This window comes from Oryza brachyantha, chromosome 8, assembly GCF_000231095.2.
Source record: "Oryza brachyantha chromosome 8, ObraRS2, whole genome shotgun sequence".
Classification (NCBI taxonomy): domain Eukaryota; kingdom Viridiplantae; phylum Streptophyta; class Magnoliopsida; order Poales; family Poaceae; genus Oryza; species Oryza brachyantha.
Window position 1 is genome coordinate 10,184,917 of NC_023170.2, and position 66,385 is coordinate 10,251,301.

General features: G+C 38.1%; 6 protein-coding genes, 1 long non-coding RNA gene and 1 pseudogene across 12 annotated transcripts; 1 reads left to right on the top strand and 7 right to left on the bottom strand.

Annotated features, from left to right (window-relative positions):
- Positions 1 to 2,087: 2,087 nt before the first annotated feature.
- On the bottom strand, positions 2,088 to 3,044 carry LOC107304720 (annotated as a pseudogene).
- A 6,662-nt stretch (positions 3,045 to 9,706) lies between these two features.
- LOC107304764 lies at positions 9,707 to 12,079 on the bottom strand. Of its 2 annotated transcripts, XR_001550796.2 has the most exons (5): positions 11,679 to 12,079; positions 10,589 to 10,688; positions 10,174 to 10,223; positions 9,964 to 10,033; positions 9,707 to 9,880 (listed from the first exon to the last, which is right to left on the bottom strand). It is a non-coding gene; the product is annotated as an uncharacterized LOC107304764 (long non-coding RNA). The 2 variants fall into 2 exon arrangements; XR_001550795.2 differs by lacking the exons at positions 10,174 to 10,223; positions 10,589 to 10,688.
- A 4,757-nt stretch (positions 12,080 to 16,836) lies between these two features.
- Positions 16,837 to 21,381, top strand: LOC102699803 (thylakoid membrane protein slr0575). The gene is made up of 9 exons (XM_006660019.3): positions 16,837 to 17,165; positions 17,291 to 17,337; positions 17,439 to 17,541; positions 17,881 to 17,967; positions 18,794 to 18,877; positions 18,991 to 19,044; positions 20,374 to 20,454; positions 20,892 to 20,937; positions 21,031 to 21,381. The coding sequence occupies exons 1-9, from the start codon at positions 16,959 to 16,961 to the stop codon at positions 21,081 to 21,083; spliced, it is 762 nt and encodes a 253-aa protein (XP_006660082.3). The 5' UTR covers positions 16,837 to 16,958; the 3' UTR covers positions 21,084 to 21,381.
- A 3,643-nt stretch (positions 21,382 to 25,024) lies between these two features.
- On the bottom strand, positions 25,025 to 29,699 carry LOC102705833 (lipid phosphate phosphatase 2-like). 4 transcript variants are annotated; one of them, XM_040526527.1, is made up of 9 exons: positions 29,594 to 29,699; positions 29,324 to 29,397; positions 27,136 to 27,357; positions 26,936 to 27,023; positions 26,754 to 26,860; positions 26,354 to 26,447; positions 25,508 to 25,696; positions 25,354 to 25,413; positions 25,025 to 25,272 (listed from the first exon to the last, which is right to left on the bottom strand). In XM_040526527.1, the coding sequence occupies exons 3-9, from the start codon at positions 27,349 to 27,351 to the stop codon at positions 25,151 to 25,153; spliced, it is 876 nt and encodes a 291-aa protein (XP_040382461.1). In that variant the 5' UTR covers positions 27,352 to 27,357; positions 29,324 to 29,397; positions 29,594 to 29,699; the 3' UTR covers positions 25,025 to 25,150. The 4 variants fall into 4 exon arrangements, with proteins under 4 accessions (XP_040382461.1, XP_006659325.1, XP_015695735.1 ...); XM_006659262.3 differs by having other exon boundaries at positions 26,751 to 26,860; positions 29,594 to 29,698; XM_015840249.2 differs by lacking the exon at positions 29,594 to 29,699 and having other exon boundaries at positions 26,751 to 26,860; positions 29,324 to 29,493.
- A 1,740-nt stretch (positions 29,700 to 31,439) lies between these two features.
- On the bottom strand, positions 31,440 to 35,900 carry LOC102705551 (lipid phosphate phosphatase 2-like). Its single transcript, XM_040526892.1, has 9 exons — positions 35,755 to 35,900; positions 35,493 to 35,580; positions 34,085 to 34,306; positions 33,916 to 34,003; positions 33,717 to 33,826; positions 33,531 to 33,624; positions 32,580 to 32,768; positions 32,421 to 32,480; positions 31,440 to 32,335 (listed from the first exon to the last, which is right to left on the bottom strand). The coding sequence occupies exons 1-9, from the start codon at positions 35,898 to 35,900 to the stop codon at positions 32,160 to 32,162; spliced, it is 1,173 nt and encodes a 390-aa protein (XP_040382826.1). The 3' UTR covers positions 31,440 to 32,159.
- A 2,650-nt stretch (positions 35,901 to 38,550) lies between these two features.
- Positions 38,551 to 43,561, bottom strand: LOC102705272. The gene is made up of 9 exons (XM_006659261.3): positions 43,225 to 43,561; positions 43,033 to 43,110; positions 40,895 to 41,428; positions 40,625 to 40,727; positions 40,167 to 40,267; positions 39,881 to 40,055; positions 39,407 to 39,577; positions 39,216 to 39,316; positions 38,551 to 39,101 (listed from the first exon to the last, which is right to left on the bottom strand). The coding sequence occupies exons 1-9, from the start codon at positions 43,513 to 43,515 to the stop codon at positions 39,045 to 39,047; spliced, it is 1,611 nt and encodes a 536-aa protein (XP_006659324.2). The 5' UTR covers positions 43,516 to 43,561; the 3' UTR covers positions 38,551 to 39,044.
- Positions 43,562 to 51,902: 8,341 nt separating this feature from the next.
- Positions 51,903 to 54,212, bottom strand: LOC102700081. Of its 2 annotated transcripts, XM_015840287.1 has the most exons (3): positions 53,672 to 54,212; positions 53,113 to 53,356; positions 51,903 to 53,020 (listed from the first exon to the last, which is right to left on the bottom strand). In XM_015840287.1, exons 1-3 carry the CDS (start codon positions 53,980 to 53,982, stop codon positions 52,679 to 52,681), a joined length of 897 nt encoding a protein of 298 aa, XP_015695773.1. In that variant the 5' UTR covers positions 53,983 to 54,212; the 3' UTR covers positions 51,903 to 52,678. The 2 variants fall into 2 exon arrangements, 1 of the variants encoding a protein (XP_015695773.1); XR_005812306.1 differs by having other exon boundaries at positions 51,903 to 53,356; positions 53,802 to 54,212.
- A 1,445-nt stretch (positions 54,213 to 55,657) lies between these two features.
- Positions 55,658 to 60,715, bottom strand: LOC102704998 (uncharacterized protein Os08g0359500). The gene is made up of 6 exons (XM_006659260.3): positions 60,610 to 60,715; positions 58,497 to 58,683; positions 58,197 to 58,347; positions 57,069 to 57,103; positions 56,809 to 56,959; positions 55,658 to 55,980 (listed from the first exon to the last, which is right to left on the bottom strand). The coding sequence occupies exons 1-6, from the start codon at positions 60,612 to 60,614 to the stop codon at positions 55,895 to 55,897; spliced, it is 615 nt and encodes a 204-aa protein (XP_006659323.1). The 5' UTR covers positions 60,615 to 60,715; the 3' UTR covers positions 55,658 to 55,894.
- Between the last annotated feature and the right edge of the window lie 5,670 nt (positions 60,716 to 66,385).

Genomic DNA, 66,385 nt, shown 5'->3' on the forward strand with positions numbered 1-66,385 from the left:
TTAAGAGACATGTTTAAATAATTATATATCTAAACTGAGAATAACATGTATAGTTACTTAGGTCAATGTGCTCACTTCTAATATCAACAGATCTCATGACAAAAACCATCTCTACTTGATAGAACCTCCTGTTACTGACAGATAACATTGTGCCTCTCTTTGTATTGTCCTCACGATTGGTATGAACACGAGTATGATAAGTTGTATCTATCGCGTCCTTAGACAACTATCAGTGGACATATGCATGATTAAAAGAGGAGAAAAACTAACAAATGCCATTGACAAATACTTAATTCTGAGAAATGTCATCATACAAACGAATTTGTCTAAGAAATGCCATCGTCGTTAGGGTTCCGCCAACTTTTTTCGTTAAGTGCTATAGTATGAACAATGCATTTAATGACAAAAAATGGACGGAAACCTAACGGTAATGAAATTTCTCAAACAAATTTATTTGTATGATGGTATTTTTTAGAACTCGCATTCGTCAATGGCATTTCTTAGACTTAGACGTTTGTCAATGGCATTTTTTAGATTTTCTCTTAAAAGAGTGGACTTTTCATATAGATTGGTTAGTGGCCCCACTATTGTCATCATTGAAATTTGAATTATATTCACCTACATAATTTGTAAAATTAATGATTCATAATACAGCCATACAAGAATCCAAGGGACATGGTCACTTGCCCACTTAAACGATGTTATCAAAAGGTGCTCGATTTAGAGTCATTACTACTAAAGTATAATTTAGAGAAATATATATTAGCAGGCATCATATATCATGTGTGACCTTTTTGTGCACCCCTCCTATTTCACCGAGACGTCACCCATGTGGGCCTTGTCAAGTGTCATGCGCTTTTCCAAAATTGTGACGTGCCAATTGGCATGTGTGACCTATGTGCTCCTCCCACACATGAGAAGACCTTGCAAGCAGGCTTTGGTTTGATATGTTCTTGAGTCATGGTTAATAGCATGGGCTACAAGCCCTAGCTAGCTACATTGTATTAGACAGGACGGGTAGTCACTACAAGGGAAACTGGTTATTGTGGTGAATAATTTGGCACAAAAACCTTTTTTTCGTCACAAACAAGTGCTTGTGGCAAATTTTGAAGTCGTCACTATGCGCCACTAGTACTCGAGCCACAAATAATATGGTAATGAATATTTGTTCACAATTAATATTCATGAGTATTAGTGATGGTTAAACTTGGCATTGATAATAGTTACATCAGGGATGAAATACATCATCACAAATAAATTTAATGCAATGGCAATAGTTCTGTCACATATGATGCTAACGGTGGTACCCGAATATGCCACATTTATTAGATAATTGTGACTACTAGAACACCACTAGTGTGATTTACGCAAGTGATGACTTATATGGTCATATTTTCTTTTAAATCTGTGGCAATACTATCATCGGTTTTTATATCTCTTATGACGAAATCAATTGTCACCTTTACACCATTTGCTCTAATTGAGTCACTACATTTTTAAATCAATTGTGAATTTGTGATATTTTTAACACCACAAATTATCATTGAGTGTTAATGTTTTATCACAATTAATCACTTTTGTGGTAAGGCAACAAACGTGAGCTAGCATATCTCATCACAAGAATTAAATATCAGGACAAATGATATTCTTTCATTGCAACAATTAATTTAATGAAATGCAATATTTTTTTTGCAACGAACACCACTACAAAAAAAATACTAACAATATAATTATGCCTAATTTGAGAACAATAATATATAAATATTTATTTCAAGAGTCTTACAACCAGCAAAGTGTTGCTTTGAAGAAGCTAAACATTTCTTTCAACAAGCTCACATAAAATTCATAATAAGATATCTAAACCAATTGCTAGATATTTAAATGGAACCTAGACTAAACTATTTAGGTGAAAACGACTAGGAAGTCTTCAGGTAGACAAATCAGACTTGTGGAAATCAACTTCCTACGTTTGCATGGTCCTGTAAATATGAAGAAAAAAATTAGTTTACAACAGTACTTAAAAAACATTGCATGCATTGAAATAAAAACATTCGACATATTTGGTTGTTTGATGTGTCTGATTGAGGTCATGAGAATGGAATGCCATTCAAAGCAGCAAATCATGAGAAATATCTAGCCAATTGCTCATCAAGTTTCAGTTGTACCATTCGTTCAGCATCTGTAGCATGATCTTCAATTGTCCTTCTCTGAGAGTTCAACTCATCACGTTGAGATTGCTGCTCTTCAGCGGCATCAACGCGTTAATGGGCAGCAATTACACACTTTTCAATGGCCTCAATTTGTGCTAGCAACCTTAGCCTTTCTTCAGCTACTCGATCAATTACCTGAAAGCTCACACCTCGTGAATGGTTTATTTTCCTCCCAAGTACCAGTACCAGTGCAAAATGCTCTACTAATGGTACTTGTGCAGAAGAAATGTTTTCTTGTTGAGATTCAACAACTTCATTTAGTTTAGCCTATAGACACATATTATTTAAAAAATGCATGGACACATACAGACTAGCATGTCATACAAGTAGTACAAATTAAGGTACAACAAAGATGTTTCTTTAATCACTTAGTAAAAACATAGCTCATGACCGCACATTACATTTAACCTATATGTTTTGTCATGTGAACATATTTTTCAATATCGAAATTCAGATTAATTGTCAGTTCCCTTCATAGCACAAAAGACACATAGTAGTCTTTTTTTGTGTTAATATGAAAATATCTACAATATTCATGAACTTACTACAAAGTTTAGGCCAAATTCCTTCCAAATAACTTTTCGTGAGGATTAAGTATATATAACAAAATTCCTTCTCCATTAGGAATAGACCATGTTCCATCTACCTTTTGATAGGTTGTTTTCCAAACTTGCATAGCATTAGACCATTCACATGTTTCTTTTTTTTGTACAAGTCAAAGTGAAAAGAATAGTATAGTTAACAAAAATTAACAGATAAAGAAAATGTCTATGTTGCTCTCGCCAGTTCATGTGCAATTTGAGTAATTGATTTAGTTCCCACTTTAGAACCCATCTCCTACTTGTCCCTGTTGGCTGCATTCTGGTTGCTTCTTTTCTAAGTAAATAAAATTTTGTGCATTGACATTATCATGAAAGGAACATACCAAAATTATATGAATTGAAATATAATTATAATTACCAGAAAATCCTCACTAGTCCACACATGTTGTATGAGCCAAGCCCAATCTTTAGGTGACACATGGGTTGGCCTTGGTTTCTTGTCACGGTACAGGTACACGCAGATTAGTATATGCTCTTCAACCTGCTTCATAGCACAATCTTCATCTTCATTGCGTAGTTCAGGAAATGCGTCCTAGCATTGAACAAGTATATATTGTTTTAAAAACTAAAAATCATATTTAAACTAAATATGTAAAATATGTTGATATAAGCGAATTAAAGAACCTTCAATTTCTTGTCTAGGTTACTCATCTAGGGGGTAAGCAAAATGTTTGCACACCATTGTATTCAGAGAAAGCAGGTTGAATATAATTTTCATGCTCTATAAAGAGACCCCTAAAGCAATGTAAAACAAGGTTGTTTCCCACAATATATGGAGTGATTAAAGGTAGCATAACGATTACATAAAAGTGGTACCATTTTAACTGTAGTGATAATCCATTTGTGAGTTTCCTCCAAACAACAGAAAAAAATAGTTGTGTCTAGTTCATGCATTGTATTTCAAAGACTGTTGTAATACACTTTTCAAAAGCACCATGCAACTAGGATCACCAATGTGTCGAATCCCTTGCTTGGTTTGTGGGATTTAATGTCCAACCTCCATCCATACGGAATCAAACTCCTGACTAATTAAGGGGAAGAAAGCCATGATATTGAGGGCATCGAGAACCTTCTACAAAGCATGTCAAGTTTTAGTGCATTGGGTGAGGATATGGTCAATTGATAATATTACTTGGTCATAGAACACGTAGTTATAGGAGTTCGTTATCCCCTGGACAAGCCAACCAAAGTATTTGCATTGTGGTGGCGCGAGTGAACGCCTGATCAAAATTGCCCTACGCCGATTGTGATGAATATTGGCCTGAAATTTCCCAACACTAGATAATGGAGTATTGTTCATCTGGATATTCAAGGATGGCTTGAGCTCCTAGCCCCCTCTCCCCCCCCCCCCCCCCCCTCCCCCCCAAACCCCCAACACATTTCCCATGAAGATAATACATGGAGCCCAAATGACATATTTCTTTGAGGATAAGCTAACATAACGATTGGAACACCACCCATCTAACCAATTTCCTCCTAGAAGAGGATGTGTTTCCTATCTCTTAGTACAAATTTAACATGTGCCATGGTTTTTCTTCACTTCCTTGGTACCATATTTAACGCATGCATAATGCATTTCTGTGCAACTCTAACTTTTGAGTCCCTAACTCTTCATGAATCTTAGGCCCCGTTTGGTAGGGATTCTCAATCTCGATTCTCCTGTAGAATTAGCAAAATCCAATCCAAACGGTTTGTTCGTGATTCTTATTCTGAGGTAAAATACAAGAAACGATTCTCGAATTTACACAGGCCACGTGAATCTACAAAAAGTGGGTTTTCCACCTGAATCCAACCAACCAAATATAGAAATGCCCCTTTCATATAGGAAAAATTACCCACCAATGCCACCGATATACCCCTCTCCCCCACCGCTCAATCCAGAATCAGATCGATTCGTTCCCAGCCAGCTCGGGTTGCTAGGTTTTGTCGTCGTCGCCCCCTCAAACTCGACGACACCGCCACCCCCTTCATCAACCGACGCCTCCGCCGTTGTGCCCAAACACCCCTCTGTCGTCCTGACGACGCCACCGCCCCGTAACCGATCGACACGCCGACGCCGCCGACCAAAAACTCTGCCACCGTCACCCCTTACCGAGCAAGCCGTCACCACCGGCCCTAAACAAAATCTGTCGCCGCCCTAGACCGCCGTCGGCGCCCGAGAGTGAACACGCCACCGTTGGCCTGACCAAAATCCGCCGCTGCCCCAAACCAAAAATGTCGTCGCCACCGCACAGACTGAAAAGGCTACCGCCACAGCCCGACGACGATGCCCCTTGACCGCTGTCACTGCCGCCGCCCCCGACCTTCGTCGGCGCAGCCAAGAAGAACACGCCGCTGCCCCCGACAGCGTCTGGAAAGGAAAACGTAACCATCACTGCACACAAGAATAAATTAATTGAAGAATCAAGACATCAAGTGCACAACTACCAAGTATTCCTGTTGTTAGCTACTGCCAGTTCATGGTTCTCTTTATTTGTAATATAACTTTAGCTTATCCTGATGTATCTAGGCTGATTATTATTTATCTGCAAGTTTATTTATTTTCAATGGTTTTTGTGATGATTTTCAACTTGTAGCTAGGCTGGTGCTTGCATCCTAATGTATCAACCAGCATCAGCATGTATATGGTCATACATGTTGCCTTACAAAATTATATGCACTATATTTTTAATCCACAAAATAATTGTACAAAAATTTAACACGTATATATGTTGCCTTACAGTAATTATTGAAGTTTATTATGCCACATGTAGAAATGTATAAAAATTCAAACCTATTGCTATGTTAGGGGTAGTATTGACAATTTATCTCAAAAACTCGTACTAGAAACTATGTTTATTGTTTTTAGCCAAACGTCTTACCAAACTGATTCTGATTCTGTTCTAAATCTGATTCACAGAGAATCAGAATCAGAAAAATTGAAACTCAGAATCTGAATCCCTACCGAACGGGGCCTTAGGTGCACAAACTCCATACCAAGCCAGGAGACAATTTCCCTCCTCTATACGAGTTCTTGCTTTTCATAAAAATCTCATCTTGATCTAATCAATCTCCTTCAACGCTCACCTCAATGCCTCTAGGGCAATTAGCGCATAGATCGGGATGGTAGAGAGGACTGAACACAACTAGGTATAGTTGCTAAGACTTCTATCTTGGTAACTTTCCAGTAACCTTATTGACGAGTGGTTGCACATCTTGTTTATGTAGTTTGCCTATACTCGGAGGTAATCCTAGGTACTTGTAGGGGAATTGCAAAGTATCTCATGATGGCTCATCAACGATCATCATGATTTCACCATTTGAACATTGGATTGGCATGGCTGATCCTTGAAAAGCTTCCGTGAAAGTAGAATTTCTTTTGTTATCGATAGATCGGCTCCACCAGGAGAGATGAATAGTGCTATGTCATTTGTGTACATGGAGACTTTGTTGAAGAAATTGATAGCCTACAGAAGTCCCTCTAACTCTTCCTGCTTTAAAAGAAAATGAAGGGCATCCCCTGCAAGGTCGAAGATAGGTTATCCTTCTCTTACTCCCTTAGTATGTTTGAATTGCTCTCCATAATTGATGAGGACATCACTCCTTTGGATACTCATAACACTCATGTTCTTCAAGCTATGATACAAGATCCCATTACTAGAGCTCGTGCGTGACAATTGGATTTACATGCGAGATTGTTCCTAAGTACTTATTTATATGATTTTGTGAATAAATTATTGCCTAGATTTAATTATGATTAGAAACCATGGAAAGGACCAACAAGTACATTGAGTGAAGATTGGAATAGGACAAGACTGGCACAACTGTTCAAGTCATGATGGATGCCCAAGTTATCTCAACTTCATGTCCATCTCGAGATGTAGGAGCATGTACCACTAAATTGTTTGCCCAAGTTGTCTACGAACTATGTTTTTGACGTACTGCGTGTATTTGGAAAGCTAATGAGAGCATATTTCGAATGGATCTAGTCTCGTGTCAAAATTCCATTCAAGTCAACAAAAATCATCAAAACAAAAGGGCATACAAAATCTATCAAGGTATTATGTTACCATCTTGAGAGTCGTGGGCCTTGTATCATGTTATAGTCCGATAGGGACGCATCTAGCAGTCCTCGATTTTCACAGCCCAGGTTTTCCCCAAGGTTAAGTCATAAAACAAACGAAATAAAAAAATCATTTTTGCTTAAGTCAAGAATTAATTAAGTAAAATAAATCATTAAATAAAAGGATTAAAAGGCCATGAATATTTTTGTCATATTCGTTGTGCCAAAATTAATTAACATGATTATTTATGGAATTTTTAGATTAATCGGAATAAGTTTCAGTAACTAAAATCCATTCAAAGCTAATTTAATTAAAAGGTGACCCTTTCCTTTGTTTTCCTTTTCTTTTCCTTTCTTTTGTTTTCTTTCCTTTTCCCTATTTCCTAGCCATGGGGCCTGCTTGCGCCATGCCTGTCACTGCCCCTGGTTGTGCCACCCTCCGCCTCCCCTTCCCCAGTCCGACACCCTCCCCTCTCCCCCACCATGATATTTCTCTCTCTCTCTATCTCCATTCTCTTTCCTAATCTTTTTCGTAATAGAGTTCCTTCATGACTTTTTTTTTCCACCTAATCTGGTATTTGAGGGTATAAAAGGAGACCGTCGGGCTCCGTTTTTCCTCAAAACTGTTGGCCTCCCTTGCCTCCTGCATGCGAGCATGTCTCCCTGCCGTGCAAGCCAGCGCTGCTAAACGCTCCTATTGCTGCCTCCCAGCTCGTGTCACCTTAGCTGTTGCCCTGTTGGCTGTTGTGATGTGCGAGCTGCCACTACAGTTTGATGTTGCATCATCAGGCCAAAATCATATTATGCATGTTGTTCTGCCTCTGCCCATTGCTAGTGTTCATCAAGATTCGTAGCCATGTCATTGTGTCAATCTAGTATTCATGTGTGGTTGTACTGTCGTGGTGCTGTTACTTGGCCATCGTCTAGTTGTCGTTAGCCGCTCTGCCTTCGTCGTCGAGATTCGTTCAGTGACAGTCATGCGTCGTTTTTTCCCAGTAGAGTCATTAATGGTTCGTCTCATTGTCAAGGTAAAACTTTTTTTTGCTTTTCTCTTTCCTTATTTTGTTCATTAGTTTTTGTGCTCGTGATCGTGTTATTGCAGGTTTCGTTCGCCATCACTAGTTAATAAATCATTAAATCAATTTTTAGGTTTAGCTAGAAAACTACAGAACTTATAAAATTCATACCTAAGTCATCCAAAGTCCATTTAAGCCCATTAAAATTTGAATGGATCAATAAATTTGTTGAGAATTCACTAAAAATAGTTTATTTCCTACTTGCAATCTTCAATGTACTATTTTGAGTATTTTTATTGTATGTTCTAGATTTCAGTGTTTCTGACACTCCTATTATTTTACAAAGTTGTAGCCCAGTCTAGTTCAGAGCCTCACGGCAAGTCATCCTATCTACTTTGATCATGTTATACCATGGTTTAAAATTATTCTTGCATTTATAAATTGTTTTGTAATTAGATGCATTATGGGTTATTCTATCCTTACGCTATTAAGCCATATTGTTTTGTTCCCTTTGCCTTGTCACTTTGGGTTAAATTATATGTTGAATAATAGAGTGCTTAGCCATTCTTAGTTTAATTCAACTTATGTAATTGGGTGGAAATATTATTCTACTTATTCACACAGCTACCATATCTACCGTGATATAAGGGGTAGCTTGGCTAGTAGGGTTTATGTGTATAGAAAAAGGAATATCAGTGTGGTGTGAATGGTTAGAAGTGGGTTATGTGCATATTTTATGTCACAACCTCTCATCAGGATGCCATGGTGGCATACTAGCATACCGGAATGTATGTTGGGGCTATGACTTGTGGGTAAAATTACACACCTCTAATCGGAGTAAAACTGTTTAGATAACAACACACGCAGTGTCTTGTGGGTCATTGACTGAGCTTCATTGTGGTTAAGTCTCATATTTTTCTTAATAAATGAATCTGGTTAATAATTTGCTAGTATAAATGGGTGAAGCTAGTACTGTATGGTTTAGCACGATATTAGTAGATGGTTGGGTCTGGTGCAGTGTGGTGAAACACTAACTAGTGATTAGTTCAATTTTGATTAATCATTATCAATGTTTTGTCTTTGCTAAACAAAATACTATTTTATGTAAAATATCCCTAAGCCATTCCATTGTAGTCCTATAATCTTTGTTGTATTTGTCGGTGTGATGTGTTCACTACTAGAAATCTTATGATAGGTGACGATCTATTTACGTCATAATAACTGAAAATTTCGTCATGTTTTAAATTTTGTGACGATTGTGTGACAAAAATTCATTCGTCATCTATCATGGTCTCTAATCATGTTTTGTGACGAAAATATATTTTTGCGTCACTAATTTAGTGACGATCCTTCTTTCGTCATTACAATTATGACTTATTTTCGTCATTATTGAACGTGCAGAACGTCATGAAATGTATGGAGGCCTACGTCTATTGATGGGCTAAAACACAAATCCAAGACCGTTACATTCAGGCCCAGCCCATTAATTCATAACAATTTATACTATTTTCAGCACAAGTATATTAACAAGTGGCCCAAGCCCATTACAAAAGCCTACGTAGGCCCAAAAGATTTTTGGCCTATTAAGGACCATGTAGCTTTTATGGGCTAACCCTAATTTCAATTAATCCTGGCCTATTTAAGTCATTAATTTATACTATTTTCAGCCCAAAATAAATTTAGTTATATAATGAGTGGGCTAAGCCCATTACAGAGTACAGACGTCAACAAAAGCCCAAGAACAGTACTTAATGACAAGCCCATATATCACAAAGGTTGCAGCCCAATTATGATGCAAAATAACCCATTAACACATGGAACAAGAACAAGTAGTCAGAACACCACAATAATAGCCAAATCAAATTTATATTGTCAAGCATCCAACATTTCCGAGTAACATCCAAATCCAACATGTTAACAGTCATAGATTCACTCTCTTTGACACTCTTGTTCTTCCTGAAGGCATCTTGCATTTCTTTTCATGTTTTTACTAGGTATATTTTCAGAAACCTACATGACATTATATAAAGAAAAATAAGAAAAACTTGTTGCATACAAATGGATAATAATGAATCTTGCACAAATGAGTTTACCAATTGTCAACTATGCCTTGTTTAACATCCTCGTCTTCTTGCAACAAGTGGATATAAATGCATCATCTATCTGTAGACAGAAAATGTGTCATAAAGGATATCAGGGCATCCTAACTCTGAAGACTAGAAATTTGACTGATGAGGAAATAAATAGTGCATATAGAACAGAGTAATGAGTGTGACAACCAAGAAATGAGAGCATGTTCTCACTAGTAATTCTCCCAGAGTTACAGTGCCAAAATATCGCCGTCACTTTCTTCCTAGACCAAAGAATGGAGATTCACAATGAACATTTATCAAACAGGTAAGGTCTTCGATTACATTATCTGTATACTTGACACAGTGGCCATCCCAAGGCATCATACATAGTGTTCATGTACGTATAAACTAAAAAAACACAGGTTGATAGGTTTTTATCTCATTTTTAGTGAGATGATGAATATAACTTTAAAGAATTTGAGACCTGAAACCTTAGAGAAAGATGTACATGGGACAACAGGATGTGATATCATTTAGAAAAAATAAATAGCAAATTCATGATAATCAGCTGAAGAACATGATTAGCAATTTAACATAAACAATGTAATAAAGCAGTTGCACATAACTTTAGAGTTTCTCAACTCACACTCAGGATGTTTTTTCTCTAGATGTCCACAACAATGTTGGAAACCTTTTTAATTGTTAGAGTTGCTACCTTGAGACATGTCCACAATAATGTTGAAAACCTATTTTAGAAAAAAAAAAACTCAAGTCAATCCTAGAGCAAGATGCTCCAAGTTTTGGCTAAAACCATCAATCAAACGAAATTTAAGGCAAGCAAGTTTTTTGGCACGGTTACATAATGGTATAGTTCTGAATTTTGAGTTATGCATTTGAATATAACTATTTGACTATGCTTAATGCTTAACAAAAATTATGGTTTGAAACAGTTTAGGAACATGTCTCAACATTACATTTGGCTCTTGGTATGGTAATTTTTTTCAATTATGGTAAGAAATCAAGCTACTGGTTTGTATAAAAATGAACTTAAAGAGATTATCACAAAAACAAGATATATTCTGAACCCAACAAAAGCATCATGGAAGTATTAATTAACTCCTGTCATTCCATACCGTGGAAGTAAGTGTGAGGAATCACTAAAAGGTAATACTGATTTTGACTAACTGGTACTATGCAAGGAAAAGCTGAAACACGCCATTTTTGTTTGTTTCCAGCCACCACACCAAGAATCAAGTTCAACTTTATTGTATAGTCCGTAATCTGTTTCTAATTTGTAATAGCTAGCTAGTATCCTAGTACTGTGAATTCTTTTTTATAACCTAGTATTGCAAATTCTCTTGGCAAGTACAATGTAGCTATGATTTATTTAGCCATGATATAGGTTGTACCAATATATCTGTCTAAAAATTATTTAGCCATTATAACATTTTAGCCATTATAGTAGTTCAATTAACATAGGTTCTGAAGATACATGACCACAGACACATTTGGATAGTTATAATTTCTGAATTCAAACATGGTCAGGTTGCAAGTTGCCAAGATGCAACATTCAGTTGGAGTATAATACTCCCCGACTACACCAAGCAACAATTTTTTCTTCGGCTTAATCCTACATGAACATGCACAATCTTAAAAGACATCCCTAATGAAAGTTCATGCTTAGGCTAGAGTGTACAGAAAGATCGTGAGTAACACAAAGTAACACTAACACCCACCTTGCTACGAATCACTGCAATATTGCATGCAGGCTACCGTCGGTGACTGCTGCTGGTGCCTTCGGCACTTCTCTGCGCTGCTCCTCTTCAAAAACCAAAATCATGAACAGGCAACAACGGGATTGAAAAGCGGAGGAGTCGCCAAGCTGCAAGCCATCGTCGCCATGGAGCAGCCCCGGGCTGCCGCCGCCCGATCTACCCGCGCTGGGTCCGAGACCGCTGGCGGCAGCAGATCTGCCATTCCCGAGCTCGGCAGCGGCGGAGACGGATACCCACACGGCGAGCGGCGAGGGGGAAGCCGGCGCAGCGAGATGAGACAGAAGAGGATGCCGCTGACGTCACCGATGTCGGTTGATGGAGAGGAGTGGAGAGGAGAATAGAGGGGAAGGTTTGGCGGCTGAGAGAGGAGGTAGAGAGGAGAGGGAAGGAAGGGAGGGTTTTATATGGCGCTAGGGCTAGGTCAGCGATCTGAGCCGTCGGTTCGGTAATGGACGGTCGGAAATAGTTGGGCCATTTGAGCCAAAACGGACCTATTTCTTTCCTTTCCTACTTAATGTTTTTCTTTTTCTTTTTTATTTTGTTGCATTATTGTGAAGTAACACATAAAAATAATTATCTCATATACACCAATATATATTTTTTATATAATAGACTATGGATAAGTTGTCTTGTAGAAGTTTCAAGAATTTTGGGACCGGTTTACTATTTTCTATATATTAAATGAATTTCTAGGAGGTTATCAAAATTAATTCAAAATTGAACTGCACGTGCATCTAATATGATAAAAAATGCAAAAAAAATATATTAAGGCTCATACGTTCCATTCTAACGCATGTCCTACAAATAAATGAGAAATTAAATTGTCTTCTAGGCACAATTCATACTATTATCTCCAAATTACAACGTAATAATTATAATAATATCTAAATTTTATCAAAAAATTCTACAAATTTACGTGACACCCAATTTTTGGTCCATAAGCCTATCATAAAAAACTTACATTGTTCTAATAAAATATTACCATACATTGTTCACAAATAAATACACCTATTACATAATTCCCTGTAACTCAACGAAATCTTTGAGTTTTGAATAATTCATAATATCTTTGGACTAGTATGCACCTTAAATTTGGACACAATATTATGTTTAACATAATAATAGAGAATATGAACTTATATTAGCAATTGTTATGCCAAAAATATGTTTATGTATTATCCACTTAACTGGAACAAAACAAACCTTATGAAAAAGGTCTAAGAAATAATAATTAACATACAAAAGAATATAATTAAATGAAATACCATGATTTTAGAAAAAAAAGAAAAAAGAACCATTAGATTTGGAGTTATTATGAGGGAGAAATACCAAATACAAATTTTAATTACAGATTAAAAGGAGAAAGATGAATGATATATGTGTTAAGAATGTGGGTCCCGCTCATCAGCCATGCCCACACCTAGGTGGACCGGCTAGGCCAAGAGAGAGGGAAGAGAGAAGTTGGGCAGGAGGGGAGAAAGAAATTTCAGCCCATAAAAGAAGAAATAAGAAAAATGGAGAAGGGGAGGAGGTGGGCTACAGGCTGGCCAGGCCTAAAAGAGGGCGGGGGTGAATTTGGGCCGAATATGGCCCATGGGGAAGATGAGGGTTTATTTTATTTTTTCTTTTTAGCTGAGCACTTTAAAGAGATATTATTGTATTAAAATTGTTTAGATTGCTATAAAATTTCAAGTAAATTTTATTTATACAATGTGTAATATGGAGAATATAAGAAAAATCCTTCCAGCCACTTTTGATTTTAGTTGCATGTCTTTTAGAGTGTGATAATTTGCTTTTGCTTTCTAATAAAATTATATTATTCTAATTAAAGCATGATTTACAAAGGGATGAATTTATTAGGACATGACAATTCATCTTAGACTTTTAAGAAAACACTAAAAGAGGGTTATTTTCATCAAAATTAACCCTATAATTTGAATATTTAAGTAAAAGTTATTTAGCCTTTCTAAAGCATGAATAATTTAAGAAAACACCCTTCAAGCCACATTTGAATTTTCTTGCATAAATTTTACAGATTAAAGATTTTCTTTTGATTTTTTAAATCACAATTTTATAACTAGACCTTATTATGGGCCCTGCTTGCCGGTATGTACGACGAAACAATTATCCCTTTCATTGTTATGAACTTATGACGTTTGTTGGTTGGTCTCCAGTGACAAAATAACATTCGTCACAATATGTCTTTGAGCTAGTTTATGACGATTTACAGTTGGTCTTAGTGACGAATATCATTTTTTCGTCACTAAGCCACCCCGCCCCACTATGAACGTCATAAACCAGGACCATATAATGACGAATTGCTCGAATGTCATGAGAAATTTGTCATAGAAGACTATATTTGTTGTAGTGTGTTGAGTACCGTGAGTGGGACTCAGCCTTGTGCTTCTCCCTCTTTTCCCCAAAAGCTAGCTGAGGACATCACTCCTTCGGATATACACAACAATCCTCCGTTGGTCATTCAAGGTCCGTGACAATTGAATTTACACGTGAGCTCGTTCCTAAGTTCTTCTCTATATGATTTTGAGAATAGATTGCTATCTAATGATTATATTATGATTAGAAACAATAGAGAGGAAAAGGATACACTTAGGGAGGGACTTAGAGGCGTGGAGACTAGCAAGTACGTCTAAATCAAGATGGAGGCCCAAACCAAGTCAACATTGAGTATGATTCGAAGTCCAGGATCAGTCTGCACTTAAACGGGCGCCCAGGTCACATACGAGCTTGGATTGGGGCGTTCTTTATATGGATGGAAATCTAAGAAGATAACATTTCTAATGGTTCTGGTCTCATATCTAAACTCATTACCAATCAACGGGAATCATCCGAACAAGTTGGTGTCCAAAATATGTCCCAGAGTTGCATCGCCGAATATTGGGTCTTTGGGTTGTGTATCGTGTTTGAGTCCATTAGGGTTGCTTCAAGGGGTGTTGCACGACCCTAAGCTCTATATATTACTAGTTGCCGCCATAGTTAGGGTTTGGATTTTGCTTAGATTAATCTATTTATGAGATCCTAACTTGTGAGTTTAATTATTCATATGTAATTTAGTTGCAATCTATCTTTTTCTTGTTTGTGTTCTTTGATTCACAAGCTAGGATTAGCCTTCTCCGTGAGGTCAACCGGGTTTCAACATGGTTGACAACCAGAGAAGACGTGGTGCTATAGTTACGGGGCTCAAGGGTGTATTCGTTCAGAAGCCGGATCTAGTTGTGTTGCAAATCCATTAAATTGAGTGATTATCAGACTCTTTCAGAAGATCAGGAACCCTTTTCCACTTCACTAGCTACGAGTCAAAAGATGTCCTTTCAGAAGGTTAAGATTTTTCTTCGCTCAAGCATACCTGTTGGATGCAACCACATGAGATTAGTTTATTTTTGTTGCATTTTTTTAATACTGTTATTTTAATTGTTTGGTAAGATGGTGGCGCCTGTTATTCAAATGTCATGGTATTTACCTAGGCTGATCCTAGACCGGGGTTTAATACATGCTATTGTTTGGAAATTGGTCGAATTTCTAGGCATGACATTGGCCGACCCTAAACCCTTTATATTCAATAGTCATCATCGAGTTAGGGTTAGGTTTTGCTTACATTATTTTATCGTCGCAGTTTCACTGCTAGATAGGTTTGTAGAACCCCAAAACCTTTGTAGTGAGGTCACCTACATGATAGCGTGGTTGATAACGACTAGACGTGCGCGTGTATCGATTGAGAGGTGATGATCACTTTGTTATTTTAATTGTTTTATAAGATAATGGCGACTGTTATTAAAATGTCATAGTATTTACCTAGGCTCATCATGGATCGGGGTTTAATCAAACGGGATGAGATGCACATCCTTACCTATTAATTGTCTGCTTGGGTACTATCTGCTCAACCTTTATAATTATATCGAACAAGCATAGGGTTATTCTCCTACTACCAAATAGTCCCATTAGTCTTGTAGGTGATGTGATAGGTCTGAGCATGCATGGCATTCTAGCCCATAAATACATATATGCATGGTCATACGCTATTTAGACTGTGATATAAAAAATCTTAACGATATTGTTATGAAACTTAGAGTGTTACATCTGACGTACCACAGATACTAGACATGTATAATCAATGACACCTAATCAGTATCATCATTCATACTTGCATGTATTATCATTGATTCCTAACACGAATCATTATACTTATATCATTGATCTACTAATATGTTATCACAATATTAGTATATCAGCGATATAAGTATAATGATTAATACCTAACTATGTATCATATGTTACCTGACACGTATCACTGATCTTGAAACATATTATCATTGAAATTTACATGCATCATCAATGATACCTAACCATTATTATTAATTTTAGCTGATATGTAACATCATTGGTGCATAACACAAATCATTATTAATACTCGCATTGCAGCATCAATGATACCTACCTTGTATTATTGATGTTTTTGGTATGTATCGTATTATTACTTATATGTATCATCACTGATACTCGTAGGTGTCATCAATAATACACATAGGTGATACTAGTCTAACTTTTTGTAGCTATTGTGATAACATATTAGTAGATGCAAACAATCCAATTGCTATGTCTATAAAATACATATTTCACACTTCTATGTTGTCTTTGGATATACATGAGTACTTCGTAGAAAGAGAATATATGGACCCCATGTGAGACTTGTATATTGCTTTTTCATACAACAGAAGTGGCTAACATAAAAATAAAGTGTGGACCATAGGTGAGACGAGAGTGAAAAGCTCATTAGTGAAAGAGAAAGGACATTCTCCATGTACAATGACATGCTCTAATAAAATACCGTGTTTACAACCCACGTGATATCTCGTGCTCTAGTAATTTTCTTTTAACTGTTTGTCACTCTAAGGTCTACGCGAAATAAATTTAATCTTTCGCAACATCATCCCGAATGAAATAATAAATTCTTCCCAACTCCTAGAGCGTAAAAAATATTATTTTTTCCCGTGAGGAAAATTGTCGTGGTAAGCTTAACAATGGCCAATGGGGTGCCAATTGTGTGCTGCACTGGAGTGGCTTCGATGGCTGGTCGTAGTAAATTGATACCTGGCCTCCACTCGTTGTTCGCGGGGTGATCCACTCGCGCGCGCTCCTCCTCCTTCCACGCGACAAAACCGCAGCCACCAAAGAACCGCCCGGTGCTGCCGTGCTGCGTGCTCTCTGACGTGCGGGCCGGCGGCGATGTCTGTGCAGTGCGCGGCGGTCCGGGCGCTCGCGGCGCCCCCGGCGGCAGGCGCGTCGCGCCGTGTCGCTTTGTCGCCGCTGCCGCAGCGGCGCCGGCCGAGGCTCAGGGCGGCCGAGTCGCCGTCCCCGCCGGCCGCGGCGCCCGCGGCCGCGGCCCCGGCCGGCAAGGCCGTCGTCCCGGACGAGGAGTTCACCCTCGCCAAGGTGAGCGCGAGGGGCCCGTTTGGCGCCTTCTTGGGTTATCTATCGTGTTTGTCTCCCGAATCGGAATGCTGCGACGACGACGACGACGAGCTTCTTGATGCCGAATCGCGTCTCGATTTATGCAGGTTTCGTTCGGCGTGATTGGGCTGGGTATCGGAGGCACCCTCTTGTCGTAAGTTGCACGATCCTGCTTGGGCATTACTCAGATTCAGATTTCAGAGTGGTGTGCCTTGAAGGAAGGCCTGATGTGGTGGTGCGTTCTTGTGTTTTCAGGTATGGATTCGGGGCGTATTTCAACCTTCTTCCTGGCTCGGAGTGGTCCGCGCTGATGCTTACCTACGGCTTTCCTCTCACGATCATTGGCATGGCATTGAAGGCAAGAACTCTCCCCTCCCCTATGTCACATTTACAAGAGGCATTGAGGGATATATGACATATTCAGACATGTCAAGTGTATTTGTGTATCTTAGTTGACCATACTAGTCTGTCAGTTGAAGACCTTTTCTCAGGAAGGTGCCTGTTTGCAATTGGCAGCCAATGGAATTTGATTATGTTTGCATCTTCATATTGCATACTCGACAATAAGTCTGCAACAGTGGGATGCAGTTTACTCTGTTGGGGTTTCAGATGAGCAAGCTTGATCAGGAGTTTAGTTTGATGTTTCCCAGCTTCTTTGTTGCAGTATGTGTTGATTCTTGAAATTTTCAACATGCAGTATGCTGAACTGAAACCGGTGTCCTGCACAACCTACGCTGATGCTTTTGCTCTAAGAGAAAAGTGTGCTACCCCTATCCTCAATCAGGTACTGCTCAATTTGGGTGATGTAGAATGAGAACACATTCTCCACTTCCACTGCTCAGATTTAACTATTTATTCATGACGGGCTTAAACTGTTTATCTATGATGCACGGACACAGATACGCCGACACGATACGTCCCGACACGGATACGGGGATTCACCATTTTCTAAAAATTGCTGATACAGTAAAACAGCTATATATTTTTAATAAAAAGTACATATGTATCCTTTTTCAAATTCTCAAATGTTTGTCACCAAAATAAAAAATTTAATGTACTGCTTTTTAGCTAGTCTATAGCTACTAAAGCCAACATAGTTGCAATACTTGCACCTCCATCTGACATTATCTCGGCCTGCACCACCCCTGTCTAAAATTTCAACGTGTTTCCATAATGGACTCTTCCCAACTCCAATAGCTAGTATGTGGGTTTAATGGGCTGGGCGTGTCCCATATGCGTCGGAGATGTGTCGACGGTGTTTCTGATGATTAAATTAGGTTTTTTTTCTTTTTGCTGTTCAATTTTCTGATACTCGGCCAACATGTCGGATACACATCGATATCAAAAATGACATTGGACACCAATATGTCCTTTTTGGGAAGCATTGGTGCAACATAGCTGTTTATATTCTATTTTCTTCATATTTAGAGAAAAATAAGACTATATAATGAGTAAAATCATCTTAGTGGATTTCTTACCACTGGTTCCAGGAGGATTTAACTTCTGGAAATTATAGGAAGAGGGCATGAGTAGACACTGGCATTAGAATTTGTAGAATTGGGAAAACACTGGTATTACTATTAATCTTTCAGCTTTATACTTACCTCTAGGTCAGGAGTGATGTTACACGTTACAGATACGGTGATGAGCAGCACCTGGATGAAGCATTGAAACGAATCTTTCAATATGGTTTGGTAATTCCTTTATTTGTCCCTTACTATAAGTACTAAAAATCTTGGATGGCAAGAACTTCCTTGCTTTATCCTGCTTATTGATCTGCCTTCCTTTTACCCAATCAAACTGACAGGGTGGTGGAATTCCAAGGCGTAGTGCACCTATTTTGCAAAACATTCGGGAAGAAGTAAGTTCCCAACACATTTGTTTTCCTGTGTAGTCTTTCCAAAATATTGCACAGTGTAATTCAATCATACGTAACATTTTTCATATTTTATATTTCGTACCCATTGTAAGAGTTAAATTACCAAATGGAGCCCTTGAAATTCACAAAAGGGGTAGTTTGGTCCTTCAAGGTTAAAACAAGCTACTTTACACCCTGCTTGGGTGAGCTTCATATTAGTCTGAAGCTGCCATGAAGCAAACCAGCTAATCTTGATCCGTGATGGATTCAAGTTGTTCACACATTGTGCACTGCGTGTGAATCTGCATTTTGCACTTGTTACTTAAACAATTCCTGCAGTAACATCAAGCAAAGTTGATGATTGGAAATATTTACCTGCAAAAGAATATAAATGAGCAAAGTGATTAGCAAAGCGAACTTTAGTGGCCTTAGACCATTTTACTCTAGCCAGACAACATTTATTAATCAAGTGATTAGCATATCAAATGTCAACTTGGTGTTCAATCTTGAAGATGTTGTTGCCTTCTGTAATGTAACGGTCATTGTTTTTATGTTCTTGAACTATAGATTCATGAAAGGCGGGCAGGAAATTTAAATCCGGACATCATGAACATCTGTTGTTCAAGAAATAGAGGAAATTAATTCCTCATTTGTGTTTCTGTGTCCACCATGTATCTAAAAATCATGCTTTTTTACAGAATTTTTGTCGGAGTCATAAGTTCATGACAGACCATTACTCAAACGTCATAAAGTCAACTTAAAATTCGTTCAAAAACAGTCAACTTAAAATAGATTTTCAGGTAGCATCAAATGCTATGTCTAGATCTTTGTAGTTTTGCTAGGTCATTATTTCCTTCTTTTAGTGGCTTCAATCAGTACAATATTGGCACCGATCTCAGGGCAAAGGCACATCCAGTGTTGGTAAGAGTGGTGCCAATACTTTGGCTTGATTGAATTTTTCTCAAATTTACTAGGCCTTAGAGGGCTCAGCCCCTTCATTTTTTGAGACGCCTTCAGCCCTGTAGGTGATTCTACTTTTCCCAGTTAATGACATGGTAGCCCAGTTATATCTTATTGTTTCCTAGTTGTTCTGTATCGTATATTCCTTAAATGTAAGTGATATGGCTTGTGGTTGAACCCATAATGAAGGAATTGCACAATGAATTTTTACACAATCTTCATACCATCCAAATGCCCTATGAACATTCCAGTGGGTTATGTTTGTTTATTGATATCCAGTTTACCCTAAATGCATCTTAATTACAGAAAGGATGTCGTGTTTACTGGGTGCAATTCTTGGTTAAAGGACTCATACTAATTCTCCCCTTGTAGGTAACTGATGACGGGAAGTACAGTTTAGTACTTGCATTTGAAGCCAAAGCATTGGAGCTATCCGATTTCGAGAAGAGACAGGTGAATCCCATCACCTAATCTGTGAATATAATTAGCACAGCTTCAATTGTGGACTGAGATGCATGTGGAATTCCTTTGTGGTCAGATCTAGGTAGATGCATGTCTTACGCTTCATGCTAAACTAATCTCATGGTAGTACAAGCTCAGGATTTTTTTTAGCAGCTTCGGACTGTGGAAAAGATGAGCTTAAAATATTAGTGACTGCTTCAAAAATTAGCAGTAGAAGGTGTAACCCAAAACTTGATGCTCAAAAATGATAAGACCGCTCAAAATTCTGTGCCTAAATAGCTCCAATAAACTATTTTTTTGATGTACTGTGTACTTGGGGCGAGCTGTTAGAGAACAATAACATACTGTTTTCATGCCTATAATCCAAAGTAGAATTGAATATTAATATAATCTTACTACTGAGTCTTTGCAAACATTTTCTCACGCAGGCCAAATTCACGTCCTTTTTCGGTCCTGGAATTAAGGCAGAAATTGGTGAGTTGTGTTTTTTTTAATTAATTCCTTTGGATCGTGAAGCTTTTTTAATCTATATCATTCCATTCTAAATCTATTTTTCTGATCATGCAGGAAAAAGTGGTGATGATCTATATGAAGTTCGGCTTATCTCAGAAACTACTTAGGAAACGCACAGACAGACTCTTTCAGTTCCCTTTTCTGCTAATATACAAGAAAATATTTTTTTTCTTTTCCTTGTTCCACTAATCTGTGTATATGATGTTAATATTGTCAGAGTTTTTCCATTATATGCGTCATGGCTACTGAGCTTTTGTGTCTACTGGTTCTAGTCTGACGGAGAACTAGCATTTTCAGTGGACATGCACATGCGCAAATGAAGATTATTGTAATATACATGTAAATGGACTGGATTCAGAGATTTGCCCATACATAGTAAAGTAGTAGCTGACATTATTTTGGAAATCATGGAGTAGAATTATCCTAGTTTCCTACTTTCCTAAATTTTCACAATTTATGAAATATCGTTTACCAAGGTTAATTCAAGATAGTTTGGGCAGATTAAGTTGTATGCCTATGGCTGATCTTTTTTCACATGCAAACAAGTGAAGTTTTCAGTGAAGGACTGGAACATCTATAGAAGATGTAGAAAATATTCCTATGACAGATCTGAGGACCACAGAAGATGAGCAATAACTTTTCAGGATCTGGATCTGAGCACCACTGATTACTGGCTGTGGTAGATCTTTTTTATGAGCAAGATGTTAATTACAATCTCAACAATACCAGAACCTGGACCAGAAAACAAATTTTACCAGATGGCAGGGCAGCAAACTGAATGTTGCAGAAGTGGGTGCAGAAGTCATTGATTTGGATCCAGTTCCACCTACAGAAGCTTCAGGTGAATCCAGAGTAGATTTCAAAATGACAGATCCCATGACCAATGAAATCAGAACGGTAACATACATTATACAGACTGACAATAGCAGTTTCATCTGTAAAAAACAAAGTTGCACATGCATAGGGGAAGATGCTTTTTTATGGTAGAATTCAAAGCATTGGGCATGTGATTTCTGGATTTATTTGTGCAATTTCCACTCAGGTGACTCAAGTCACATGCTTCTATGATGAGCACATGGTTTCCTAATCTAGGCCTAAGAAGGGGTACTTAGACTGTGATCAGTCAGTGAGGAAAAGGGTTAGTAGGAATGTAGGTTCGTGCTGACGCTGATGCATGTCATGGTCAAGTGAGGAATCTTATGACCAGCCAGCTATGTTATTTTCTTTGATGAGAATAGTTAACAATTTCGTGATCACATCACTAATTGAGCTCTGCTTGATCTATACAAGATTTGCAATGCTGATGTGTCCTAGGCCTCCATGTCATATCCTCTATAGCTGCCTGCATCCGAGATGCAAAGACCAAAGATGTTCTGCAGCTTTCCATTATCTGAAAAAGAAAATGTCGATCAGGATCTTCCATGAACCAGGTTGGAAAAGCATAAAGTAGGGAAATCACTTATACCGACATTGAACATAGCGAGAAAAAAATTGAAGGATAAAGAACATCTATCTCTAAGCCATATAAATCAAAACAGGGAGACTACACAGCAGAGCATCCCGTTTCAGAACGGGACATGTCTAATAACTAGGCATGAGGTATGATACACATGTGTATCAGATTTGATAACTGCTCCCTCCGTTTCGCAATGTAAGATTTTCTAGCATTACCTAGATTCATATGGATGCTAATGAATTTAGACACATATATAAATTATATACATTCATCGATAAATAAATTTAGATAAAGCTAGAAAGTCTTATAATATGAAACGGAGGCAGTAGAATCCCGGATACCGTTTTCTAGCATTTTTGAAATCAAAATGCAATGCAATGGAACAGAAACACATCCCCCCCACCCCCCCACACACACACTTCTTCAGGTCTGGCATCATTTTCTTCTCATGAAAGAAACCCTGGAAATCTGGGGATGAGAACGAGGGTTAAGGCCTTAAGGGCACACGGTCTGCTGGATCAGCAGGCAGCCATGATTTGCGAGCAATTTGAACAAACATGCATGTTCTTGCTCCACGCCGTCACGTGCATCGGAGTCCGTGCACGCAGCGGCACGGCAGGTCAGATCTTCCTCCTCCCGCCGGCGCACGCGCCGACGTACACGCCTGGGTTGGTGGTAACCGGTGAGCCTCGCTGGTGTGCATGGCATGTGGGTACAATTGCCATGCTGTTTGTTCAGACCTCTCATGTGGAAGCATCAAGCATGCAGCCTCTGCTAGCTGCAGTTTATGCCATACATTAATCCTTCTCCCCAAGGTGTCTCATTACCCTTTACAACCATCTTCAAGTTGTCCCTAATGCACTTCTCATCTCACCCTTGACCTGTGTGGAGTGTGGACTACTAGGAAGGATTGTTAACTAGATCAGCCTTTTGACAAAACCCAGGGCTAGTGCCTCACTTTAACTGGAAGTGTTTACATTAACAACTCAAGAGTACCCAACTCCTAATCATACAAGAAGGAATAACTTTCTAGATTTCATTATATTTTTGGTGTGTACTAAGATGATCAAGGCACACATATGACCTGCACATGACATCAAAATGAGATTGATGCACCAAAGAAGCTGCTATAAATCCATTCTCCATTCTCCAAACACAATATTCCAAACTCCCATCCTCTCCATCTCTCAAGAGGGAACCATGAGGGCTACAGCTGCCTTTGCCGAGCCAATTGTAGCCATCATCCTCCTCGCTGTTCTCCTCCTCCTCTGCACCTCTTCAGCATCACCCCATGAGCAACCTCTTGTTCCAAGGAGCAGAAGGTTGTTGTTGCAGCAGTGCAGTGGCGCAAGCTCATGCTCGACGCGTCTGGATGGGCTCGGCCGGTTCTCCAAGACTCCCAAGGCGGTTTTTGAGAGCTTGAAGAAAATGCCCACAAGCAAATCAAATCCATCACATAATTAGGCCATTTCTTGTAATAACTTGTAAGTAGCAGATGTAGCGATGCTTTTGGGTTAGTTTTCTTCAGATTTTATGCTTCTTTCTTGGGTCTTCTCTTTTTTTTTTCTGTTTTTTTTTGTTTTGAATTTTGATAGTGGATGCATCTGGGTGATCCATTTAGGGCCTTGTAGTGTAGTTGTCTGCAGGTTATGTAATTTGTGTTTTGATGGCAAACTAGGTGCCTCAATTGCAGCTAGTCATGTACAGTTTCCAGCTAAGTTAATTTGTAGATTATTTTGTAGACTGCTTATTTATGTTACAGAAAAGAGAAGGCATAACAAAATGTAGTGAATTTCTTCTGCTTAGAACAGCTTCTGAATATTTCTGTGCATCACATTCATATGATTATTTTGGTGCCATCGCTTCGTTTTCTGAGCGTTCATGATGAATTGCAATCATTTTGTTTCTTTCTTTGTTCAAGCCTATAGCAAAAACATTTGCAGGAGTAATTTTTAACCATGAGTCGTGTTTCAAAACAAAAAATGTAAAAGACATGGAAAAGAATTGGACCTGTAACATGTTCCCAAAACCCAGATGGCAGTGATTCATGTGTTCAATTTTTTACTTTATAGTTGGAAAATTGAATTTGATGGCCAGTTTACCAGAATTAAAATGGTAGTTTCTGTCTGCCACGATAATCAACCACACATGGTAAATTCCAGATGAATCACGCACATACCCAATTTCCTTGTTCTGATGTGATACTGAATTATATTTGCTAGACTACCTGAAAAACCCTCAGCTATTTGAGAACGGCCGTGTGTTACTGTTAAATATATCATTCAATAACATCATGCTTCAACGGAAATAAAAAATCCAGTTTTATACCTACAAGACCTTATTATTCAACATTATGCTTCAGCAGAAACTGCAAATCCGGTTTTACACCTAGGCCGCGTTCGGCAAGGAAGAAGGTAAGTTAAAGACGGTAAGTTAACTTACCTGGTGCGAAAAACGGAGTAATAGATTAGTATATGATTTATTAATTATTAAAAAATATAAAATGGATTAATATAATTTTTTAAAACAACTTTCTTATAGAAATTTTTTACGAAAAATACACCATTTAATAACTTGGGAAGCGTGCACGCGAAAAACAAGAAAGCTATGTAGATTAATAACTTGGGGTTCCATTATAATCTACCTACTCTTTAGTTTCACCATGTACATAACCACATCAATTAACCAGCACCTTCGAGATGCTTCCTTTCACATGTTTCATAATCTCCTGCCGGACTCCATTGAATCCAACATAGGGCTGGTGTCTCTCAGGGCAACAGCAGCATTGCTGTTGCTCTGTGACTCAGCTAGCTGTTGGAAGTGAGCATGAGGCCAAATGGCTGCCGATGAAAAGAAAGAGAACACTTTGTAAGATGTGTCGATCAACATCTAAAACATCATCAATATATAGGAGAAGGTACCATCAGCGTCAAATGGATATGGGAAGAATTGCAGGTAACAGAATGAAGCAACTGTAAGACCTGGAAAGGTAAAAAAGAATGTGACAAAATCCATTTAGATATCTTGAATGGAAGGATGTTTAAAATGGTTGATAGAAGCATCTAAACTACAAACCTAAAATGCCTCCTGCAAATACATCTTGCCAGTGATGCCAGTAATCATCAACCCGAGAGACTGCCACAAGTGATGCAACAAGCAGAGGCAGAAATACTAGGCATAGTTTTGCAATATGGCCTTCACGATTAAAAGCTTTAAGTTTGCCAGCTAAGTACCACGCAAGAAAACCCAGACCAGCAAAAGCCGCTAAAGTAATGGACAAAGAATCAAAACAGATACATCAGATTGTGTACTAACACATAGAAAAAGATAACATATTATAGCCCTAAAATAGTGATTGCCAAGCCATAAGAGAACAAACTTCTGATATAGGATGCATAATTGAAAAACAAAATCAAATGCACAAACAACTGGGAAGAAAACAAGAATGAGCAAAAAGAAACATTTATCTGGTGAGTTGCATTCAAATATAATTCAATTGTCAAAAATTTTTCTAGCAACTAGCTTCTCAATTGCATGGGATTTGAACTAGTAGAAAACAAGTTCACAGTTGTACATTCTCCCAGCTTTCCTACATGGTTCCCAGGAGCACATGTACACGAGATACCAAGATTGCAAGATTTGTATCAAATAATGCTCAGGTATCATAACTGAAGGAATGACAAGACTAAATAGCAGTGATGCAAAATAACAAATTGGAGAAAATCCATGCAAACGTACAAAACTGATGTAAATAAATACATCATAAGCACTCAAAAGTAATGAGCAACATAAACACATAAGGCATAACTCATAGTGAAATTGATCAAATGAGAAAATTACTTTAAATTAAGTCACAACATAAAAAGTAACCCTAAAGCATATGGCATCATATTTAGAGTACTATTGGTGTTCATTTCTTACCTGAAGCATGCCCGCTTGGGAAGCTCTTGTAGCCTTCCTTGATAACACTCCTTTCTCCATGGCATATGACATCACCGGTGACATTGTTGAAATTCTGTAAAATAAATTTGTTTTTTTTTACTTTTTAATAAAATAAAGGATGTTTAAATTAATTTGTAAACCTTGCTTCTTTAGAATTTTCTTGATCTAAGACGAGAAATTACATTTCCTTAAGCAAGTAAATCATTAGAGTTAATGGAACCCCATTACATCTCATATCAATATGCAAGTCCTTAACATAAATGTTTTCGATTTCTATGACGTTTGTAAACAGAAATGAACTGAACTGAACTAAGCACATGTTGATAGGAATGAACTTGCTTCGGGAGAAAATTCAGTATGTGCAATAGGATATTACAGCCTTTCCATCAGGGAAACAACGCCAAAAGAAATCTGGGCGAGGACGGCCAACACCATTCTTAATTGCATCAGTAATCACAGCAGTTATAAGCACCGAATACAGAATCCCTGTACAAATCCTACAGTTCAGCGTGGACTAAAAATGTAACTTGATTGATATCTACACATGAGAGTAACATATACCCAGAATGCCATGGTGTAAATCATAGACATTTTTGTTTTTGAAGTAAATTCCACCAAAGATGACCCAGGGCAGCACAATTGCAATCAGCTGGAAATCAAGTAGAAACAATCTTCCTCAGAGAAACATCATGCACCACAGTCCACAGATAAGTCCATAGATGATATTATAAGAAAATTAGATCTAAGAAGCGAGAACATACTGGAACAGCCCAAAATGGAACTGTATTGCCCTTCAGCGGATAACTCACGTCCGTCAGCATGTCACGTCCAACAAAGCGGTGAAAAGGCTCAATAATGTTGGACAGCCCATAAACAACAGCTAGAAAGATAAGTATTATCCAGTCATACAAGTGGAATCTTGCCAATTTGATGCCATGGGATCCTATAGTATGGCATCCTAACTGGGTAGCAGGCATTATCACCTAAAATTGAAAATAAACAGAAAGGAAGTCATCATAGGAGAAGGAAAACTGCAAATAACATAAAGGTGATGGGTGTAATCCAGTGCTGTTATGAACATGAAAAGGAACAAAGAATAGAACGACAAAGGATGTCATGACAGACCGAAACCATACATAGGTTGTCAGCTTCTGTCTAGCAATGAAACTTTTCAGTTGGGGTTCTTTGGAATATCTAGAACAAGTATAAAGTTCTGAGAATAAATAAAAACTAACATGTTTGTAGCAACCAGTAAACAGGTCAATGAAATCGCTGTTTAGGGTGGATACAAGCGGCAGCATAACTTATGCAAATTCTATCGTATTACTGTATTTACAAAAGGCACACACGAATGAGATTTTTTTTTCGGAATTGCTGTGTCATTCGAATGAAATTTGGGGATAAAATCTTACAGATTTTGAACCATTGGATCCATGCCAAGATTCGTGCACCGGCTTCTCTCCTCCAACTCCGGTGGGCTCCCCTTCTTCTCCAGCGCCGGCGCGACACCCCCAACTCCAGCAGGGAGCACACGAGTTAGGGTTTGGGGGAGGGGGAAGAGGGGGGTTTCCTCGAGGCTTAGAGGGATGGCCGTGGGCGGCGGAGGACCGGCGGGCGGCGAGGCGGCGCCGAAGCCGCAGGGATGGAGGAGGGCGGTGGGCCAGTGTCGGCGGCGGGGGCAAAGCAAGCGCGAGATTAGGAGGCGGCGGCCAGTGGTGACGGATCCGGCGGGGGCATCTTGCTGTCACTGGCTTGAGAAGAGAGAGGGGAAGGGGGAGCGGGGAGGAGGAGGGGGCTCATCGCGGGGGGGGGGGGGGGGGGGGGGGGTTCGCCAGCGCCGTTGATCCCTTCTGGCCAGCTGGCGAGGTGGGTGGCGGCGTGGTGGGAGGGTGGATCAGGCGCGGTGGCGGCGGCGGGGGGTGGGTGTATGGTAAAGTTAGGGTTTAGGGTTTGCACGAATCTTAAAGCATATCCAATGGTCCAAAATTCGTATGATAAGAGGTGGGATTTTGTGTCACATGGTATATAGGCAGCCCTTTTTTTTTGCAGGCTATAATTAGGGGTTGTTTAGTTTGCAAAAAAAATTTACAAAAACATCACATCAAAACTTTAAACAGACATTTGAAGTATTAAACTTAGTCTAATTACAAAACAAATTTCAGATTCCGTCTGAAAACCGCGAGACGAATCTTTTGAGTCTAATTAATCCGTCATTAGCACATGTTGGTTACTGTAGCACTTATGGCTAATTACGTCCTAATTAGACTCAAAAGATTCATCTCACTATTTCCTCCATAACTGTGTAATTAGTTTTAATGTTTATATATATTTAATGCTTTATTTAGATATCCAAAGATTTGTTGTGATGTTTTTGGGAAAAAATTTTGGGAACTAAACAGCCCCTTACTCGGCACTTGGATGGGCGCATACTGTTTGAGAATTCTAACAGTGTGATACGGATAACCTACATAAACTGGAAGTAGCAAGGCAGTGGCCATTGGCCAAACAGTTCAACATTGCCAGTAATTTGCAAGAATCATCCATTTTACTCCAAATCAAGCTATTCCACAAAGCCAGAAAGTCTATGGCATTAGGAACCAGCCAGCTGATAGAGTAATGAAGTTCTGAGTTTTTATGGATGCATCAGTGTCATGCAGCCAATAGAGTAACGAAGTTAGGTTTTTCTAAAAGAAATTTTATGTATCAGTCTCATGGAGCCGATTTGGCCTTTGCCAGAAAACAATTACTACTATGTACACAGTACCTGAGTCCTAGATTAAACAGATAACAAAGTACAAATTACTCCATCCGGCATAAGTAGAACACTCAAATTTGTCAGGAACTCCACACGGAGAGCACAAGAACAACTAATCCCATAAATCTCAAAGGAAGCAAAGATTATCTCTTTAATAAAAAAAAAGAGTGGCAGAGAAGAAACAAAGAACCAACAGGCTCACTGTCCCCGTGGCGAGATACCAACGGCTCCTCCTCCTCCTCCAGCTCGCACGACAAGATGCGCAGTTCTGCAGCAAAAAAAATTAAAAAAAAAGGAACAAGAACAAGAACACGGTCACCACAAGCCCCAAGCACAAGCAGTCTGGAGAAGAATCTATCTTCCGCGTGAAACAGATCGCAAATGAGAATGAGAACGAGATGTTATAACGAAACAAAAAAGAAAAGGAAAGGAATGCGTGGTTCTGGGCGGCGCAGGGGGCTCACCTGGGGTCCGGTCCGGGCGGCGGCGATGGAGACGATGCTGCTGCAGCACGCGGAGATGGGAGAGGGGAAGGGGAAGTTGTACTCACTACTGGAGTCTGGAGTCTGGAGGGCAGGAGGAGGGTAACTTACGCAGAAGCAGCGGCGCTGGAGATTGAGGGTAGAAAAGTCGGTCCCTTTGCCCATTATCTCACCGACACGTGTGCGGTGTACACGGCGAATCTCGAGTGTAACCAATAAAAAAATACTACGGGTTTTGAACTTTTAGGCTGAGAGTTTAGTTCCCACAACTTCGACTGAGTCGGTTACATCGACGTGTACAGGGCACAACAAAATGTACGGTTATATATTTATAATATTAAACATAGTTTAATTATAAAATAAATTTTAGATTTCATCTGAAAACCACGAGATAAATCTTTTAAATCTAATTAATTTGTTATTAGCACATGTTAGTTACTATAGCACTTATGGCGAATCATTTACTAATAGGCTTAAAAGATTTATCTCACAATTTCTCCCCTAACTGCATAATTAGTCTTAATGTTTATGTATATTTAATGTTTTATTTAGATGTCTAGAGATTTGATGTGATGTTTTTGGGAAAAGTTTTTGGAACTAAACCGGGCCTAATCGTTACTTGAACAGATTTGATTCAACTAGGAGAGGTCATCCTTTGACTTTTTAATAAAAATGAAAAAGTATATTTCTTCAGCCATCAAGTTTTGCTCAGGGCTAATTTTGTCTCTCTCACCTTTCAATGGAAAAAAGAGAAAAAAAATAATGAAATAGAAAGGAAACAAGTGATTTTTGCATACTAAATATTTGTTAGAATTTTAACATTCAAATGCAAACTAGGTATATGGAATTTATTATTTGGCATGCCTTATTTGAGAAAACTATTTGGCATGCCAATTATAAGTTTGGTGTATGTAGTCAATTTAAGTTCATATTGGCATAATGCAGTGAACAGAGGTATATAATGTCATAGTCATATCAGAATGTTAAAATTATAGCAAATATTAAATATGCAAGATCACTTATTTTTAATATGTTTGCTTTCTTTTTTTTCCATGTAGTGTATGTATGGATAAATTGAACATTTTACCATAGGATTTGCATGAAAAAATGAAATGGCATGCTCATGTGACGATCGGTCGATGAAAAGTCTCAAAACATCAACATCCACATGTCGCCAAATCAAATGCATCGGAAAATCAAGTGCCTATTCGTATAAAGTGGTATAAGAGTATCCTAAGAGTACTGTTAGGCCATGTTCGTTCCTTGGTTAAAGAACAAACGTAGAACAAATTAATATTTAATGAATTAATTATTAGCTATAAAAAATTTGAAAAGTGGATCGATATGTTTTTTGAAATCAACTTTCCTAATATTTTGCAAAAACACATCATTTAACAGTTTGAGAAGTGTACACATAAAAAACGAGAGAATCTGGTTTAGTTATCTGGGGAAAAGAACACAACCATTCTATGTTACAATGCGTTTGGTTTTAAGGTTTAGCTGGGATAGGTTAGAGTGATCTCATTTTCTACATTTGTTTGGTTTGATAGTTGTTTGGTTTGATAGCCAAATACTACCTCCGTCCCTAAATGTTTGACAGCGTTAACTTTTTTATACATGTTTGACTATTTGTCTTATTTAAAAAATTATGTAATTATTAATTATTTTTATATCATTTCATTTATTGTTAAGTATACTTTTATGCATATTTATAGCCTTTACATATTTTATAAAAATTTTAAATAAGACGAATGGTCAATCGTATATAAAAAAATCAACGGCGTCAAACATTTAGAGACGGATAAAGCACAATAAGAACATGTTTAGAAATATTCTCCTCATATCCAGGTCGATGATCAGCCAGACCGCCTCGTTCCACCTCCGCGTGATTCACATGTGCGCACTAGAGGGGGGTGATTGTTAATTATTTATCTACCTATGGAAAATAGCAATAAAAAAACTGCCAATTTAATCCATTACATTGTTCGATCTTATTTAGTTGAACTTTAGGTTGCACTGTTGCCAAGTGCTGCTTTAGTTCTAATCTTAATGTGTGGTTTGAGTTTTGTGTCCAGCGTCCCTTTTGTTCTAGTTCACCCCACGTCCTGTGCTTTTGGTTGGTTTCCATCCCATCTTTTTGGAGCATCTAATAAATGAACTGCAATAAACTGGATCACAAAAGTCAGCAACATTAGTAATTTACACCATGTGACCAATTTCAGCGCGATCGTTGAGAAACTCAGTGTAGGATAGGTACACCATGAGTTAAAAAAGAACAGGATATGAATATGACTAGAGTGCAAACTAACAGTAATTTACATCCAACACCCACAGAGAGTTGTCAGCTTGTAATGGCCACCAGATTGTTGCAAGGAGCTCTCAGTGAAGATGATGAGACGATCACCAGATGATTGGCACAATCCTACCTACCTTTTACTCGTGCAATGTACATGGAAATGGAGCAAACGTACCAACTAATTATGCTGCAGAACCTAAACCCAGAAAGATCAAAGAATCCACACCATCATGATACTTGTCGCCCCATGTTTCAGATTCTCCTACCAGACTCCATCGAGTCTAAAATAGGGATGGTGTCTCTCAGGGCAATGGCACCATGGTCTTCATCGGCAAGCTCAGTGTCTGTTGGTCTCGTGTTGTATGAGTTTGCAATACCGTTGCTTTGTGTGTCGGCTAGCTGTTGGAAATATGCATGAGGCCATACAGCTGCAAATGCAAACGAACAGGGGAACAGTTTTAAAATATGTCGAGCAAGGTCCCAAATATCATCTATATCACAAGGGAAACATACCATCAGCATCAAATGGATAAGGGAAAAATTGCAGATAACAAAATGAAGCAACAGTAAGACCTGAAAAGGGGGCGGACGAAGAATGAGACAAGATCCATGCATATTTTCTGACTATGAAGATGGTCTAAATGGTTGAGAAAAGGCGTCAAAATAACAAACCTATAATGCCACCTGCAAATACGTCTTGCCAGTGATGCCAGTAATCATCAACCCGAGAGACTGCCACAAGTGATGCAACAAGTAGAGGCAGAAATACTATGCATAGTTTTGCAATATGGCCTTTGCGATCAAAAGCTTGAAGTTTACCAGCTAAGTACCACGCAAGAAAACCTAGACCAGCAAAAGACCCTGCAGAAGGTGAGTGAGAACCACAACAGCTATGTCATATTATATTCAACTGATCCACCAAATAACGAATTTTAAAGATATATGGAGAACACGCTGTTCTCTGGTCATTAAAAGCTGTAGTTCATGCATCTCACCAAATTTTCAAACTTCACCATCAAATCTGTTTAATTATTATTCAATACAGAAATATAAATTATATTCATAGATTTGTTTGACAATTCCATAGCTCTATAGTTAATAGTTTAATTTGATTTACAAATAATTCACTATAAAATCAGGGATCAAAGATGTATTTCAGATATTGTAATGATGTCCAAAAAGGCATGTTTCTGTACAGGATGAAGTATAAACGATTGGTAACAAAAGATGAGCAACACTAATCATTTGGTTGGCACAGGATTTTTAATTATAGATTCAACATATAGGTGTCAAGACTCAAGAGTACCAAAAACAAATAAATATTGTTCAATAGCATGAAGATTGAACAATATTTATGTCCTGCATAGTTACAGAGCACATCACATTTCAGAGCAGTACTTCGATCAATGCCCTACATGAAGATTGAAGCAACCACTAAACTAAGCAGCACTGTTTTCAAATAAACAATTGGAGAAAAATCCTTGGGAATGTATGCATTGTAGAGTATGTGAGATAAACAGAAGTAAAAAGAATGCAAATTGCAAGGCATGTAAAAGCTCAATATCAGCTAAGAAACATACATCAGTAATTCAAAATTTTGTACCAAAGAGCTGTGTTTCTTACATGAAGAATGCCCACTTGGAAAGCTCTTGTGGCCTTCCTTGATGACACCCTTTTCTCCATGGCATATGACATCAGTAGTGACATTATCAAACTTCTGAAAAATGAAATGATTTGTACTTTCATATAAGCTACAGCCTAAACGAAGTTTAATATCTGAGCTCAGGGCATTAGCAGAAAGGAGATTACAGGTATTCCATCAGGGAAACAACGCCAAAAGAAATCTGGGCGAGGACGACCAACACCATCCTTAATTGCATCAGTAATCACCGCAGTTATAAGCACTGAATATAGAATCCCTGCACAAATTCTATGGTTAAATTCTATGGTTCAGCATAAATCAAAGATGTGAATTCAATAGATATCTACGTATGAGAGTATCATATACCCAGTATGCCATGATGTAAATCATAGACATTTTTCTTTTTGAAGTAAATTCCACCAAAGACAGCACAGGGCAGCACAATACCAATAAGCTGTAAGTAAAGAAATTATTACATGTCTCAATTGATAGATGAAATCATAAGAAATTTTTATCTGGAAAAGCAACAACATACCGGGACGGCCCAAAATGGAATTGTGTTGCCCTTTAGTGGGTATCTCAAGTCCGTCATCATGTCACGTCCAACAAAGCGGTGAAAAGGCTCAATTATGTTTAACACTCCATCAATAACAGCAAGAAACAGAAGTATTATCCAGTCATACATGTGGAGTCTTGCCACACTGGTGCCATGGGACCTTATAGTGTGGCATCCTAACTGGATACCAGGCATTTTTCCCTTAAAAAATAGGACGTTCAGAATCAGTGGGGAAAAAATAACTAGCATGAAGGTGATGGATACGATCTAGTGATCATATGAGCATGCAAAAAATCATGCATTGGTCACATTTCACCTGTCTTCAGACAGCAAAATATTTTGACACTATAAAGTCCAATTGTCAGAATATCTACAACTTTGAAGCTCTTCAAGCATATTTTGTAATTTGTACGTTTTGGAAATTGAAACTGCCTGTATCAACGTGTCACTAAAAACTGAGAAATTGTTCAGCAAGTATTGGCAAGCAGCAACCCCTTTTCCATGCCGCACGCCTTGCTGCATATCTCTCTCAACTTGAAAGGGCAAAGTGTATTTGAAGAAGTCCGAACAAACAAGAACATGAAAGAAGGTTCAGAACTCCAATACCTAATAATAATTGGACCTGTTTTGATATTCACAAACCTACAAAAACTATAAACTCCAGGGAGTTGACCAAAACCCTCCACACAGGCAGAGGTTGATAACAACCATATTCATTCCAAACAGTTACAAAGCTAGCAAACCTATCGCATTCACAAAAACTCATTCAACCTAAAATAAAATCATCATGTGATTTAGTAGTAAACTTTTGATCTTTCTGCTGGCTGGATAGTATTATCCCTTGATTGTAGTATAACATGTTCTAATCCATTTGACCTTAGTCAAACCGATTGCTACTAGAGGCATAAAAAACAATCAAGTACTAAACGGCAACATAGATCAGTTGCAGAATAAATGAGGTTAGGTGATGTCTTGAATCCAAGACAGTACAATCAGTGGCCTAAATTATACTACAATCATATTATTGGTTTACCCTCGACTAAATATATCTACAGTTTGACCATCCACGTCACAGGTCCAAACCACCATCGCTGAAAAGGTAAAATAACTAACTCAAAACAAACCTTATCCTGTTGAACAAACCAACAAAAAATCTAGCATATTTAGTTTACAACTATTAGGTATATTTGTATAGCCTCGCAAATAAATCCTAAAACGAGGCACTCAGAAACTAGATTGAAATACTGAAAAAATAACAAAACAAAAAATCACCTACGTACACAGTTCGCGAAGAGATGTTTCCATAAATTTCACGGGAAGAAACCAAACGATTTAGAAAGTGACACCAAAAAAAAAAAAGAAGAAAATCAAGAACCAACAGCTTCACCGGCTCTTCGGCGAGATAAGAACGGCTCCTCCAGGTCGCGCAGGGAGCCCTGATACAGATCGGCGGCCGCCTCCTCCTCGCACTCTTCCTGCAAAAAGATTAAAAAAAAATCAAATCAAAGAACAAGGTCACACGAGTACACGACCAAAGCAATCTGCAGTTGAATCTTCCACGGAAAACACTGAGAAAAGAAAAGGACAAGAAAAAAGGAGAGCGTGTGTGCGCTGTTGGGGGCAATCACGTCGCCGGAGTGTCACATTACCGCGGCGGCGTTGGAAGCGAGAGGAGTGGAGTGGAGGCAAGGCGGAGTGGGAGGAGGGGACGGGGACGCGCGGTGAGGTCGAGGGCGGAGGAACAGGGAAGCAACTGGAGTCTGCACAAGATGGATGGCCCACTGTACCAAACCATATATTGGTAAAAAAAATTAATTTATGAATATTTTTTATATATGTATTCTTAGTATTCCAAAAGTTATTTTTGAAAATAAATTTCGGTGCAAAAATCTTAAATCAATTCTAAATTTATGGTTGAAAATTTAAAATTTGGCTTATATGAATAATAGGGTGTTTGGGTTTCTTTTGCTTTCGTGGATGGTACATAATCCTTGGCAGTCTAGACCATTTTATTTTTTTTTTCTTTGAAAAATAGCAAAATATGATTTTTTTTTTAATTTTAGGAAATATTCAATCCCTCTATGAAACAAACAATAGATGAATAGAGTAATGATACCCCACTAGAAAGCAGGCCCCGAAAAAATGACATCTGTTTTTGGTAAAAGGACCGATAAATAATGTTACGTGGATAGTAAAATGGATATATGAGTTTTCCGTAGCAGCACGTAGCACAATGCAAAATAATATTTTGAATCTTTTATTTATTTATTAGCATTTGAATCTTTTATTTATTTATTAGCATTTTAAATGGATATATTACTCTAGAATTTATACATGTCTACGACAAACCTTACCCCTTTCCATCACCGCCATGTGTCCTCGGTCACCTCACTAGAGAACATGGCACCTTGTTGTTGAGTTAAAGCATCCCTAATAAACTAGCCAAAAATTATTAGTCATATCTCATTTGATATCTCATCTGGTTAGCCGCTCAATTTTTTTTACACTCCATTAGACTAATCAAAACCCACACTCCTACATCCATGCCTTTTCATTTATGCTTAAGCTTATAAGCCAAAATTTAAATTTCAACCGTTGATTTTGAGGTTTTGACATCATCGTTTATTTTTCAGCCTTGTCTTTTAGATCGCTAAGAACATGTATATACAAGTTTTATTCACAAATTATTTTTCGTTTGTAAATATGCCGTTTGTATGTTTCCTTAAAGATGATCCCCTTAGTGAGAAGGTGCGTCAAGTAATTACAGCCCCATTTATTTATTGATTATAATCATAAGCAAAACAATTTATTAATGATATAATTTATAAATATAACATTTATATATATATATATATATATGTTCTTAGTGATAAAAACAAAGGTTGTAAAGTAAACTACATTAAAAAAATTCAAAAATCAATTTCAAAATTATGTTTTAAATTTTAAATTTTAGCCTATAAACATAAACATAAGCAAAAGAATAAGGCTTAGCCTCTCCACTTTCTCTTAGGAAGAGATGGCTAGTGTGGAAGGATGACTAAATAGGGACTTTTAATTTTTTGTCACTATTTACCACGACTGCTTAATCCCTCTCACAGCTATAGTGAGAGAAGAGTGACAAATCTATTGCCACTTACCCTGTAAAAGTGACAAATAGTTAAATTTCCTGACTAAATATGGCTAACTAGGAAAGAGATTTGGCTAGTGAATTGTGATAGCTAGTTTGTTGGAGCACGGTTGTTTGACCTGGTTGGCTATATTTGGAGATAGCTAGCCTGAAGGCTAGGGACGCAAAACAACCTGGTTGGCTATATTTGGAGATAGCTAGCCTGAAGGCTAGGGACGCTTGTTTGACGTTTTTATAGAAAGAATCAAATAGTGTATTTGTAAATAAAAAATAATTTATGAATAAAATTTTTATATATGTATTCTTAGCGATATAAAAGTCAAGGTTGAAAAATAAACTTCATTAAAAAAACCCTTAAAATCAATTCTAAATTCAAGGTCGAAAATTTAAATTTTGGCTTATAAACATAAGTAGAATGAAAAGATGGGTGTGCTAATCTCTTGGGTTGCTCTGAGCATCCCGTGCTACCCTGTCCATTGGCTAAAATCTCAACATGTGAGTAGAGTTATCACGATAAAAATACTTGCATATATACGAATATACTATTATAAATTGCTTTGTTTATTTATCGGCTTCCCGAACATTTGATATATGGAATTAAATTTCTTTTGAATAACTTTTACCCCTACAACTGTGTTATAGCTAGCTTTCATCAGCCGGTGAACCAACGCAACTGGAGAAGGCCACAGTTTACATCCGGGATTTCTCAAGTACAGTAATAAAGTACCCGAACCCCCCCAATGGGATGGCAAAGATGACAAAGCCAACATTCTCGTCCGTATGATTGCAACAGCCAGAATGAGCTGGGCACTACGGAATGCACATGACAAGTCACGTTGCTCTCTTTATGTGTAGGCCATCAAGTAACTAGGATCCAATAAAAGGAGAAAAGAAACCACATTCACAACCGTGCCCCCCCTCCACCCCAAGCTTTATGTCTGGACAGCATTGTGCTTGGGAGAAAAGAACAAAAACAGAAGCCTAAGCAGAGTTTATTAAACTTACTATTTGTGGTGACCTTCCAACTCAAAACAATAATAATAAAGAGTGGTGATCTTATCCTAACCTATGTCTAGTCCAGCCATCCAGGATGGAGTGGTCCCCTTACTCCCTGGAGGACCATAAAGTATCAGCAATGTGCCTTGCTTGAAAGCAGTCAAAGCACACACATCAAGAGCTAGTTGAGATGGATATTGAGCAATGCTTTGCATGCTCATCTAAGCATCATAAAAGCCATGTTTCATAGATGAATAAAAACAAGACAGTATGTCACTTGTCAACATCCACTTTGAACATCTACAGAAAAATGCGTGTGAAACGTTTACCATCTTACAGATCGTATTAAATGGTGATCGCATGCATAAGGAAGCATTCCTTTAACTACAAAACTGTTCGCAGGAAATGCACAAAATAAATGTAGACAGCGGTACACACCAACAGTATATATCCCAGTACATGCCAGCCTTTCATTTCGTTTTGTTACAGCAGCGAGTATTTGAAGGATCAGCCAAGGAAACAAAGTCAGAGAATGAGGTTCAGAATACAATTTCTCGTGTATTTGTTCTCTCTAGGAGCACATGTAATATACAGAGATTTCTAGGTACTGTGTACAAGTGGTGCACTAACACATGATAGACCTGTTTCTACGAGTTTCATGAGTTTACCTATATTTTGCGTGGCTGGGCATGTCACATAGCCAACCTTGGAAAGTTTGTTCAGCCCAACTCAAAAACCATCTGAGATGAACATGATATTGTATCATTGTTGATTCGTTACCATATTAAAATTTCAGGAGCTTCATTGTTAAATAAACTACTGATCATGGAGAGAAAGGAACTCTATGATACATGGGTAAACTTCATTTGTTGCCTGTACAAGGGACAAAACATGTGTAGGTGATGAGCAAGAGGATGAAAAAAAAACTTGACTTTGAAAATTGAAGTAGCAAATTTTATTGGATGTGAAGAGACGGAGAATATGTACCAGTCGGCCTCCAACTAAGTCATAGTGTGCATAATGAGGGCCTTCTGACTTCCCAAATACCCCATATTTCACCATGTGCTGAGGAATTAGCTTGACAGTTTCTGGTAAGATAAGAGTATGAAGTTCAAACAAAATTAGCAATCTTCTTAGAAGCAACAGAGCTAGCAGACAAGGAAAGTGCCACATTCTACCATAAACAGCTTCTGGAGGACAGATGAGATCTTTATCTCCAGCTAGTGCTAGGACAGGGGTCTGACAAGCTTGCAAATGATCTTTGTATGAGAAAGTTCCAGTTCTATTACATAGTCCCCCTTCCCGAAAAGCTGTTGTAAGTTGCAGGACAACCTTTGCGGGCACTGTACCTGAAAATTATTTGTAACTTATATGAACACATCCAACCTCAGTACCCCACTGACAATAATTGCTGAGAGCAGACATCCCATATTTATATCATATGATGGAAGGTGGTCACAGTGCAGTATATTATGAAGTAACTCTAGATTGCAGAAATCCTACATAAGCATAGTATGGCATATAGACAATGCTGCAAGTTATTGAATATATTCTGGCAACACCTTAATAAAAGAAACATTCTGGCAAGCTGATACCCCAGAATACATGACATGCAGAATGCAGTGTACCATGTGTAACTAAAGATTACTTACAGAAGTTGTTAAAAACAAGCTTGGACAACAACTCCGGGTGCATCATATCCTGAGCTGATATCTGATGATTAAGCCAGGAAAAAAGATAAGGTGGACCAGATGCCCAGGGATATGCTGCTGCTAATAATGTGCCCAATGGAACAGTAGGGACATTAAGGGCCTGCGCAGGATGAACCTGACAAACAAACTCATTAGCTATTCATAACAATAAATGAAGAAAACTTTTAAAAGGACAAGTCATAAACATCTTTATCAAGCTGAAATTATCGATTAATTACTAACTCACAAGTGGTAGTAACATCTTCAGTGATGAATCAGATGTTGTGTAGTCAACAGAGGAAGCTAAAGTAACAATAGCTGCTAAATTTGATGGAACACCTTCGAAACCTTTGAGAACAAGAGAAAAAGTAATAGGCCATGAGTTTGAGAAATGACAACTGAAAGACAGTAGGCCGAGCTCCACAAAATCATGACATTTCTTATCAAATGAACAAAATTGAATTTACTTCTAGAATATGAAGGTAAAATTTGTAAAATGTCCAAAAAACTACTGTTAGCTCCAGGAATCTAAGAAAAACAAGCATAATAGTCGTGCCTGCAGGCAGAATGTTCCGTTTACATTGGAGAAATGAATAGTGGCTCCTACTTTAGTAGCAACACTAGAATTGTGCTTTGATTTATTTTTTAAAAAGGCAGTAAAGGTCTAGCAAACAGTCAACTGAAAACTACAGTGTTATGTCTCACCACATTTTGACAGGATTGCATATAACAAAATTCCTCCCATTGAGTGTCCAATGGCAAGCAGCTTCCCATCTTTGGCTCTGCTATGTTGTTTAATATATTCCACCTGTAGATTAACTGTGTTATCAAGCGATCGATATTCCAAAAAATATTTGATAAGGTTCATGATGAAATTATCAAATGGAATAGTAAACAAAAAGAACTAGTTAGTTCGCTGAATATAACAGTGAACAGTGCAACAACTATAGCCTTCAAAAAGACGTGGCACCTCACCGCAGTAGGTATATCCTCCTCCAAGTAATGATCGAAGTCCCAATTATATTCATAATTTAGATCCCTCTGTGTTGCCACAAAACGTTCCCATGAGTTAATCTGATCTTGAAAATTCTTCAGAATACGCAGACTTTCTTCTCTCATTGGACCAATAACGGTAGAGCTTTCTACCATATCAGACAGAACTGAAATTTTATTTGTGATCTCATGAAAATTTTTATTTGAACTAGCCTCTTCCAGAAGTTTTGAAACTCGGTCAAAAAAATTAGCCAGCTCTGTCAGTAAAGGTGGATCATCCAAAGCAACTATTCCAAGGTCATCATAATCAATAGCAGAGCCACCAGAACTTTGAACTGAAGCAACCTCCAACATGCTCGATTTATCAAGAGCCAGTCTGCTATTAGAGATATCATCGATAGTGCCTGACAGAGATGTAGTAGAATTGTCGTAATCACGCGTGCTCAGACCAGCACCTCTCACTTCAACAATCCATGTATCAAATCCTTGATTAGACATGTGGCGGGCAAATGAGGCCTAAATATAATGAGGAACATCATCAATATTAACACCACAAAGAGGAGGGGGGATGCAAGTATCGAAGAACAAGATAACTTAAATGCTTGATAACTGATAAGATTTTTAGTAACTTGTTCGCAGAATACAGGATAGATTGTACCTATAGTTTTGCAAGAGGAAGAGAAAGAGGCAGAGAGAGGGAGCAAGTATTAAAACAACATGATAAGTGGGATATTTCGCAACCAATAGCACTAAACTTAGTAACCTACTATCCAAGTACAAGACTATCATAACATGTAACCTATAGTTTTGCAAATGGACTGCCAGTTTACTGTCATAATGTATGCAATTATATGAGGTAGATGCACGTAACTTTGTTTATTCTTTTAAAAAAGGCAGACTGGAACTTAATTACAGTTCATAATAATGAAAACAAGTGAAGCTCAAGAAATTGAATATTCAGCAACCTCAGTTTTCACACTTTGGAATTTCTTTCGACATGATATAACAATATCAATCCTATGAACATTAGTTAATCTTATTTTCCTTAATCGCTAGAGATGATTTTAACAGGGACCGTTTTCTGACATGTGTGAATACGTGCCAAGTGCGGTGGATAATGTATGAATAGAATTGAATTTTATAACAAGATGATCCAGGTATCAATTCAGGCATAGGAATGGCCTGTAAAAGATATAACCTGTGTAGCCATGCACACACATCATTACACTGATTTCCCAATAACACACTACACTATCACTGTGGCTACCATATCTTCCTCACCTCTGAGCTTGCAATGGCCTCATGTTTCTCCCACCCAGATGTTTCCTCACTAGGCACCAGCTATCTGTGCCACAAGTCCTCTCTAAAATCTAAATTCTAAGCTACAACCATGGGAAAAACCTTTCTTTGTTCAAGTAAAATATTACACTTTTTTTTCTGAAAAATTGCATTATTTGTTCAAGGAAACATTGGGAAATAGTGTCTTTGATGGTGTTAACTTAAAGTCGTTAATGTCTTGCTTGATGGCTCTTCCACAAATATCTTAATCTTGAAGACAAATAAGCAACAAGAAATCCAAAACTATCAACGGTCAAGATCTTAACTACATGTTATGTCTTTGTTTTTTAGCAAAAACTCATGGCCTTATTTTGATAATGTTATTGACTTTAGTTCTATGAAAGTATGAAACTATAATCTGTAACTCTGTATGTAACTGATCATATGGATGGTATAACTATGTATAAGTTATATACATATATGCAACTAATGTTTAATATGAAAAGATTAAAATTAGTCAACATGATTAGTTAGCAGTATTTTCCTCGTACAGTCAAGACACTCAGACCCCAGTCTACATCCTGCCTGGCATATCCATCCAACATGCTAATCAAATTGCTCCACAACTCACAATTTCCAGCAAAATTCCAAACAAGATTAATTTCAGAAATCACCATCCATCTCCCTGTCCCATACTAGATTCCGAACAAATGAGCCACACATTACACGATTCCAACTTCCAAGTACCTGACCACCACTTCCTACCATCTAGAATTCCATTTCAGGCAAGGAAATCCTGCGGCGGCAGAAAGGAGCAGCTCAAAAGGAAAATTTCTACTCACCCCGGGGGAGAGATCGAAGCCGATGGCGTTCGTCCCGACTCCCGACAGCAGCATCAGCGGGTGGTTCCTCGCCGGCGCCTGCACACAAACATTCACGCGAGCGCGCGTCGCCGACGGGCAAATCAAACACGGTTCTGAACCCAACGTGAAAGAGGAAACCGAAATCAAACGAGCACGGGCGGGGGGCCGTACATGAGGCGGCGGCCTGTACCGCCAGAGCGCGAGGCACCACCCGGCGCCGGAGACCGGCGCGTAGTGGAGCTCGTCGGCGGTGCAGACGGGCGGCTTCACCGTCAGCCGAGAGGGGGCCGCCGCGGAGGCGGAGAGGTGGATCGGGGGCGCGTCGGCGCGGATTGGGCTGAGGACGCGGCGGCGGAGGCGAGTGTTAGGAGGAGGGGGAGTGAAGAGCGCCTCGCCGGAGCTCCGGCGAGCGCCGGCGCCGGCGATGGGCTGGGGAAGCATCGGTGTTGCCGCTTTGGGCATTTTCGGTTTTTATTTGAAAGCAAAAATTCAGGTCGTTATAAGAGTAGCTCTTTCCGTTCTTCCTTCTGCATCTGATCAACATGTCATAACAGTCTGTTAGCATTAATTAAATATTGCTCCACCCGTTTCAAAAATGTAATTATCTCTGTAACTGAACTTGGGGAGTAAAAAAGTAGGTGTGAATATGAGATCGAATGAAACAAGCTTACGATTGGTCGAGAAGAGAATATATGTGTTAAAATTTTTATGGTAAATTAGTCGTAATTGGTTGATGACATGTAAATACATAAATCTGATTTTTTGTTTTTTTACATTTAGCTCATTTGGTAAACTTTTGTTATAATAGATTCTTTGAAAAACTTAACCATAAGTAGACCGTTTTTCTCGGTATCACTGTCATTAGAGCCAAGTTCCAAAATGTCGGTGTAAAAGACGATGCCAACGACACCCTTGACTCCGTGATGGCTAAGTTATTGATATCAAGAAGGTTGGCGCAAAAAAAGATGAGAAAACACTATATACGGAAGAAAAAGTATTTATAAATAAGTCCTATGTCCCAATATGGCTAGCACTGAGAACATATTTGTCATGTACATGCTTTTTCTCCTTAATGAAATTGGATGGCCATTTCTATGCCTTCCCAGCAAAAAAATATTTTCAAATATTTTTCCTTATACATGTCTTTTTTTCTAGATTTTTTTCAAAACAGGTTCTTGATGTCAATGTTTTTTAGCGTCGATCTCCATTTCTTGGCTACTATGGAAAGAGTCTCGTCAACGACAGTGGCACCGAGTCGTTAGACAACGGCACCAAAAAGATCAATCTTAATTGAAGTTAGTTTTTCATGAGTTCATTTACAAAAATAAATTTTCTAAAGGGCTAAAGTATAAAAATCATGTACATAAATGGCATCATTTTATGATAAATTGTGATGGGCAGAAATAGCTTTGTTATGGAATGGACTATACATAGGTAGGGGCAGAATTTTGGCCAAATCACGAAAGAAAATCATGGGATGTTGGAGAACTTGCCTTCATTCCCTGTAGCCTAAATTTTCCAAAAACAAAATCATCATATAAACGTTGCTCTAGCCAAAGCCCAAAGGCAATTGAAAAATGAGGACCATTTGCATTTGGGGTCATACAGATTAGAACGGTGCTAGCTATTTTCATAGTTGAGATGTTATGTTAGAAAATTTTAGTATAATGTAAACTAATGTACTACTGCCAATGTGGTGTGACCTCCTCCCTCTATCATAACATAATTGCATTTACAGTACTTGAGAGCTAAATTAGTGAAGAAGACAAATAACTTGTCACCCATTAAACAAAAATATGGAATGAGGTGAAAGTTAGATGGGTAAGGTGAAGAGGAATTTAAATGTGAGCTAACTAACTCCACAAGTATCTTTCATGCAATAAATTTGAAATTTAAACTACATGATTATGTATGGGCTACTCGCTTAGTTTTATAACGCAAGACATTTATGTATGCTTAGATTTATCAATTGATTAAGATAAATCGTCTGTCTATATGTCTAAATTTATTAGCATGTGTATAATCCTAGATAGCATCAAAAAGTCTTACATCGTAAGACGGAGGTAGCAGTTGTTAATATCAGTGGATAAAAATTGAGTTTTAAAGACAATATAAACATCGAAATTGTTAGTTACTCCCTCCATTTTATTTGATAAGTGACTTTTCTCTCGGTTAAACTTATTTAAGTTTGACCAAATATATAGAAAAATATATTAATAATTCAAGACAGGACACATATTATAAAAAAATATTTAATGTTAGATTTAATGAAACTAATTTAATATTTATAACGCTGCTAACTTTTCCTAAGAACTTGATCAATCTTAAACAAGTTTGACTTAAGAAAAAAGTGAAACGACTTACGGAGGGAGTTTTTTTTTTTTTACTGAATGGAGAATTTGAATTAAGAAATAGCAACCATGCATTTTATATAGACCTTCAATACTTGAGTGCCGTTGTGTCCCTGTGATGAATATGAATATGATACTTGGTGGTAGCTGGGAAGCTGGTAGGGAGCGGTGGCAGCAGGATGGTTGAGCTTCTCTTCACCTGATATGATAGATACTGGATAAGCTCATGCTCATTTCTAGACTACTGTACGCTCTCTCTTCTGATCGAGGGTGGTGGGTGGGAGTTTTGCGTGCATGCCGTCAATAACAACAAAACGGAATTGAGTCGATGCAACTTCTTACTTCTCTAATTGCTTCCTATTTTTGCTTTGTTGATCGGTTATTAGCACATCGGCACCGCTTGAGAGAGAAAATATAGTAGAAGTCATATGCTTTTCGTTAGTAGGTTGTATATTTTTCAAAAAAAAGAGTTTATATATAAGTTGCTTTAAAAATCATATCAATTTATTGTTCAAGTTTAAAATAATCCATACATTAATTGCTTCTTCTTTTCTTCTCCTCCTCCTCCTCCTTTTCTTTCCTCTCAAACTCACTCTAAATATTTCATTGATGAAAATGTTTGGTTACTTTAGAAAAAGTTATTTAAGACTAAACAATGTGGTCATAAAAAAATTATCAGTTTGGTAAAATTTAATTGACATCGTTGTGTGCATCCAAAGCCCTCGCCATCATGTCTCTCTATTGTTGCTTATCTACATATGATGGTCGAAGGTATATTGGGATTTAGGAGCAAAGGGATCTAGTGTCCAGATTTAGAGGGTCAAACGGCGATGACAACCTTTGAAATCATGGTGGTTGGTGTTGGTGCCCATACTCGTGGTGTGGTTGTACGGACTAAAGCCTAAGAACACGTCAAAGGTATTTATTAGTCGGTTCTCTCCATTGTCATATAAGCCAATATAATGATATGAGGGAAAGAGAAAAAATATTTTTGTGCATGACAACGGCTTAGAGTTCACTCTTAGCATTTTTTTAAAGAAAATTGTATTATATATGGTGGATAAAAAGGAAATAAAATGTAATAAAAAATTATTTTATTCGATTGATTAAGAGATCATGTCTAACTCTACCTTTATAGATGTCTTTATAAGATGAGTTCTTGGTGCTGATATGGATAAGAGAAGAGTCAACCGACCGTAGATTGAATTCTACCTTTAAACATGCCTTAATAGTAGTTGCAGGTTGATAGCAGTCACTTCAAAGCAGTTTGTGCCGAGGAAGTAGGAAGTGAGTAATTAACCGAGGGAGGTGATTGATGGATGGATTGATCGATAGTGATACTAAATAAGAAATATTTAAATGAAAGCACAAATGTTTCAACCTTTCATAACTTCTTGCTTGGGCATTGTTGACGCCAAATCTGTCGATCTGGCATGCTGAATAGACGCGAAAGCCTAGGATTCTCTACGTTGCTCCAGTACATGACCTAAATCTTGATGAGGTGCGAACATGTCAGTCAGTTTGATCTTGCAATCGTGGATGTTGGTTGCAGGTTATTCCTCTTAGAGAGATAGAGCTACTAGACTATTAGGTATCTCCTGTGAGCATCCCCGAGATGTGAACTGGCCCATGAGGGTGGACCTTGCCTCCCCTAAGGAAAAGAGATAACTTTGAGTGAAAACCAAGCTAACCTTCATGGTCACTTGGTGAGGCAAAGGGTTCATCAAGACCTGGCTCTTAGGAGCTCCTCAATGGAGAGTGGGATCTGGGTGATCCAAATTTCAGGAAAAAAATTTCGCTTGTCTCCCTATCTTTGTGAATTCCCGTTTGTCTTGTGTTTTCTTGTGATCTTGTGAAGTTATAGGTTGTGTGCTCCTAATGTACTCTCTTATTACTCTTGTTTCATCTCCTCTATTGCTGGACTGCAGAGATTTTGACTTTCTTTGGAACAAATATGTCTTGATCAGAAGTTCCGGTGTTCTTTATCGGAACCTTTGACTAGCTATCATGGTTTACCGAAGGCAACTCCATCGTCCTTTCACATATAGTATGGCACGGACCAACACATGATCTGGTTGGATGAAACATGATGGACTATCCCGTCAACAGTGGATTGTACAATAGGTTGAGCCTCTAGGACAAGTTGTTGATTTGCCAACCAAACTTTGCATGGCTGAACTCCACATCTTTTCTAGACATATAGCATGTATTTTATTCTAGAGAGACCTAGTGTGCATCAGATGTGGTGTCCTAGCAACATGAGAGTCAAGGTACTTTCCATCCCCTCAATATAGTATGTTCAAATATAAAGGAAACCTTATTACATTTACATGTCACCTCAACTCCTTTGATGTGGTAAACTTGAAAACTCAATTCTTTTTTCTTTGCTTTGCTTGCCAAACACTGGACTAATTTCTATATGGATGAATTGTTGTAGTTCATTCAAACACCAGGAATCAAAATTCATTTCACACTTAGCAAACATGGTTAGTCCCGATGATGTCATTAATCACTAAAACCCTTAACGAGGGCCTACATGCTTACACTATGTTGTGACGCAAAAGATGCTTTGTTGCTTGCAATTCCAAACATCTGATTTGGCGAGTGTGAGTGCATCAAGTTTTCTTCTAACTGGAAACCTTGTAAGCTGACCACATTACATTGCGTAGAATTTCCTTCATGTCGAACACCCTCAGCCTCCTCAAGCGTAGAAAATTCATGTTGCAATCGATCAGCCTTGCACACCATGGTCCAAATCGCATCGAGACTAGTCACACCCGCCCTTATATGCATGTAGATCAAATCCAGTATCATCAACGCCACAAGCCCCTAGCCAACATCGACGTCGTTGCAAGCCAGTTACAACCAAATACACCTGCCCAATCCCCACGTTGGATCTAGCCCTCGTTGTTATTGTCGGCCAGCCTCCTTGTGGGCATCTGCTACTAGCCATCGCGTGTGACCATTGTTGCCAAGTGCCACCATTATGCACTGGCCTTACATCAACCATTGTTTCCAAGTGCCACCCTTACAAGTGCTATCCTCGTTGGCTATCGACATTGTCCCTCATAGCCTGCTGCCCATCGTGGGCCTTCTGCGTCAGCTCTCCTTCCCCATCAACCTCGCTACACTTGGATTTGGGCTCTTTTCCCAATGGAGTGTTAGGTCCAACCATGGAGGCCTCCTTCCTAGCTCCGACCCAACAATTGGCATACCACCATCGCACCACCACCACTGTACGTAGTTTGTTGTTGTCTTGCCACCAAATCTAGACTAGGGTCACCTCCTCTCAGCACCAAGGCACCCACACCACTAAAGCCACCCACCATGGTTGTGCCACTGAAAAACGAACCACATTTATTTCCTCATGCACATCGCCGGTGCTATTGGGGGTGTTCCTCTCCCTACTTGTCTTGGATCTACATGCTTGCAGGCCCTACCGTCATTGTCCCCATGGCCGAACAACTATCCACTGGCCTGCTCAGGTGACGACAATGCGTAGAGGAGGGAAGAGGGGGTGCGGTGGTGGCTAGGGTTTGGGCCGTCGGAGCCACCTACTAAAGCGATGCAAGGGCAGAGCTTTTTCTTTTATGTGAAGTCGACAATAGAAATTCTAAAAATGATACACTCACATGCATGGATACTAATGAATAAAACATTTATAGTAGGATCTTCTACCTCCGGTTTTCTTTAAATAAAATTGGTTCATTCAAAAATGAACTAGGGTCGCATTCGGCAGGAGGGGAGGAGTAGGCTAGTTATCTGGCAATAGAAATTGAAAAAATGATACACTCACATGCATGGATACTAATGAATAAAACATTTATAGTAGGATCTTCTACCTCCGGTTTTCTTTAAATAAAATTGGTTCGTTCAAAAATGAACTAGGGCCGCGTTCGGCTTGAGGGGAGGAGTGGGTTAGTTATCTGGCGCGTAAAACGTAATAATAGATTAGTACATAATTAGTTAAATGTTAATTATTAAAAAATATAAAATAGATTAATATAATTTTTAAAACAACTTTTCTATAGAAAAATTTCACAAAAAATAGACCGTTTAGCAGTTCGGGAAGCGTACACGTGAAAAACGAGAGAGTTAAAGATAACTTACTGGCTCTGCCGAACGCGGCCTAGGTGGTCATCGTTACACTTTTTGAGCGGAAAAACAAAGCAACATATTTACGGACAAAAAACTAATTTGTAAATAAAATTTTTATATATGTGTTGTTAGTTGTATAAAAGCAAAGGATGAAAAATAAACTATGATAAAAAATTCAAAGTCAACCCCCAAATTTAAGGTTAAAAATATAAATTTTAGCTTATAAAAGCCGAAGAAAAAAGACACGGCTCCTAACCAACGTTATTTAATGGTGGAAGTATTTATTATTTTCCGCAACTTCCCACTGCCAACAAGTAGATATTTAGTAGTAGACTTTTTAAAGTTGGTTCAAGTAGATATCCAGCACCAATATCGTACGTTGCATGTTGACAAAAAGTAAAAAAATGTGAATAATACATTTACATGTGTTATCTTAATAATCTAAAAGTAAAGGCTAGAAAATAAACTGCTTAAAAAAATCACAAAATCAACTTCAAATTTAAAGTTAAAAATTCAAATTTTGGCTATAAGCAAGTAAAAGCGAAAAGATTGGATGAAGGTCTACTCGTTCCATCATCATTTACTTATCAGGGCAAATACAACAGTATAGACGACTGTTGTCTATTTGATACACACAGACAGCTAAATAGACAGCTTGTATAATAACTCGTTTATTTGTTTGTCCGCAAGACATTTAATTCATCCTTTGACACGTAAATCATAGTGATCATGTGCACATTTGATCTTTGTAGTCATTTTGATGCTCAATTGAGATACAGTGCATTATATTGAATTAATTCACGTAAAATACTTTTAAAGCCACTAATGTAATATATATTTATATCAATAGGCATTCCGAGTACGTGCTATGATATAGTAAAGTTGCAATACCATCACAATATAGATTTAACTTTCTTTAGGCCCATAACGCTGCCATATGTGGTCAACTAAATCCTTCTTGAGTTGCTTATGTGTAGAAGGAGCATGTATAGCCGAGTTTCTAGTAAGTACCTCTGCGAAGCATGGATTAGAATTACTATTTGTACTCACCTCCGATGGTAGGACAATAGTTGCACTCAGGTTCTCATTTAAATCCAATGGAATTTTAACCAAGTCTTTTTCATCTTCAACAATCATATTGTGGAGGATGACGCAAGCTTGCATTATATTAACAACATCATCCCGCTTCCACATTCGTGTTGGACGACGTACAATATCAAATCTGGATTGCAACACACCAAATGCACACTCAACAATCTTCCTTTACCCTTCTTGACGTTGTGCATATAATTTGTGTTTCTCCATTTACGGCTTTGAGATTGTCTTCCCAAAGGCTGCCCACTCCGGATATATTCTGTCAGCAAGATAGTACGCCATGTCATACTGGTTCCCATTTACAACAAATTGTACTCTTGGAGCTTCTCCTTTTATCGCATTAATGAATAATGGTGACTTATTCAACACATTGATATCATTGTAGGCCCCAGCGGTACCAAAAAAGGCATGCCATATACGAAGGTCACGTGATGATACCGCTTCAAGTATCATAGTAGGAACTTTTTTGTCACCACGAGTAAACATGCCGGCCCAACCTTTTAGGCAATTCTTCCATGGCCAATGCATACAATCAATACTTTCTGTCATTCCTGGAAAGCCATGAGACTCATTTTCTTGCAAGATTTTCTCTAGTTCATCCTCTCTTGGAGGACGTAGTTACTCTCTACCAAAACATTCAATCACTCCTACAAATTTCCCTAAGCACTGTAAAGATGTGCTAGCAGCAATCTTCAAAACCTCGTCAAGTTGGTCGGTTGGCGTGCCATATGCAAGCATTCGGATGGCAGCGGTACACTTTTGCAAAGGTGAGTGGCCATCTCTTCTAGTTGCATCCACTCTTTAGGTAAAAAAAGGATCCCAATCACTAAGAGCAGCAACAATTCGAAGAAATAATGGCCTTGTCATCCGAAACCTTCTACGGAACATCTCATCAGTGTAGATAGGATTTGTAGAAAAGTAGTTTGCAACAAGATCACCATGTCCAGCTTCTCGATTTCTAGGAATGTACCTCCGAGGTCCACTCTGGCGCTAATGATGGCTGGATGGTTCTGCACATGCTCTTTCAAGTTTGGCCTTCAATTTGTCACCAATCTTCCTCCGGAATGAATCTAGCACTTGATCCTCAGCAAGGAAATCGTCAAATGTATATACATCGGCTGGATCAATTTCCACAAGATCCTCACCTTCCGATTCATCATGCTCTTCCTGTTGCTCCATGTCATTCTCTTGATTCTCAGGCTGCTCATCCTCTGGAGGCGCCATTGAGTCACAGAATGCAAGAAAAAATTCTAACTGAACCAATCATCTGCAAAAACGTATATATATATATATATAGACACACACACCACATTGACTGATACACAACCACTAGCATTCACACAAGCACTCACAAAAAATTCTAACTGAACCGATGACCTCTAAAATTCTCTCTTGCATTCACACTGCCACTCGCATTCACACAAGCACTAACAAAAATCATAAAGGCACGCACACAAAAATTCACCAATTCACTGATTGATACAGAACTTCAACAGTTCACATTGACTGATATAGAAATTCAACAGTTCACATTGACTGATACAAAATTCACCACACGAGCACTTACCTCAGTTGTAATCAGAAAATATTTTCTTTTTCAAGCACTTCATTGTATTGCCATGATCCAACTTTTCTTCATCAGACATCACTGCTACATCAATTGCAAGAAGGCGATTATAAGTCTCAAACATCTTAGCTTCAACTTCTAATTTTCTTGCCTCCCTCTGCGCCTCTGCTGCCTCCTTTTGCTCCTTTGCTACAAGGTGGGCAAGCTTTGCTTGTTCAATCTTTTCAGATGATAGCTTCTGTTGTACTTCCAAGACCTTCAGTCGGTTTGCATGTTCATCAGCCTGAATTTTACCAAATTTATTCATCTCCTCAAGGTCTATACTGTCAATGTCCTTCCTATTGACATTTGTAGCTTTCTTTTCAAGTGCTGCCTTCTTAGCTTTTTTTTGCCCCATTGGCCTTGGGAGGTCTTCCAGGTCCTCCAGCTCTGCATTGCCCATGTCCTCTCCTTCATTATCCTTATCTGAACTATTCCTTTTGCATGCTTGTTTCAACTCATTGTTGTATGTTATCTACTTTGCTTCATTTTTTACCATGTACCATACATCCATCAAGACAAAACGACTGAGATTGAGCTTCTTGTTGTCTTCTACATAGAAGACATGAGCCTTATCAATCCACATTTGATCATTGTATCCACTAGTGAAAATTATTTGAGCCTTAATCCAAGCATCATTGAAAAGGTCAGTCCATCTATTAATCTCGTGCCACCTGTCCTTGGCTTGCTTAAGATTTCTTTTCCTATTGCCTGGAGTAGTAGGGTTGTATGTATCAATAACATAAACCCAATAGTGCTCACTCTTCCTATCTGATCTTTGGGATGAGTCCATCAAATTAAGCAACGAAGAGCTCATCTAAAAATTTATGGGAAGTATTAAATTGCTGCAGCTGAAATACAACGATAACTGAAAAAAAAAAACTGAATTAAGCAACTCATGAGCCTAACATCTTCTTCTTGTGTCCACAAGATGCGTTTCTCAGTCCTAATAAGTTCATCCCCACTGTCGACATTAACAGGTGATGAACGAGGGGTTGTTGTGTCTTCTTGTGATGGTGAAGTCTCAAAAGATTGTGGTGGCTTGAATGGTCCAAAATGAGACGCCCTCCCAACTAAGTGATGATTTTGAGACATTTGAGGCTGGCTGTTTAGAAAGTCAGTGAATCCACCAGGTGGTGTTGGATCATTATCCCTGCATTATAGTATGCATTTCGATAAACAATTAAATTACTAAACACACCAGTCAATGCTATTCATAGTTCATTCCAAGTTTAAACATATGTTCAGTAATCAAAATCTTAGCCACCGCTATATGTTCAGTAATCTGTACTCTAATGCTACTAACCAAAATTATATGATAAATTAAAAAATCATATGATAAATTAAAAAACAGTGATAAAGCATATGATAAATCAAAATTAGTGATGAAACATGTGACAAATCAAAATCATTTCTACTTATAAAATTCAGTGGTGAACTCATACAAAATTCAGATTGATTTCTTTACCATGTTGATGGTTCGAAAGCTTGAGGACGCATCCATGGATTACCAATTGGACATACACCAACGCATTGGCTCCAGAAACCTCCATTCGTGGTGCCGGTGAAGGATGCCAAGGATTGAAAGGAGACACTACCTTCATCCGCAGTCGTAGTCGTAGCCGGGACCTTCTGCACCGCCGCCGCTGCCACCCCCTGCGGGAGCTTTGTCGCAGCCGCCCCCTTCCGCTCCCGCACGGCAGAGGACTTCCGCTCCCGTGCCGCAGTTGCCTTCATCAGATCACGGGTCACCGCCGCCTCAACCTGATCTCGCCGCATCGTCGATGGGGTCTAGTGTTGGGAAGATTGGGGAGTTGGGAGAGGATACGTGGGAAAAAATGACGGGGAGGGAACGATTTGAGGCTCCATCTTTCCGCGCAGCTGCGTCAAATCCTTGCCGGTGCACGGGATCGACGCGCGCCTCGCCGGCGTCGTACAACGCTGCTGGGCGCGACGATATGGAGTGGGCGCATGAGCCCCGTTCGTCTCTTCACAAGACGACGACTTGTCCGTCTGTTGTCGTAGGCGGGGGGTTTTCTGGAAAAATACCAGTATATAGACGGGAAAAAGACCCCACTGTACGTGCCTCACGGTTGAGATTCAATGTTCTGACAATTAATGTCCTTTAAATCTCAAATAAACGATTAACATTATAATTATAGTACTAGAGTTTGTTTCTACTTTGACCACTAATACTTTTTAAATTTAAATAAAATAATAAACATTATGTAGTTGTATTTATAGCAAAACATGTATTGATAGACCTAGGAGGGAGTACGACGAATTTAATATGATAGCGAAGGTCTATAAATATTTGACGTTGTTGACTTTTTTATACACGTTTGACTATTTGTTTTATTTAAAAAATATACATAATTGTTTATTAGTTTTATATCATTTCATTTATTGTTAAATATATTTTTATACGTATATATAACTTTACATATTTTTAAAAAATGAATAAGATGAATGGTAAAACGTGTATAAAAAAGTCAACGGCGTCAAATATTTATGAACGGAGGTAGCACCAAGCTATGGTTCATTACTAAAAGCTTAGCTCCCACCAATGCGTCGAGATAAGTATCTAACCTCTACACAGCGGTCGACGGGGTGATTGTTTGAGTTTTTTCATGTAATAACCCAAACGGCGTATTCACGAAAAAAAATAATTTATAAATAAATCTTTTGTGCCTATTCTTAACGATCTATCGGATAAATCTTAAAAAACTCTAAATTTAATACTAAAAATTTAAATTTTAAGTTATAAACATAAGAAAAAAAAGATAGAGATGGACCTCGTTTCCATCTAGAAACACTTTTTGGCCCCTCTTTCCACCATTACCTTTGAATCGAACACGGCCCAACAATGAAAGCTCACTGTTCTAGATTGTTATTAAAACAAAACAGGTGGTGCACGTTTACTCTCAACCTATATCGTGCTAAGCTAACTTGAATATAGGGCCCAACTTATAGCATGCCATGCACGTTGACCAAAAAGAAGTTAGAAAACCACATGCAAAGTATGTAGTCGTACACCCTATCTTTCAAAATTTAAATTTTCAGCTTAAATTCTTGAATTTAAAGTTAGTTTTAGAATTTTCATTAAGTTTATTTTTTAGCATGGACTTTTAAATTCTTGAATTTAAAGTTAGTTTTAGAATTTTCATTAAGTTTATTTTTTAGCATGGACTTTTTCGATCACTAAATTACGTATATAAAATTTTTATTCACAAATTATTTTTGTTTGCAGAATGTGATAAACAATCAACCCCAACGGGCAAAACGGTATCACTGCTAAACATTTGGCGCTCAACAGACGTGTGAAACGAATAATATTTTCCCTTCAAACAAGCCTGTAAAGTAGTAACATTACTACTGCCTCACTTTACTAAACTCGGCTGCAGGCATCACATGAATGGTTGCATGATCAGTAGACCAAAGCAAAATCTCACAAAAAGCAGATCCACAGCTCGATATAAAGATTGGAGAGCAATGAAGCATCAAAGCGCATTAAGAAAACAATCCAAGAATGGTTTGCATGCTCAGTTGGAGCTCCAGTTTCATAGTTTCAGTCTACAAGGGAGCACCCATCCCTACCGTCATAACGTAAAATGTGTCCTTCAGTTCAGCAGATTCATAAAACACGGGATGCAAAAGAGGAAGGAATTATGTAGGATGCCTTCTGTTGCTTTTAACTTGTCTCGGCTTTAGCGTCCGACTCCTGGGACTTTCCGGCTTCTGCAGCCTTCTCGGCGTCCTGAGGTTTTGACACCTCTTCTATCCAGGGAGCAAAAAAACAAAAGATGGCATGAGGACGTTTAGCAAGTAGGATTACAACAAAATGTGCTAAGATACGAAGAAAACTAAGATAAGCTTCACTTTGATCAGCTTAACATAGCTCAAATTGCCTATAAATTTAACAAATGGATGCCAATCTCAAGTTGCTTTGCATTCATCAATATTTGTAAACAGGCTTCAAATCTCTAGGCATAAGTAACATCTGATGAACATGAGTAGAGTTTAAGCGAGTTCCAAAACTACAAAATCAGCACACATTAATCTACAACTACACTAACTTTATGCACCCAAGGTTTCTTGAAGTCGCAGTAATATTTAACATCTAGTTTGCTCGGTTGATCCTATCACAAAACTAATGCAGGTAAGATGTGTATCAGACTAAGAACCACTAATATTCAAGCAAGAATGCCATATTTCAGGTTACACTGTATATTCCAAAACATGCAGGATAACCATCAAGTATAAACAATGCAATCCCATGACGGGAAAAGACATTTATCCTGAGTTGCATTTCTATTTTCTGAGAATGAAAGATGCAATATGATCACTTCTATAACAGATTTATGCAATGCAGCCTATCAAGAAATGACTTTTCATTTAATGGCAACTGTAATGTGCGTGAGAAGAATAACAAAGAAATAACCAGTCATGTGATCAGGCAGTTCAAATTAAATGACAATCATCTAACCAAACTGCAACAATAATGCTTCCTTAATTTGCATTTTACATGAATCATATTAAGTTACCATTTAGCTTGAACAAGAAGAAATTAATAAGAATCTGTGGGCACACAGTAGGTAGACCAACCTTCATCGTCACTCTCATCCTCAAACTCATCCATGCCACCCATACCGCCCATACCACCCATGCCGCCCATACCACCCATCATATCACCCATGCCACCCATACCACCCATGCCGCCCATCATATCGCCCATTCCACCCATTCCACCGAAATTCTATAAAAAAGAACATGAAGAAAAACATTAGTTTTGAAAATAATAGCTGCATGAGTAAAAAGGAAATTTATTGAAGGCATAAACATAAAGACTGAAAAGAACTACTTACCGAAAAGTCCATGCCATCGACATTAACATCAGCACCTAAAAAATAATATATCCATATCAAAACATACATTAAGGAACAAAGGGCAAAATAGTTACATTAAATAGGCCATATTAAATTTCCTAGCTTATACACTACAAAATTAAGTTATGAATAGTTAGTTACAAGTGAGTAATCCGCACCTTACATCCCTAAACTCATGGCAGTGAGAATTAGGTCATTAGATTTAAGATTCCACATTCAAGTCCAAAGCATATATAAGTGAGGCAATCTAGGTGTATATCCAGCTTAACAAGTAATAACAGTTTGGCCTGGGTATAAATATTTTACCATATTATTAAGACCATTTGAGAAACAAGTGGAATGTCTTAAAAGAGTTATATGAAACTTTTCTCGAATTCAAACATATTATTTACTCCCTCCCTTTCAAATTACTGTTTGTTTTAGGTTTGTCCTAAGTTTAACATTATCTTTGACCATTAAGTTTACATTATCTTTGACCATCAATTTCCATACTAGTATGATTTATCATCAGAAATACTTTCATAGCATATATTCACTTGTTAAACTACATGTGTTTTTAAATAGGGTTAATTAGATTCATGCCATTACAAATTTGTTACTTTTGAAATATGTCATTAATATCCGACTAATGATAAAGATGCCATTATAATTTTAAAGCTATTTCAGATATGACATTTTTGGACCAAATTGCCCTTTGCACATATCAATGGCGCAGTGAATAGAGAGGGGCAATATGGTCCAATTTTTTTTAAAAAAAATTCACCGAAAAGGTATAGAGTGGCATATTTCAAATAGTTTTGAAATTATAATGGCATCCTTATAATTAGTCGAATAGTAATGACATATTTCAAAACTAGTAAATTTTAATGGCATGGATCTAATTAACCCTTTTAAATATTAATGGTCAAAAATAGAAATGGTATGTATTATGATCACATGGTAACTAACTTCTGTTAGCAAAGACACAAAAGTACCTTCCCATATGCTTATCACTTATGCATATGATGCATTCTACCTAGAACAAAACTTGCTGGTACTTAATCCCACTTTTGTCAATTATACTACGCATTAGTTGAATTCAAAAATGAGAAAAAGTGCATAGCTTACCATCATCATCTTCATCAACCCACTTGTCCCAATCAACTTTCACGAAGTGTGGTGCCTTTTGATCATCTCGAACAAGCTTCTTCCACCATTTGGCCTCAGCTTTTTCTACAATACAAAATATGGACCTGACTCCTACACTTATTTTGCTCTCCTGTAAAATCAAAACAAATTAACACTAGATAAGGAACCATGCATTTTAATACAGCAGAAACTGTAGTCTTATAGCTGTTGCACAAGGATGAATTAATTTTAATACAGCAGAAACTGTAGCCCTATAGCTATTGCACAAGCATGCATTACCTCGACATTTACTTTGTCGTTCAACTCTAGCTTTGATTCATACAAGTTTCCATCAGTTCCAGCTGTAGCAGAGAAAGAGAATACACCTTCTGGTTCCAGATTGACCTTGGCATTCTTAGCATCAGCTAGTTGTACAGTGATGTAAACTTTGTCAATCCTTTGAGCCCACTTCACTTCAGGGTGCCGACTACATGAAACAACAATGGAAATGAAATTTCAATTCTCGGCACCTCATTAGAAACAAAGTTAGGAGACCTTTATAAGAAAACCTACATAAACAACTAGTAAGCCTAACATAAATAGATCAGTGTGCCAAAACTATCCAGGATATATGAGAACAAATCCAGCAATTATAGTATTACACAAAATACTTATGCAAAATGGTAGTTTTCTTAATGAATGTAAAATAGCAATATTTGGCAATTCTATCATAATAAATAAGAGAGTAGCATCACCATCAGAATCAGATCTACCTAGAACTCAACACGAACTAACAATATGAATATAAAATAGCAGTATTTGCAATTCTATCATAAGTGCTCCCTTCATTTCATATCATAAGTCACTTTGAGTTTATCCTAAATCAAACATTTTCACGTTTGACCAAGCTTATAGAAAATATAGCAACATTTCTAACACAATAAATATACTATAAAAATATATGCCATGGTGGATTTAATTAAACTAATTTGGTGTTGCAGATATTGGTATATTTTTTTATAAATTATAAACTTGGTCATACTTGAAAAGATTCGACTTAGGACAAACTCAAAGTAACTTAGGCCACGTTCAGCAAGAGGCCAAAGTTAACTTAACCCACTCGTTTTCCGCGTGCACGCTTCCCAAACTGCTAAACGGTGTATTTTTTGCAAAAAAATTCTATGTTTTAAAAAATTATATTAATCTATTTTATATTTTTTTAATAATTAATAATTAATTAATCATGTACTAATCTATTGCTACGTTTTTCGTGCCGGGTAAGTTAACTTACCCACCCCCATAAACGAACGCGGACTTACACTGTGAAATGGAGGGAGTAAGGCCATTCCCAGTGAGGGGTTTTATTTTTGTATTTCCAAAAGTGCCACATAAACAACATGACATTTAGTTCATGATTGAAATAGTTCATACAATGCATTTAATAGTCAACACAAAGAGACAAGACTATGAAACCCCCATTTCAACTCACTTCATTAATTCATTTCCACATCATCAAAAATGTTGACATGGCACCCAATTTAATGGGAATGAAACTCCCACCTGGGAAAGGCCTACACGAGTAGAATCACCATCGGAATCAGAGCTACCTAGAACTCAACATGAACTAGCACTGATAATCCGAAGGCATTGATGTTGACTTAAGCTTCAAAAGTAACTCACAATTGCATTAAAAACTAAGATACCAATCTCATGCAGACATCTCACATGCAAGACAACTAATAGGCACAGAATTTATATGAACAATAGACAAACCAATTGCTTTATCAGAAGTGGTGTGCACTAGAGCATGAACCAACTTATTACTGAACTCACACCGTCCGTGCCAAGTTATCCTCGTAACTGCAGGACTAACAGAAGATGATGACCTCAAATTAACCAAAACAAAATCCTGTTGAGCTGCACAGGCCAAACCCCCAGTACAACATATAGCTAGACCTAACCACCAAACAGTAACTGCAGCACAGGCACAACGGAACCAATAAAAGCGGAAACACGCAGCAGAAACATCCATCCACACAGCGAGACCGCGGAGCATCGCATGGATCTGCGTGGCGGCAAGGCCGAGAACAGAGGAACCACCGAAACCAGCCAACCTTCCTACAGCGAGAACCCCACCCCCCAACTCCCAAAACCCTAGCAGCAACAGGCAGATCCCACAGAAACGAAACCACGGCGTACGGACGAGCCCTCGCGTAAACCCACGGCCGCAGAGGCAGGCCCCGGCTCCCTCAACGGAGCGCCTCCCCCTGGCCTCACCCACGAGAGGACGGCGGCGGCGCACTGCTCCAGATCTAGCCGCCCGGTACTGCTGGAGGTTCCCCCGCCCGAATCGACAGCCGAGCAAGAGCGGGGGAGAGGAGGAGGGCGACGAGGGAGGGGGGGGACCGCTCACCTCATGCTGCCGTTTACCGGTAGTGGAAGCGGCGGCGGCGGCGGCGGGGGGTGGTGGTGGGGGGCGAGGGTTTTGCGAGGTTTTTTCCTTTCGGGAGAATGGGAGGTGGGGAGGAGACGGAGGGCGAAGTGTGTAGAAGTAGGGGAACACGGGAGGAATGGAGGATCGGAGGGTCGGTGCGGCGGGATTGGGTGGGCCGGGCTGGGTTGGGCTTGTCTAACATGGGCTTTAACTTGCTAGACCAGGGCCCGTTTAGGTCGAGTAGGACTTTGCTTTTTCTTTCTGGTCCTGAGAGTATTTTAATTTGGAGGATGGATTGAGGGCTACTTTGGATTTGATGGGGGACTTCACGGAGATATGGAGGGGATTTGGCATTCTTTACTGCGAACTATCGTTTAAAAACACTGTTTAATATTTCTTTATTTTGAATCATCTAGGACTCTATTGGATATAATATCATATTCATGTGGTTTTCTTGATCTTGTATTTGTAAAACTTGTGTTTCAAATTAGGATTCTCACAAGAGTTAACATAACCTTTACAAAATTTCTATAAAATTTATGTTTCTATAGATTCAGTAAAAGATATCGTGCGGTGGGTACCGCTCTATTTTGTGTGCATCTTGCAATACAATTATGTCAAAGCAATCAAGGTACATTCTTTTAGAAACATGGTGTGAACACATACATTTATAACGCATGTACACTCACTAGTTATCCTGTTAATGCCAAAATTTAGTAAATTTTCTTATTGGATTTGGATAAGGAAATGTGCAATCACCGATAAAAATTTTATCTTGAAGAGTTTGAATTTAACAGTGAATCATGAAGACCAAGGCATAGCGACGTAAATTTATCTATTAATTAGAGTTAGTTAGGATTGTTGTTTTATCTCTAAGAGAGTTAGAGTCCGATCGAGACTTGTTGGTTTCCTTTTATCTATTAGAAACCATATTGTATCCAATAGGGATTAGAATTAGAGTCCAAATAGGACTTGTTTGTTATTTCTTTTATCTATTAGCAGTCGTGTGTGATGTCCGTCATGGACTATTATTCACCCGAGGGTATAAATATGTATGCCTTGGGTCATTGTAAATCATCTACATATCAATACAGATCAATTCGGCGCATCGTCACCCTCTTCATCGAGGTTTCAACACCCACGAAACTTGACACCTGACACGGGCTTGCATCGTCTCGATCTCCAGTGGAGGGGTAAGTCCTACATTCTGTTGGCCAAGGTAATCGTATCAGCTAGATTAGAACTGTCTCGGTTCAATCTGATCTTGTAATTTGGTTGTGCGATTGTTAGTTATCATATTAGTTTTAGCTTAGATCATTTTCGTGTTTTGAGTTGATCTGGTCGACCACTTTAGGCGATCTACGTTGGTTTGATATTTGCTATTTGACATATTCAATCTAATATTGTCTCGGTTCGGTCCGATCTAGTAGATTGCGTTTATCATATGGTTTATATTAGATCAATGTATTTTGTTATTGTTTTATCGGAGTACCAGCCGATAAGTTATCAGTCATCGGCTCATCGGCTTGATAGCAATCTAGGTCTATTTAGTATCTATCCTGACATTGCTAGGCGTAATCTTGAACTGTCTCGGTTCGGTCCGATTTTCTATGATTATTCTTAGCAATCTGGGCTAGATATTTTATAGATCTTAGTCGCTTGCCAGTCATTTACAACCGATGATCTTTGTCGATCTGCATGTTTATTATATGTACATCGATAGAGTATGATTGCTTTACTGTATTTTTTTATACCAATCAACTCGATTTAGTTAGATCGGTAGTTATTTATGTTACATCGGTTTATGAGAATTACATACAAATTGGATTTAACCGATCGCAGCAAAGCATTCATTGTTTATTTAATTATTCAAGTCTATTTCTATCGAGTTTTCTAGCCGATATGTGCTTTTCAATAGCCGATTGTCTCGCCTATCGGCTAAATGTGCTACATCAACGTTCAATCGACTCGATATTTTGTTACCTATCGGCTCGATAGCCGATCGGTTTGTTTTACTGTTTATATTTTGTCAGTTATATGGTCAAACTGATTAGCACGTCCGCACACCTTCTAAGAATTTAGGTTATGCACTGGAGCATTCCGAGAAACGACTCACAAGCCTTCGTGTGTGACACGTCGACTTCACATTTTGACGTTAACACATCCCTATGAATGGATACTCTGTCCCTACAAACACTTTCGAAGACTGAACCATCATATCTTGAAATTGATAAAGCCAGGGCCCTCACTATCGACAGGTATATCACTACTATTAAAAGAATAATTAGTTATTATTACAAGCGAATTTAAGTTTAAGACTTAAACCCAGTTAGACATGTTTCGCTGCAAGGAACCTGGGTCGCAAATGATGAGGTACTTCCAATGGCTGATGAACATGTGTTCCGATGAAATTCCAATTGCAAATAGAGAATGATCATTGCTCCATCAACGTGTATTTTAGTGCAAATTAAGGTTACACCAACGTCTTGGTTCCATGTGGTCCATGCTAGTATTAGTTAAGTTGACATTTGCCCAAGTCAAACGAAAAGGATCTCATCCAAAATATACACAAAATTTTCAAGTGCAACCATGTGGATGCTGATTCGTTCTGACTAATGGTGATAGTACGAAATAACTAAAATTTTTTTGAAGGTTTTAAACAACTTGGGTCTCATTGACAAAAAGGGTTTTTCATAGGATTTTCGCTAGGCGGAAAAAATGTGTTCATGATATGATATGCATGTTGCTAGCTTTTCTATTCTCATAAGGATAAAATTTATCAAAGAGTAAGTTCACATGACAAAGGAGGAAATGCAATTCCCTTATACATCATCTTAGCACAAGACATTAAGTACAATAGATATTAATTCCCATCCTTTTTTAAAAAAAAACAAAGGTAGAAGTTGAATAAAGAGTGTAAACATTAAAGTGCAACCCTAATTAGAGAATGAAATAGATGGAAAACTATAATGTCACAATTACATCCTAAGGCCTCTATTGAGGAAAATTTAACTTTTTGTCTATTATGTAGCAGTGGCAACAAATTTGCCGTCCCTTTGGAGACAGATTAAACTGAACACGTAAAGAGTGGCAAAAAAGTTTAAAAAAACCCATTATTTACGTGCATACCGCCTAATAAACCAGCTATCTCTTCAGTTGCCCCATGAAAACGACGAAAATGACCGAAGGCTACAAAGCCACTACATATTAGCATATGGTATAACCATGAGCCTCTCTACACAGTAAAATAAGGACCAACCAGTAGGGTTGCTTTTGCATCTTGAGTTTGACCATAATGTATACCGTAGTACAGGATGACGCATTCTGTGATACAGACAACATGATGGTATCATAGTGCAGTGTATTTATTTGTTTGGTTAATTAATTAGCTAATTCACGGTGTCAGCACTAGGTTGGCGTTGATTAAATTAACCGAGTTTGCGGATGTGTCTTAGTTTGAATTAGGTCGAATTAATCATGAGTTCGACAACATTCGAGCAAATTAAATTGGATCCACGCTTGTGGGATGAGCAAGGGTGAAAGCTGTATGGCAGAGTTAAAAGAGGTTGGTGTCTTGCAGGGTCATCTTTTGACATTTTAAAAGAAAATATCAAACAACATATTTGTAAAAGAAAAATGTTTTATAAATAAAATTTTATATGTTTTTAGTATTCTAAAAGCAAAGGATAAAAAATAAGCTGTGATAAAAAAACCTCAAAATCAGCTATAAATTTAAAGTTAAAAAATTTAAAAAATAGCTTATAAGCGTAAACAGAAGTAAAAAGATAAGACCATTAATGAGCAATAATATTAGTTTATGCAGTTAATTAAGAAACAACAGTTTTGGCATAGGTTAAAGAGGACGTACTCACAAGTTCGTGAGAACGAAATTGACTACTCATAGTACACAAACTCAGTATGGTGTGTGCAAAATACTACTTTAAAATGATGATGGTAAACGGTGAGCCTATGCTGACATTTGGAACGATTTGGTTGTAAATCTACCGTTGCCTACTCGCACTATCAGCTGATATGTGGGGGCCACTAAACTATATGTACAATGTTCATTCCCAAACCTATTGAATATACAAAGGAAAAACAATTAAACTACTTTCGCAAAGCATGGGCATTTAGCTAGTAATAATTATTCCCCGAGCTTCTTATTATTAATAAACAATCAAATTTAAATAGATAGCTACATATAATATTAAATTAAGGGGAATGTTCGCTATAGAGAAAAAAGTACATCTTACAGAAATATACATAATCTAATTAAATTATCACACAACTAAATATTTAAGGGTGTGTGGGATAAAATTATGTACTTAACACCAAAGTTTTCACAAAAAAAATTTAAAATATTGTATCCCAAAACTATAAAATTAACATCAATTTTATCCCAAAGCTATAACTTTGCCGACTTAAAAAGAAAGCAGTGAAACTCTAAAATCCATATTTTTTTACAGTTTTATAACTAAATATGTAGTTTTAAATCTATAGTTTTATGATGAATCTGGAGTTTTATAACACACACCCTTAAATCCTTAGTCCTGTTATAATTTGGTCAAGTACTTGTAGATTCGTGAAATTTACTCTAGAAAAAACATGGATAACACAATACACACAACATATATTTTTACTTATTCTAGACAATATTATAATGTATTTTCTTTCATCAATAGCAAAGCACAGATAATTAGATAGTACGGAAAGATTGGTACAATGTTCTTCGCAGCTATTGATGTGTGAGCTAGCACTAGCAGTGATCAATCCCTGAAAGGCAGAGGAGAGGCATATATGTATATGCATCACGTGCAGCCTAGCTTGAGAGGAACTGAAGTGTTTGGGATGCTAGCTAGCTAGCTTTTGCACGCCACACAACGTGTCGCCGTGCCGAGTGTGCCCTCGCAAACAACCGCACAGTCGAGTTCACAACCAGTCTCCGCTGGTCCTGCTCTCTCCGTGTTCGGCCAGAGAGGCAGGGGATGTTTAGATGGGATTAAATTTTTTAGCCCCATGTCACATCGGATGTTTAGACACTAATTTGAATTTGAAGTATTAAATATAGACTAATAAAAAAACTAATTTCATAAATGAGTGCTAATCCGCTAGACGAATTTTTTAATCCTAATTAATCCATAATTAGAGCATGTTTACTGTAGCATTACATAGGCTAATTATGGATTAATTAGGTTCATTAGATTCGTCTCGCAAATTAGTCCAAGATTATGCATGGGTTTTATTTATATACTACGTTTACTATTTATAATAAGCGTCTAAATATTCGATGGGACAAGGGACTAAGAATAAGTTCCTCATCCCGAACACCACCTTATATATCTAACTCCTCTCTTTTTCCGCACCCATGCTTTCCGAACTGCTAAACGGTGTATTTTTTGCGAAAATTTTCTATAGGAAAGTTGCTTTAAAAAACCATATTAATCTATTTTATATTTTTTTATAATTAATAAATAATTAATTATGTACTATCTATTACTATGTTTTTCGCGCCGAATAACTCACCCATCTCCCACCGAAACGAACGCACCCTAGGGCCGGAACGCTTAGAGCCGGAATGCTTAGAGCCTGCTTGCCTTTAACCAAAGCTGGTCCAGGGCAATGCATGCCCTGGAATTCTACGTTGTAGCCATTTTCAAACACTTATTTTACATATAGATCCTTATAAAACTTTATTGCAAAAATGGACCCAAAACTCGATTCGATAGTCCTTGGTTCCAAGGTTACATGTCTTAGA

Coding starts and splice junctions, on each gene's coding strand:
- LOC102699803 (XM_006660019.3), top strand. CDS start 16,959: ATGTCTGTGCAGTGCGCGGCGGTCCGGGCGCTCGCGGCGCCCCCGGCG. Junction 17,166..17,290: donor AGGAGTTCACCCTCGCCAAG/GTGAGCGCGAGG, acceptor CGATTTATGCAG/GTTTCGTTCGGCGTGATTGG. Junction 17,542..17,880: donor TCATTGGCATGGCATTGAAG/GCAAGAACTCTC, acceptor TTCAACATGCAG/TATGCTGAACTGAAACCGGT.
- LOC102705833 (XM_006659262.3), bottom strand. CDS start 27,351: ATGCCTGCTACCCAGTTAGGATGCCATACTATAGGATCCCATGGCATC. Junction 27,024..27,135: donor TTCCATTTTGGGCTGTTCCA/GTATGTTCTCGC, acceptor CTTGATTTCCAG/CTGATTGCAATTGTGCTGCC. Junction 26,448..26,750: donor GTTTCCCTGATGGAAAGGCT/GTAATATCCTAT, acceptor TTTATTTTACAG/AATTTCAACAATGTCACCGG.
- LOC102705551 (XM_040526892.1), bottom strand. CDS start 35,900: ATGGTTTGGTACAGTGGGCCATCCATCTTGTGCAGACTCCAGTTGCTT. Junction 35,581..35,754: donor TCGCTTCCAACGCCGCCGCG/GTAATGTGACAC, acceptor ATCTTTTTGCAG/GAAGAGTGCGAGGAGGAGGC. Junction 32,481..32,579: donor ATTTGCAGGTGGCATTATAG/GTTTGTTATTTT, acceptor CCCCCTTTTCAG/GTCTTACTGTTGCTTCATTT.
- LOC102705272 (XM_006659261.3), bottom strand. CDS start 43,515: ATGCCCAAAGCGGCAACACCGATGCTTCCCCAGCCCATCGCCGGCGCC. Junction 40,268..40,624: donor TGCAATCCTGTCAAAATGTG/GTGAGACATAAC, acceptor TTGTTCTCAAAG/GTTTCGAAGGTGTTCCATCA. Junction 39,102..39,215: donor ACTTAGTTGGAGGCCGACTG/GTACATATTCTC, acceptor TCCCTTGTACAG/GCAACAAATGAAGTTTACCC.
- LOC102700081 (XM_015840287.1), bottom strand. CDS start 53,982: ATGCGGCGAGATCAGGTTGAGGCGGCGGTGACCCGTGATCTGATGAAG. Junction 53,357..53,671: donor GCTTTCGAACCATCAACATG/GTAAAGAAATCA, acceptor ACTATAATGCAG/GGATAATGATCCAACACCAC. Junction 53,021..53,112: donor TGTGGACACAAGAAGAAGAT/GTTAGGCTCATG, acceptor ATAAATTTTTAG/ATGAGCTCTTCGTTGCTTAA.
- LOC102704998 (XM_006659260.3), bottom strand. Junction 58,348..58,496: donor ACGACAAAGTAAATGTCGAG/GTAATGCATGCT, acceptor TTGATTTTACAG/GAGAGCAAAATAAGTGTAGG. Junction 57,104..58,196: donor GGTTGATGAAGATGATGATG/GTAAGCTATGCA, acceptor ATTATTTTTTAG/GTGCTGATGTTAATGTCGAT.